At 47.1% G+C, this 70465-nt stretch overlaps 1 protein-coding gene across 1 annotated transcript; it reads left to right on the forward strand.

The window, feature by feature from the left end:
- The first annotated feature begins 6842 nt into the window (after nt 1-6842).
- On the forward strand, nt 6843-48669 carry loxl4 (lysyl oxidase-like 4). The gene is made up of 15 exons (XM_061228014.1): nt 6843-6904; nt 8652-8960; nt 11714-12042; nt 12522-12736; nt 22448-22486; nt 22868-23081; nt 24240-24420; nt 32990-33144; nt 33419-33586; nt 35716-35878; nt 36676-36919; nt 39562-39677; nt 40323-40459; nt 44603-44714; nt 45553-48669. Exons 2-15 carry the CDS (start codon nt 8675-8677, stop codon nt 45621-45623), a joined length of 2430 nt encoding a protein of 809 aa, XP_061083998.1. The 5' UTR covers nt 6843-6904; nt 8652-8674; the 3' UTR covers nt 45624-48669.
- Nucleotides 48670-70465: the final 21796 nt, after the last annotated feature.

Here is a 70465-nt window from a genome sequence, read left to right on the forward strand (position 1 = left end):
AATGCTTGTTCCAAGTAGACCGGGGCTGAATTTGGTCTGGGCTCATGGGCTGGTTCTGGTTCTGGTTCTGGTTCCTGACTTTGGGCTTAGTGCATGGCGCTTGTTCTTGGATGCTTAAGCCTCATTCTCAGTTGGGCTCACATTGTTATGTTCTGGTATGTTTAAGCCCGGCTTGACCCTAAATTCACACACGGGGTCAGGTTCACAAACACAGATTAAACTTAGTCCTGGACTACATTGAGTTATGTACGGACAATTATGTATCTCCATTCAAAATTAAATTTAGTCTCGGACTAAGATTATTCTGTGTCTGTGAACCTGGCACGTACTATACCGGAGTGCTTAAACCTGACTCTGGGATTAGCTCATGGTATATGCCCTGGAATAATGAAGCCTTAAGAATTTATGTGCCTTTCAAGCAGTGTTTAGTACCCATACTAACATGTTCTTTCCAAGAGTTTTGGTACACAAGGAGCTCTGGGTTAGCCTAGCTGAGCCTGGAAGGCCTCACAGACAACGTTGATGACAATCGTGAGTTTTCAGGGCAGGGAAGTACACCTGGTATCCTCTTCAAGAGTGTCAACTCCTGATTTTTACAGTTAGTGACTTTATGTTTCTCACCTTTGAGTTATGAATATAACTTCACCTTCTTTGTAGCGGTTCACCTTTTTTTTAAGTCTAACTTGAGCACTGTATTTCTCTCCAGCTGCACCTAGGTAGTTTTAGTATTACTGTTTGTTTTAAAAAGAATGTTACTGTTTTGCCAAAGAATGTTGTATTAAAAATATTTGTATGTTTTCAATTTATTGTGCGATTTGCCTTCCTTTTGTGTTCTCCTGTCATCAAACCTGCAGATAAAGGCAGCAGAACTTTAGGGGACATTGATCCATTGTGTCTTAGTTCCTTTATTTGATATATCAAATAAGAGATTCAAAGTATATTTGTTTTAAAAGCTACTAAATGTATTTAAATGAATCCCTGGTATGGCGTTGAGGTGGACAGACCCGCAAATGAATATGTCCCTACGCGAGTGGTTTCCAAACGGAAGAATGCCAGGCAAGGCAATTTCCCCTCCTGTAATTGTTTTCAGAAAACCGCTGTTCTGGCGTGTTCAGCGAGGGCAGTTGGTGAGCACAGGTGCATGCCGGGTGCATGCAGTCATAGGTTTGTGTCTATGCCATTAACAGTCTATGCTATTAGACGTCGCGTGTAGTATGGGCTGGGTGGGTGAGTGAGTTTGTCGGACTACTGCTGCATCAGCTATTACCCACAATGCACCAGGTGACCACAGGCCTCCTCATTTTTTCGTCATTTAAATTCCACACCATTCAAAAAAAAAAAAAAAATCCTAAATGAGTTTGTTTTTAATGGTGCGAGTAGAAATGCACGTTCCGCTGAAAGTTAATGACAAACGCCACTCTTGTAACACGCAGACTGAAACTGAAACACTTCCACACGCAACAGAAGATCTTAAATAGAAACGCCGCCTCTTGTAATCTCGCTCTGTATATACAGTTATATGTGGTTTTGTACGATTGGAAGTTTGGAGCCGAAACAAATGGCGGTGCGGCTGCGGGTAAACTTCCGCCACGGGGCACCGAAATTTAAACCGAGGCGAACATGTAATGTCGGAATGTGAAGAGCAAGAAAATGCGCGCACTGACGGCTTGTTATGGCTGCGGCCGGAGTCGACTGTAGCCTTGGTCTGCAGTTCAGAAATGCGCTGCTATCAGTGCCGTGAGAGACGACAGACTCCGTTCTCACCCTCCCCACCCTCCATCCCTACTCCACCCCAACCCCACCAGCGCTTGGCGGATAACCTGTTCAGCGATGACGCAACGACGCTGCCTCTCTGAACATGATGAGTAAGCTTTTGCTTTTGCTTGTCCATCATCCGGAGAGGGGCGGAGCCACAGGGAGAGGTGTTCTAAAGTGCTTGTGGAGGGGGGAGGGGCTGTGGAGGGTGGGCCAGGGGCCCGAGGAGGTGCTATAATTTCAGAAGGCGGTTGTTTATTGTCAGAGAGCGTATATTTATTTCACGCCACTGCAAATTGTGGCGAAAGGGCAGAGCCGAGGCCTGTGGGTAATTACAGAAGAGCAGGGAGGGCTGTGACCCGGGAGCAGCGCTAAAAACACCAACGCGCCCTGAACACACAACACACACTACACACACTACACAACACACACAATACACACTACACACACTACACAACACACACAACACACACTACACACAACACACACTACACACACTACACACACTACACAACACACACAATACACACTACACACACTACACAACACACACAATACACACTACACACACTACACAACACACACAATACACACTACACACACTGCACAACACACACAACGCGCCCTGAACACACATACAACACACTACACAACACACACAACACACACTACACAACACACACAACACACACTACACACACTACACAACACACACAATACACACTACACACACTGCACAACACACACAACGCGCCCTGAACACACATACAACACACTACACAACACACACAACACACACTACACACACTACACACACTACACAACACACACAATACACACTACACACACTACACACACTGCACAACACACACAACGCGCCCTGAACACCCATACAACACATACAACACACTACACAACACACACTTTACAACACACACTACACACACAACACAACACACTGCACAATACAACACATACTGTGCGATACGCACAACACACACAACACAACATACAACACACACTGTGCAATATACACAACACACTACAATACACACAACACACTGCACAACACACTGAACACACAACACACACACAGTGAACTACACGCACAAGACACAACGCGTACTGAACACAACACACTACACAACACACACAATACACACTACACGCACTGTACAATACACACTGAACAACACAACCCAACAAAATACACAACTCCACAACTCACTACCCCCCAAGCAACACACACTGAACAACACACACGACACACACTGTACAATACACAGATTGTGCACTGAACAACACATACTGAACAAAGCACACAACACACACTGCACAACACACACTGAAAAACACAACACACACTGCCCCAGCGACACACACTACCCCCTGCCCAAAACAGGCATCTCTACAGAAACACACAAACACACACTGCCAAAACAGGCATCTCTACAGAAACACACAAACACACACTGCCAAAACACACACACTGCCCAAAACAGGCATCTCTACAGAAACACACAAACACACACTGCCAAAACACACACACTGCCAAAAACAGGCATCTCTGCAGAAACACACAAACACACACTGCCCAAAACACACACACTGCCCAAAACGGGCATCTCTGCAGAAACACACAGACACACACTGCCCAAAACACACACACTGCCCAAAACGGGCATCTCTGCAGAAACACACAAACACACACTGCCCAAAACACACACACTGCCAAAAACGGGCATCTCTGCAGAAACACACAAACACACACTGCCCAAAAACACACACACTGCCCAAAACGGGCATCTCTGCAGAAACACACAAACACACACTGCCCAAAAACACACACACTGCCCAAAACGGGCATCTCTGCAGAAACACACAGACACACACTGCCCAAAACACACACACACTGCCCAAAACGGGCATCTCTGCAGAAACACACAAACACACACTGCCCAAAACACACACACTGCCCAAAACGGGCATCTCTACTGAAACACACAAACACACACTGCCAAAAACACTCACACTGCCCAAAACGGGCATCCCTGCAGAAACACACAAACACACACTGCCAAAAACACACACACTGCCCAAAACGGGCATCCCTGCAGAAACACACAAACACACACTGCCCAAAACACACACACTGCCCAAAACGGGCATCTCTGCAGAAACACACAAACACACACTGCCAAAAACACACACACTGCCCAAAACGGGCATCCCTGCAGAAACACACAAACACACACTGCCCAAAACACACACACTGCCCAAAACGGGCATCCCTGCAGAAACACACAAACACACACTGCCCAAAACACACACACACTGCCCAAAACGGGCATCTCTGCAGAAACACACAAACACACACTGCCCCTCACAGATGGATGTTGACAGATTAAGGCATCCGTAATGCTGGAGCGGTGTTCACCCAATCACAGCGCAGTCCTGTCGCACACGGAGCGCCGCCCGTCCAATCGCAGCGCAGGGACCAGGTGGCCGGATGTCCCGAGCGCTACATTTCCATTTTCCCCTCCGCTCGACCTCTGAGATTAACCTTCTGATTAGGCCACTGTGACTAGGGCGTGGCGTTTCAGCGTTACTCCGCAGGGTGGGACGCCCACTGGAGCGCTCAGTCACACAGGTCCTGCTGCACAAACAAGCCCAAAACCTGCTCAAATGGAGCGCAAATAATGACCAGGTATTTTTACAGAAAAAAAAAAAAAAAAAAAAATTAATAAACATTATTTGGCCCGGCTCTTTGCCGCGTGTGCCACAGTGCTTCAGGCGTGGTTGTTTCTCTTACTGCTGCCACTCGGGACCGTAAACATAAAACTGAATTTGGTCAGTTGACTTTCTGAACCGTTTTGTTTTTGAAGGCTTGAGGAGCGACCGAGTGAGTCGTAAATTCCGAGCGTCTATTTCGGGGCGAAGTTGGTACCTGTTTTTTTTTCTAACCAATAAATAAAAATAAAAAGCCCTCCTCACCGACGCTACGCAAGAAACCTCAAACCCCCCCCTCACGGCCGAATGGGTCCCAGACCCCTCGCGGTGAACCAGCCCTGCTCTGGGTCCAATAAAAGAGTAAAAACATCGCTTCATCGCGTGCCTGCCGGCGGATATAAAGATTACACTGCGTGCCTGGCATACACACCGTGCCATACGTGAAAACAAGATGTACTTTTCCTGCTCTGGGTGAGTAAACAAGCCTGCCCATGCGCTCTCGAGCTTAGCTTCAGCTGCAGGCCGTTAAGACAGAGTTCACAGGTAGATAGGCAGAGGTTTCCACAGCAACAAAGGCCCGAGGAAAACACAAACAGGCCGGTACGCCCATGAAATCAAATGATAACGTAAGGCTAAGGTGCTCTTCCGGGACCTGGAAGGCTGTTGGTTCAGTGCCCAGTTTAGCCACAATAAGGTTTTTTAGTGCCCCGGGGGGGGGGGGGGGGGGATTGGCCCCTCCTGTAAGAGGCTGTAGATGAGAGCCTGGGCTGCAGGGCCGCGCGGTGATGAGGGAGCCGCGCTGGTTGTGGACGTGTGGCTTCGCGGCGCGGCGTGCCCCCGTCAGTGGCTTGGCCCGCGGCCTCTCGCGGAGGCGTGCGGTCTGGGCGGCCGCTGCTATTTCAGACGAGGGTTCTTCCTGTGGGCTACGGTCGCACAGCCCCGCGGTGGGGGGGGGGAAGGAGCCGGGAGCGCCGCGGGGGGGGCGGGGGGGAGTTTAAGGACGTCGCGGGGCACCGGAGCGCCGCTGACGGTCTAACGAGAGGGTGGAGGAGACGTTCCTGTAAACAGGACTCACGGCGGCTGTGGCTGTGATGACGATTAAACGCTAAACCCGGCGTGTAAACAGGCGGAGGACGGGGAGGGCACCTCGGCGGCGGAAACGCTGCGCGGAAAGTGCCGGGTTGGACGTGCCACGCGCTCGCCCTCGTCTGCCTGGGCTCACCTTGAATAACTCCTGAACTCCAGAGAGAGAGGACGCTTCGACAGTATATAGACAAGATATGCCCATTTTGTTATTTAAGTGCATCCGGTTATCGATCCTTATTCTGTCTGTCCTGGGTCATCAGCATGGAGTCATATGATGGGGTCTCCTGGATGCTGATAAGCCTGGATTGGGGGGGGTCCCTGGTCAAAAAAAAAAGCCTCAGATCAAATGACATCACAGGTGCAGGGGTCTCTACCAGAGAATTCCTGCGTTCTCAGAGCGAGAGTGTTTCACGAAAGGCGCGGACGCATCACACCGCACTTATTGTCTTTTCTCTCCCTCGTAAATCTCCGGAGGGCCTGTTAAATTCGCCCTCGCCACCGCCACTCAGAACCTCCGCAGCGAGAGAGCGTTAAGCCTCGCCATCACAGGAAACCATAACACTTCCTGCCACGGGCTCCTCGTCCATTTACAATCACCCGATTTGCTGCAAGTCTCTGCGTCCATTTTCAATATATGTATTTACATTTTATTTCTCCTTAGATTGTTGCGGGAATGAGAAACGGTGATACTTTTTTTTAAAGATGTCTGTAAGGCGTTTATATAAAAGACTCGAGAATGAATTTGAACTTTCAAATTACTCTCCGCTGTTTACGCCGATTGTGTGCACGCCCTCTAGGCCACAGAGCAGGATTTCAATCTGCTTTACCAATTTTATTCCTGTCACAAATGAAAGGATCGCAGGTTTGATAGATCTTTTTCATTAGTTCTATATTTTTCGGAGGCAGATTATATGCATTTGCGCATTAATGATGTTTTGTACTCCCAATAATCAGACTCAGAAAGATGATATTAGCAGAAACTGTAAATATATACAGTGCTACAATACTGCCGTCATTCACTGAACACAAGAAAACAAACGGTGCACAAAAACTCAGTATTGCACCTTGTCATCCGCTGCGGTACAGAAGGCCAAATCTCCTCAATGATGTGAAAACCCTTCACTCAAGAGGACATACTTAACATTTTTCAACAGAAAGAAAAAGGGTGTGATGTGGGAGGGATGGAGAGCGGGATGGAAGGAGGGAGGGAGAAGGAGGGCAGAGGAAAAACGACAGACCAGAGATTTCACTCTCCTTCACTCATTCATCCACTCTCTCTCTCTTTCTTTCCCGGCCAAGGACACAAGTGGCTCTTAGCAGAAGTGGCTGTTAGGTGAGTACACTACTGGATCTCAGTGCACTGCTCTGCTCACACACTTCTGCTCAATCAGTTCTTATCTTGTCTCACTCTCTCTCACTCTCTCTCTTTCACACACACACTCTCTCTCTCTCTATCTCTTAATTTATCCAGTGTGTTAAATGCTTTCCACAACAAAAATAAGTCACACTTTACTTCTTTCACAGGGACTTCCTTGGTTATTCCAAACTGTTTTTTTTTATTTTCTGTTTGTTCTGCTTGTGCTTCTGCTTTATATTATTGGCTGGAGAGTTTGACTGAGTTAATCTACTATTTAGCCTTTGGTTTTCCCTCTCATTGGAAGTTGGGGTATGTTGGCATTGCCTCTGTCACTTTAATACAGTTGAGAGTCATTTGGGGGAGTTTGGAAGGGTATGAGCAGAAGTGGACTGAATTATTTGCTTTACTAATTAGATATCTACCTTTTGAATGCTATGTGCTTATTTTACACTCTGTGGCTTTGCTGCCTTGCATGGCTGTAATACTCTAAGAGTTATGGACCAGGCAAGTACATATTTGTTGCAATGGAATGATTCTTCTGTACGTAATGCTGCAAGGCATTGTGGGAATGCGGAAACGCTGTATGTTTTTTGACAGATGACTGTCAGTTTCTCAAATTCCTATTATTTTTAGTTCAGAAATTAATCTACTGTGTCACAGCATATGAATGTGAGTGTGGGAAGATGTGACTGGCCAACCTTGTCAGATTTCAGTGGCGAGATGTTTGATGCAAACTAGACTATTTTCTTACAGTGTCAGCTATTGAATTTTATTTGTATTATTATTTATTGATTTGCTGAAGTCGTGCTGCATGTCTGCACTTTTTTTTCTTGGCCTTCATGGCGTCTCACTTGTTGGAAGAACTGATTCTGGTTTTGCAATGCTGATTTTCAATGCATTCTTCACATTTCACATCTCGAAATGATTAGGCTACACACACAAAATGACAATTTTGCGACAAAAATGAATATAGTATGCAATTACATGCAACTCAAGATTTATTTGCTACTATTATTTGAATGTGCCACTCAAGAACAAGATCACACCTTCCAGTGATATTAATAAATACATGAATACCAACATTCATCCTAATCCATCATTTCAATGACATATAATGATTACATAAATAATAGTAGCCTAATTATTGCGGGAATGTGAATATACTTGAACGTTTGCCAATACAAAGCTGCACTATGGTGACTTTTAAGGACACCATTGCCGTGACGTGACCTGTAGCATCTGGCAGTAAAACGGGCCGTTATGATTCAGAACGTAGTTGTATGAGTAACGGCTCCGTTAACTACTCAGAGAATATATAGCCTAGGACTCTCCTCAGTCTCCTTGACAACCCCCGTCTCCTGTGGGTGTCAGTGTTGGCCCGTAACGGGTAATGTGTTTGAGCACAGTTACTGGCTTTATATTCTCTAATAGATTAATTGAAATGTTTTTGTTTTTTTTGTAAATACCGGTTACACCGGTAACTAGGTTACACACACAGTATTTATCTCTGATACGTACCGAGTTTGTTTTGTCCCGAGAAAACTACAGCACAGCAAGCACATCAGGCTACGTTAATGTTGAACGTATTTCAAATTGCATTAAAAGAGTTTAAGGCATCAATCACAATAGGCTATAGCCAACCCATATAACACAGTATAATGACTGTAGCCTTAATTTAAGCCCTTAATGATATCGCCTAACATTACACGTTTCTTCCTTTCAGAAGTCCCACAGTGCTAAGGAACGATGCTGGGCTCTTTGCTATGGGTCGGCTCCCTGCTTTTCCTCTCCGCGCACGCAAGCCCCGGGTCGTCGGGCCGCCGGTCTGCCCGTGCGCCAGCGGCCAGGGTGCGGCTGGTGGGTGCCGGGCGAACTCAAAGCGAAGGACGCGTCGAAGTCTTTTACAACAACACGTGGGGAACCGTCTGCGACGACGAAGTTGACATAAAATTGGCCAACGTCGTGTGTCGCGAACTGGGTTTCCGATCGGGGATCACCTGGGCTCATAGCGCCAAATATGGGCAAGGAGACGGTGAGTGTTTGAAATGGTTACAACATTCAATACTTTCTCTCTTTATCTGGCACTTATATCCAAATATACCGACGGGACTATTTACTGTCTGCAACTAAGTCTTCCTCCGACGAAGTGTTTGTTTGCTTTTTCTACCGTCACCAGTTGGTCTTGCTGAAGCGCACGCGGCGTAATTTCCTTCCAGTGGCGCAACTTTATTTGATTCAGTTCGCGATAACGATTCGTTCAGTGATTCGTTCACGGATGTTTAATCTCTAATTTGCTAACGACTCAAAGGACTCACGTTCAGCCTGCATTCTTTCAGCAGTGATTCGTTCAGTGATTCATCACGGCAGCAAACCCTTTCCCGCAAGCTAACGGATGCGGGCCAGTGATAATACAAATATAAAACTGAATTTAACGCAGTTGTCATCCACGATTCAATTACTGCACATTTGCTCCTGTCTGACTTTGACAGCACTTTCTGAGACAGGAACTCCTTGGCAAATAACAATTTGGCCTCGTTTACTCTGAAGTTTTAAAATAATATATTGCGCAATAAAACGGACCACTCCAAAAATTCTGTAGTACCTAGTTACAGTGTACCACGATTGCAATAACTGAATTCTTACATTTTAAATCAAAGGAACGCAATGTTTGACATGACCAGGCATGTTGATACAATATAAATATCAATAAATATACTTATTTGGAATCATAGCTACATACAAAAATCTGCAATTAAAATATGCTAGCAAGCTATTTTGTTTGTTTGGCCTGAGGATGCGGCACAGATGGTGCAATGGGTAGCACTGCCACCTCACAGCAAGGAGGTCCTGAATTCAAATCCTGGTTGGCCGGGGCCTCTCTGTGTGGAGTTTGCATGTTCTCCCCGTGGGTTTCCTCTGGGTACTCCGGTTTCCTCCCACAGTCCAAAGACATGCAGGTTAGGCTGATTGGAGAGTCTAAATTGCCCATAGGTATGAGTGTGTTAGTCAATGGTGTGTGTGCCCTGCGATGGACTGGCGACCTATCCAGGGTGTGTTCCTGCCTTTTGCCCAATGTATGCTGGGATAGGCTCCAGCCCCCCTGCGACCCTGTTCAGGATGAGCGGGTTAAGATAATGGATGGATGGATGGCCTGAGGATAATTTGTACAATATACAAGCATTGTTCTGTTTCAGTGTGTGTGGCTCAGTGGTCTCACAGGTCTGGGTTTGATTCCTGGCCGAATGGATCCTCTCTGTGTTTGCGTGGGTTTCCTCCGGGTACTCTGGTTTCCTCCCACACTCAGACATGCATGTCAGGTTAGGTGTGCTCCTGCTGTTGCCCTTGACCAAGGCTCTGGCCTCTGAACTGGAGCTGGTCCCCGGGCACTGCACTGTGGCTGCCCACTGCTCCTGGGTAACCAGGATGGGTCAAATGCAGAGGACCATGGGGTTCGATAAAGTATTTATTATCTTAAAATAACTAGATTGAAATGATAACAAAAAGGCTACAGACGCTACTGCCTCTTCACAAATGGCTTGTCCAGTTCCTCGAGATTTATTTCACTACCTACTGTATCATTTGTTTGGGGGCATCTGTGTTCGGAGAGTCCTCACCACCGAGATTTTGATGCAGTCCACCCCGCTCTAAGCCATCTTGTACTGGTTCTCATTCATTATGTTCTCCCCTGCTAGTGTCCACCGATGAAGTGCAAACTGAGTGCAGCTTGTTATCAAAGCACCTGTCCGCAGCGGCACACCTCGTCTCCGAGACGCAGATAAAAGCATGCGTCCTTGTCATGGAAATAACTTCAGGGAAAAAAATCATCCATTTAAGCACCGAGCATTGTCTTTTTATAGAAAGAGTGATTTAGGTTTGCTGTAAGCTTGTTTATTGTGAATCGAAATTATTTCACAGGATCCATAGGCTTCTGCTACAAGCCGGTGCTGCCCTTTAATTTGGATTTAGTGGTGCAATAAAGCATCCTGTAAATGAGAGCGAGTTCAGCGCAGAGCTGGCAGCTGCACACTGTCATTAGACTAAAACAAACGCCCCAGTAAAGCGCACATCAGACGCATCACCGGGGCAGGCCGCCCTAATGAAAGCGCTTCAGCGACCTCATTATTGCTCGCTGCGATTTACGATCGTTTCGCGACGTTTCTCCGCGCTGCGACTTGTGTTCATGGCGTTTAGTGACTGTTTCTCGATGCTGCGAGATGCATTCATGGCGCTTAGTGACTGATTATCTATGCTGCGAGTTGTATTCATGGTGTTTAGTGACTGTTTCTCTGTGCTGCGAGTTGTGTTCATCGTGTTTTGTGACTGTTTCTCTGTGCTGCGAGATGTATTCACGGTGTTTAGTGACTGTTTCTCTGTGCTGCGAGCTGTGTTCATGGGGTTTAGCGACTGATTATCTATACTTTGAGTTGTATTCATGGTGTTCAGTGACTGTTTCTCTGTGCTGTGAGATGTATTCACGGTGTTTAGTGAATGATTCTCCGCGCTGCACTGTGATTGGCCCTTCCCTCAGAGTAACCTGACTGTGATTGGTCCTTCCCTCAGAGTAACCTGACTGTGATTGGCCCTTCCCTCAGAGTAACCTGACTGTGATTGGTCCTTCCCTCAGAGTAAACTGACTGTGATTGGTCCTTCCCTCAGAGTAAACTGACTGTGATTGGCCCTTCCCTCAGAGTAACCGGACTGTGATTGGCCCTTCCCTCAGAGTAACCTGACTGTGATTGGCCCTTCCCTCAGAGTAACCCGACTGTGATTGGCTCTTCCCCGCAGGGCCGATCTGGATGGATAACGTGCGCTGCTCCGGCACGGAGAGCTCGGTGACGGACTGCCGGTCGAACGGCTGGGGCGTGCACGACTGCCGGCACACGGAGGACCTGGGCGTGGTCTGCGGGGACGAGCAGCGGCTGGACCTCCACCCCCTCCACCAGGGGGCCAAAGTGCGGCACCACCGGGGCCACCCCATCGCCCTCAGCCGCAACAGCACCGCCACCCGCCAGTGGCTGGAGCGGGGCAACAGCGCCTCCCAGAGGGCGGGGAGCAACCACGCGCTCCTGGGCCCGCCCGTGAGACAGCAGCTGTCCAACAGCCTCCCCGGTCAGGTGAGACGTTCCGGAGCCCCCCCGAATCCGTGCTGTAGGTGGGCCCCAAAAATGCCTCCTCCTCCTCCTCCTCTCCTCCTCTCAGCTGCTCCCCCCATACTCCCCCCCCCATAATTAGGATAGGAGATGAGGTAGTAGTGGAGGAAAGGAGGATACATTTTTGGGGAATTGGGATGCATCCGCTTGCTCTCCTCATCAGCACTGACAGCGCTAGCAGCAATCAGAATACCAGCCTTATGTTACGATTTAAAGCGGTGGTCCTCACTGCTGGTCCTGGAGAGCCGCAGGGTGTGCTGACTTTTGCTCTTACTCTGACTTGATCAATTAAAACAGTTTATAGTTAATTAGTCCTCTGTAAAAAGTGCTATACAGTACAAATAACATTGAATTCAATTGAATGCTGTTGGCGGTGAGTGCTGTGCTCACCTCCTCCACACGCCCCCCGGTGGTGACAGTGAGAATGCGCCCGTCCCCCTCAGGCTCCCGGGAAGGTGCGGATCGAGGAGGTGCGTCTCCGGCCCATCCTGAGCTCCACGAAGAACCGCGCGCTGGTGTCGGAGGGCGTGGTGGAGGTGAGGCACGCGGGCCGGTGGAGGCAGGTGTGCGACCTGGGCTGGAACCTCAACAGCAGCCGCGTGGTCTGCGGCATGCTGGGATTCCCCTCCGCCGCCCCGCACAACGCCAGGATGTACAAGTGCGTACCGCCTAACCGCCTACCTGTCTACACTTTCATAAGCCCCACCGCCTACCCGTCTACACCTTCATATGCCCCCACCACCTACCTGTCTACACCTTCATACGCCCCCACCACCTACCTGTCTACACCTTCATACGCCCCCACCACCTACCTGTCTACACCTTCATACGCCCCCACCACCTACCTGTCTACACCTTCATACGCCCCCACCGCCTACCTGTCCACGCCGTCTTACACCCCCCCAACACCTACCTGTCTACTCCTTCATATGCCCCCACCTCCTCCCACACCTTCATACACCCCCTCACCTTCCGCACCTCCATACGCATCCCTCACGTTCTTCCCATCCATACCTTCATAAAGCAGCCAATCACAACCTTTACTGTCTGGGATGCCTACAACTGAGTTTGTCCTGGTGCTCTGGGACACATTCATATATAAATCTTTGCATGGTATTTATTTGTTGTTGCAGTTTTCTCATTACGTCTCCTTGCTATAGCCGTATCCTTATGGAAACGTCTAATTTGAAAAAATTTCTAAAGATGAATGACTTTATGAAAATTGGGGTAAGCCACGATGGTAATGAGTGCTCTTTTTGGGGGCGGGCTGCTGAATGAAATGTGAGGAACATAACCGATTTAAGGGCAGTAGACATATATAACGCTGAGGTGTGGGGACAGACAGGTCTGTTACAGCTCATTTGAGCGCCCTCTCCGTTAGCCTTATCTGTGGTCCACAGGCAGTGTTTAATAGGCCTCAGCCCGGGACCCTGATAGAGATTTCTCTCTCTCTCCCTCCCTGATACCGTCTCCATTTCCTTAGTTTGTTTTTCCGTTTTAAGACAAATGGTTTTGAAGAGGAATGACTTTGACTTTAAGATGGCTTTGACGTGGCCTAATTTCCCTGTTGATGGTCCGTTCGGCTCGTCCATTAATTACGGAAACGGGGAACAGTGCCGGCACGGAGGGATGGATGGGCAGGGCTGGAAACGGACTCTGACAGAAGCTGTTGGATTTTATACGCGTTGTTTGTATTTGGGCCTCGCTTTAAACTTCCACTGCTGTGTCTTTATCCTCTATCTCTGGGCTCTGTAGGTTTTGCTTCAGCATCATGGTTGGTCGGTCATGTGTATCGTTTCCTCAATTGCATACTGTGGTTAATGTCATTATTTATAATAATAACAATAATAATATAGGGATTCATTCATCTCAAACTTAATTCCTGGAAGGGTCCATTGTGCAGTGCAGGGTTCCTTGCTGTCAGGAGCCAGCGTAGTCCTGGAAAGGTGTGCGGACCTGTGTACAACATACCCCAAAATCAGCAGACCCTCCAGAAACCCCCATACTGTACACTGCGTGTTACACGGACCCCACTGAATCCTGAGAAAAGCCCCAAGGCTCTGTTCAGTCTATCAGCAAAGCGCTCTGCTCAGGCCAAAATGAGAGGCATTACATTTCACTCCTTAATTATGAGGCTGCGGTGGCCCTCAGCACTGCGCACTGGAGTGCAGTGGGGTGCAGTGGGGTGCAGTGGGCCATCCGAAAGGTCAGACTGCTGATTGGCCAAATTACCTGAGCCAGACTCGGCCAATCAAAGCAAGAGCGCAATCCTCGGCTGTGCCCCGTTTTTGCCGCAGACCTGGGTCAAAGTTCACGAACAGATCTGGAATATTTTAACTGTTTAAGATGCTGGTCAGATTTGGAAATGCTCCGATCTCACAGAACTTTCCAGAAAGGATGCTACAAACCAAACCAGTGCAGCTGCAAAACAGTGACAAAAAAACAAAACATTCTGAATATTTATCATGCTCCTTTTAAAACTGTCAGTAGTCTACATGGATTTACTGGTGTCTAAAGCAATAAGGGTTTGAGATACAGTATTTTGCCAATTTTATATTCATGCAAGTTTGCAAAGCAAAGTGTTTGACGGTAAATAAGATGAGAACAAGCAGATGGATCAATAAAATGTGAGAGCAGAAAATGTAATCCAGTTTACAGGCGTCACATTCAAGATGGCGGATAACGCAGCCGAGAGACTACTTACAGAACTTTAGCGTTCATCAGTGTGGATGCTCACATCGTTTTCTTTATAGGTATGGTTTATAGTTATAGTGTGGACAGTCCTCAGCGCGGTGCCCCACACTTCAGGGGGGCAGTCAGTGTGCCCTCAGGCAGGCTGGCAGTGTGTGTGTGTGTGTGCACAGTGTGTGTGTGTGCACAGTGTGTGTGTGTGCACAGTGTGTGTGTGTGTGTGTGTGTGCCAGTGTGTGTGCACAGTGTGTTTGTGTGTGTGTGCCAGTGTGTGTGCACAGTGTGTGTGTGTGTGTGTGTGTGCGTGTGTGTGCACAGTGTGTGTGTGTGTGTGTGCGTGTGTGCACAGTGTGTGTGTGTGTGTGTGTGTGTGTGTGTGTGTGTGTGTGTACGTGTGTGCACAGTGTGTGTGTGTGTGTGTGTGTGTGTGCGTGTGTGTGCACAGTGTGTGTGTGTGTGAGTGTGTGCGTGTGTGTGTGTGTGTGTGTGTGTGCGTGCGTGTGTGTGCCAGTGTGTGTGTGTGTGTGTGTGTGTGTGTGCCAGTGTGGCTGACCGGGTGACTCGTAGCTCTCACGGTGCCACATAGATGGGCTCTCAGTGCTTATTTTTAGAGGGCCCAAACGGGGCCGTTTATGGGGTATAAATAGAGCACCGGCGCTCTCTCCAAAACCCCAAACCCTCCCCCTGCCGTAGGCCCTCTCCCTGCCTCCACCAGCGGTTTCGCAATGGCCCGGTCCCACCAGCCCTCCAGCGGGGAAAACACACAGAGCTGTGCCACAAAGATGCGACATAAAGACAAAATGGTGGGATCAGGGGGAGCTTTGCTGTAGCGCAGAGGAATTTATCTACATAGACGAGCCCGCATTACATATGAAATGCATACAGTACATGAAACTATGTGCGTGTTTCATACGTGTGATGGATGTGGAATAATGACTGTCCCAGCTGACAACGTATGTGGACGAGGGTCAGCTTCGCCTTCAAAGGAAGTGACATAATTAGGACAACCCCACCGCTCTCTATTCCCCTCTCTCTCCTTCACCTCTCTACGTCTCTCTCTTCCCTGTCCCTCTCTTTCTCTCTCACCATCTCCACCTCTCACTCTCTCTCTCCATCTCTACCCCTCTCTCTCTCTCTCTCTCTCTCACTCTCTCTCTCTCCCTCCCTCCCTTCCGCACTCCACAGTAATTACACCCTGTACGGTAGAAAAGAATAGTTTGGGGAAATGCTTCAGCGGTCATATGCTCAGGCAAGTGAAGTGCTTGTGTTGGGGCTTTTCTGAAATTCCCTCACCTGGGTGACTAATTTTGAATTGTCAGCAAGCAGGAGTGCTATTTACCCTCCAAAAACACCTTCATGTTAGCACGAAGAAAATGATACAGTGCGGCTAAACACCCTGTAAGTGTTGCTCGCTAGCACTTGTCACAGCCTTTTTTTAACGGCCTGTTAGCATTCGGAGGCCATGTTATTAATGCAAAGATCCAGGGTTTTTTTTTGGAGCAGTGTATTTTAACGTCAGTCCTCTGATTTCATACAATTAACTTTTAGCGTTTGGCGGTAAGTGCGCAAAACAGCTCCTCTGACTCTCCTTCCCCCCATTGCTGCCTTCCCACAATGCATCCATATCCCTTTGCTTGTCTCTGCTTCACCATGGAAACACACTAAACGTCAAAGGGAATTAGTAATTCCGTCCCGCAAAACTCAACCACAAGGCCACCCATCCTGACCTCCTTCCCGAGCTGTATCTCTGTGCTGACCCTAATTTTACCTTTTGGCCTAACTTCTCCCGTTCGCTCTCAAGTCTGGAAACGTGTCCAAAAACTCAACTCAAGACATATGCCTATGAACCGGTTAGGAGTTTCCACGGTCTCATGTTAGCACGATAGCTTTAGGGCAAGAATGCTCCCCCCCCTGAGCTAAATATGAACATTTGGGGTCGCTCCTGTCTCTGTGCGTGGATCAGCTTCAGTCTGTTATTAACTCACAGTCCATTTGAATCTGTGTTGTGGAGAGAGTGGATGGGCGCACACAAACCCCATTGACAGAAAACCGTTGCCCAACGGCAACTTTTAAACCAGATTTTTTTAAAATGCATGTACCCCAGTTTAGCTGGGAAAGAACCTAAAATGAAACAAACAGCCCACGTAGCAAATTATAGCTGCATTACCGTGTGTATAATTTCCCTAATGTCTCCGAGCTAACCATGAACATCGTTCTCAAGCCGGCTGTAAATAACTCCATTGAGGAAGGGGCCCACTGACGCTGTTGTAGATCGAAAGACACAAAATGGCGGCAGCACTGTACCCAACTGAAAAAAACAGCTCAAGCTAGGTTTTTGAAACAGCTGTTAGCTGGTGGACCAGTTAGACCAGCCCAATACTCAACATGGTTTGACCAGCTCAAGTTATGTTTTGAAGCTTTTGGTGGCTGGTATTTCACGCTGGTCATAGCTGGATTTTACACCAGGGCAGAAAAAGCACAATAACAAAGGGAGAGACTGATAAATGTTCAACGAGCAGCACGCGTTCTCATTTAACTTAGAGCTGTACATTTACTTGGTACGCACTTTTCTTTTCAGATTTACATGCAGATTTGGAAACGGTGTGAATTCAGACACGGACACGGCCACACATCAGGGTTCAGCTACACATCAGGGTTCGGCTACTGCGTCCTGAACAGTGCAGGGGATCCGCAAAACACAAGCACAGGACATTTGCACAATGACGGATATCTCCTCGGGGGGGTTGTGGTGTCGTGGAGAGGGGCTTTGGCCTTGTGTTACATGGTAATGACCTGCCTGGCTTTGCATAGGGCCTTCAGACCAACGCTGTCCTGAAGGAAACTGTACGCGAAGGAATCCATGTACCTGCGTAGTCGTTTAAAACCGAATACTTTAACCTTGAAGCGGGAGTTTGAATCATCAGCAGATTTTTTAGTATTCTAAAAACTCCCTCTTAGTGCTTTCATAGCTGTGTGTGCAGCAGGCACGAAAACGTTAGGTCTTAACGTCGCCACTCACTAGGTGTGAGATACTATTCCCAACCGATCTGATTGGCTCAAAGAAATTGGGCACGATCGGCTTGAATTCCTCAAGGTGAGAGAGGTCTTGCGGTCAGTGTTTCGATTCATTTTGACCGATCAGAAGGTGTGTTCCATTTACGTTTTTTTCTCCGATCTGGTTGCCAACCCGCGTGGTCTCTGCTATCATCTGTCCGGGGTCACGGTCTGACCTCGCGGAGTGTGTGAGGTCAGGCCGACATCACACCCCGTGAGAAAATGGTCTGACCCGCGCCCGCCCTGGAGAAGTGGGGTGCAGCGGAGATCTTTCAGGACAAGCCGCCGCCATGACAACAGGGCGAAAGAAGCATCCACTCCGCCCGAGAGAGGGACCGGATGAAGGGACATTGTTCTGGAGGACGGCAGTTTGCTAGTCATCAGACCGAGCTTCGCTGTAATTACAGACTGCCGAGAGCCTCTTCGGGATAAAACAAACAAAGGAAAGGGAAGGACCGCACTAAAGATCCGTTTATAGCTCCGGACGCTTGTCGTCACGCGGAGTCTGCCTAGCGCACGCGTGTCGGACGCCGTCTTCATCCTGTCTGGCCTGAGAGAGCCCCGCCCCCTCCTGGACTCTGCACATGCTCAGAACTGCGTGTCACGTCCATTGTGTCCTGCATGAGCTCTGTGCTGTAACTGACACTTTCTACAGTTTATTTACTGTGTGTGTGTGTGTGTGTGTGTGTGTGTGAGAGAGAGAGAGAGAGAGAGAGAGATTTTTTGTGTGTCTGTGAGAGAGTGCGTGAGAGAGTGTAGAGTGTGTGTGTGTGTATTTGTAATGTATGTGTTTGAGAGAGTGTATGTGTGTGTGAGAGAGAGAGAGTGTGAGATTTTTTGTGTGTATGTGAGAGAGTGTGTGTGAGAGAGTGTAGAGTGAGTGTGTGTATTTGTAATGTAAATGGTTTTATATAGCGCCTTTATCCAAAGCGCTGTACAATTGTTGCCTCTCATTCACCCATTCACACACACACTCAATGTATGTGTGTGTGAGAGAGTGTGTGTGTGTGAGAGAGTGTGTGTGTGTGAGAGAGTGTGTGTGTGAGAGAGAGTGTGTGTGTGTGTGAGAGAGTGTGTGTGTGAGAGAGTGTGTGTGTGTGAGAGAGTGTGTGTGTGTGAGAGAGTGTGTGTGTGTGTGAGAGAGTGTGTGTGTGTGTGAGAGAGTGTGTGTTTGTGTGTGTGTGTGAGATGCTGAAGTACAGTTGCGTCCTGCTGTGTCAGCATAGACTGCAGTCTGTGCAGACTGTCATTTGGGGATTATGACCCTATTTTGCCTAATTAGCCTGTTGTTGAACTAACCTGTTCTCCATGGGGGGGGCACAATTTCACCGCGTCGGTGACAGTGGTTGTGACTGTTACTTCTTTCCAATCTGGATTATCTGAAGTGTTCTCGTCTTTTCTGTCCAGATTTAGGAATGCGGCCCCTCCTCATAAAGTTTCATTGTTTTTGGTCTATGATTGATGCTCACCGGGTCAGGGTACTGTGCGGTTGTAGCATGTTACTGCCCCTAAAAACCCAGATCTCACCCAGGAGGCTTGTGGGGGCAGTGGTGGGACTTGCTCAGTCTCTATGGCACCCCGCAAGTTTGGGCACAGCATTCCAACCCCACCCCCCCACAAAACACACAAACACACACACACACACACACACACACACACAGCTAGAACCCAGGCAACATTATGTCCGGTAAGTGTCGCCCTCGGCAACTTGAGACCACAATCGACAGATTGTTTTTATGTGAGTAGGCACCCATTCAGCAGTCATGATGCATTGTGGGATTTGTCTCTCCGTGGGCTTGTGGCTCCGAGGCGTGGTCTGGCACCGGGCTAGATGCGGAGGCTGACGGCTGGGGAAAACATTTACATGTTCATGGCTGCCTCGCCTAGCTTGACATGCTTCTACAGTCAAACCTTGTTCATCTCTGTGTTTGTTAAACATGGTGCAGGTTGTTGTAGAGTACATGCGAGGTTTGCAGATTTTCCACACAGATGTTTACCGCTCAGAACTCCACAAAAGTACAACCAAATGGCTTTCAGTCTCAAACAGAGATTCGGACAGATGTAGTTTCTAGATGTAGTTTAACTCTCGGACAAAAAAAAATAATCACTGGAAGTTGTAAATCAAGCTCTTCGGTTACAGAAAGCACAGCTGCTACAGACACACAGAACGACAGTAGAAAGTAAAAACCTCGGCCAAACGCAGGGGCGTAGTTGTTTTCTCCAAACAGGTGGGTGGACAATGTTGATCTTTGTTTAAACAGTAAACAGTGTGGGGCGTGTGAATATAGAACTTGTTTACAGCCCAAACATACAGCATCCAAACACAGTCACCCTCACTGCAGTGACAGACATTATCAACGCAAACACAGACCTCTATGTGTCCAAACAGACACTCTGAGGCACCAAGCCTGTCTGTGGGTTTCCGTTAGACATTATACTTCCCCTTTCTACCAGGAGAACTTGGGTGAAATGAACCGTTGAACTCGAGAACAGACAAATTGAAACCCTTGGGCTTCTTCTCTGATGTTTTAAAACATCAGGCTTAATCCGAGTGGCAGTAGTCTAAGACTGTAGATCTCATACGATTAAACACTCATCCTGTGAGTTATAAATGGCCCTCCTTTATTGAGGGGGTGCTTCGGGTATGGAACCCACCCGTCCTGAGCACAAAATGGCCGCCCAGCCCAGCCCAGCCCAGTCAGCAAGGCCCACAGAAGAGCTCTTTAACAGCGATGTCCTCTCTCCCGTTTTTACGGGGCCGACCGTGCCCCGGAGGGCAGTAACGCGGTCGCCCCCCGGCCAGGGAACAGGGCCAGCACTGTGGCCCTTGTGTTCACACACACAGGCTCGTGTTTGTCTCCGTACGTGCGGAGCGCGACAGGGCCGAGCCCAGAGCTGGCGCGGGGGCCCGAGTCGGTCTGACCCCCGCCACCCTCGCGTAGGCTTGGCCGGGAGCTTTGATGTGCCCCCCCCACCCCCCCGCCCCCGTGGGTTACCGTGCCGACCTGCCAGGAACTCATCCTCTGACCAGGGCAGCGAGATGCCAGGCGGTGCTCCAGGAGGAAACGTCTTTTCCGTGAATCAACATTTTTTAAAAGGTTGTTTGCTGTTTGGCTTCGCCCCTCCCGTGACTGGCATGTGAGGGGAAACGTGGGCCAGACCTGTGTGTGTGTGTGTGTGTGTGTGTGTGTTTGTGCGTGCGTGTGTTTACATTTCATTTACATTTCCCAAAAGCAGGGCTCGTCCCTGTTCCCGCACTTCATTACCGTACGCATATAGATGACTTCTGGAGATGTTGTGCGCAAATAGCACCTGTTTTCCCTGCTCTAAATTTATATCCATCTTTGGTCCCCCTCCCACTTGTTTTCAATGAGCCACTTTGTCACACTTTACCATTAACATGTTCAGTGTTAAACCAACTCTGTCCCTGTTGGACTCCTATGTACTCTGTTAGAGTTTAAGTGATACTGGACATTTTGCTGTGTATATATTTGTATTAATATGTAATGTATGCAATAGTCACACCTTTACTTTGGTACCACCTTTACTTGGTACCAACCATAAATTCAAACTCTAGATACTTTATAGGAGGCAGAAGTGTCCAGTAGGATTGGCTAGACAGTGGTGACGATGGAGAATGAGTGAGATTTACTGATTGGCTAGATGGTAGTGACAATAAAGAATGAGTGAGGTAAGATGATTGGCTAGATGGTGGAAACATATTTTGTATATTGACTTTATCATTTAATCTCCCAAACATGATGTGAAGAAGCTGTGTGTTACTTGCCAATTGCTTAGTCAGATTGTTGGCTTGTTTGTTAATCAAGGAAAACTAATGAAAATAGGTTGGGACTAATGATCAGTTTAAAGGAAAGTTTTGCACCCCACCAATCATCAGCTCACCATCCACCACTGCTCATAAGGGAGATGGTTGTCGGGACTGTTGCTTACAGACAGACTGGTAAAATGGCCGTCAATTATATTGCGCCTTTATCCAAAGCACTGTACAATTGATGCTTCTCATTCACCCATTTACACACACACACTCACACACCAACGGCGATTGGCTGCCATGCAAGGCACCACCCAGCTCGTCGGGAGCATTTGGGGGTTAGGTGTCTTGCTCAGGGACACTTCGACACAGCCAGGGCGTAAATTGAACTTGCAAACGTCCGACTGCCAGACGACTGCTCTTACCACCTGATCTAATGTCGCGACTGGGTTCGCACACAGCATCAATTCAACCAGCGTTCTCAATGTTCTTAACTTTGGCAGTTTAACATTCTGAGCCTGGCTGTTTATTTGTGAAGAAACAAACAAAATGTTTATTTGTAAGTCAAACCTGAGGGCAAATGTTGACTGAATACAGACCTATTTCTGCTGCTAGGAAAGCTGCTTTCTATTTCCTTCAGTGGTTGCCCAAGATCCACAATAAATGCATAGTCACGTCCCAGAAAGCGCAGTCATTAACTACGGAACACATTGCCCTCCAACTATAGTGCCCTTCAACCTAAATGGCGACGTTTAATGGTGATGTGCAATATATCTTGTAATTTGTGGCTGATTGTAGAAATGCAACATGTGCTTAACCTTCACCTGTTAAACCAGAAATTATCTTTTCCAGAAAAATATGGGACTCAAAGATCAAAGACCCATCCACCAGGTAAGTTTGTGTTCTCTTGCTTAATTGATATTACAGTTCCTTAGCAACAGTTGATTAGACTAAGCCAGGGCTAATTTGGAACAATGTGGTTCTAAGGGCCTTGCTCAAGGGCCCAACTGCTGCGTGGATCTTATCGTGGCTACACCAGGGCTTTAACCGCCTACCTTCAAGATCCCAGTCAAGCACCTTAGCCACTTGGCTATACTGCTTCTACATTTGTTTCGAGGATCCACTGACGTGAAAATGTTAAATACAAAACCGTAATTTACATTTATAGAAAAGTTCTTCCTTTAAGAATGACAGTTCGGATTTACTCAGTTACCCAGCCCACAGCTGCTCCCCACCCAGTCACCCAGCTCCTCTCCCCCCCCCCCCCCCCAGGCTGAGCATCATGGCTGGGAAGAAGGGCTTCTGGGTGGAGAAGGTGCACTGCCTGGGCACGGAGGTCAGCCTGGCCCAGTGCCACGCCCAGCTCTCCATCCCCCGGAGCCCCGTCCCGTGCAGGAACGGCCGGCACGCCGTGGCCCGCTGCATCCCCGGGCCCCAGTTCGCCCGGATGTCCTCTGGCCGGCCCCAGGCCCCACACCCCGGAGTGGTGAGAAGCCCAACGTATCTGTTAGCATGCTAGCGCTTCAGTATGTTAGCATGCTAGCACTGCAGTATGTTAACATGTTAGCACAGTGGTATGCCAGTGCTGCAGTATATATTAGCATGCTAGCGCTTCAGTATGTTAGCATGCTAGCGCTTCAGTATGTTAGCATGCTAGCACTGCAGTATGCCAGTGCTGCAGTATATATTAGCAGGTTAGCGCTGCTGGCTGTTAGCATGTCAGCACTGCAGAATGTTACCATGTTAGCGCAGCAGTATGTTTGTGTGGCAGTATATATTAGCAGGTTAGCACTGCTGTATGTTAGCATGTTAGCCCTGCTGTATGTTAGCATGTTAGCACTGCAGTATTTTGGCATGTTAGTCCTGCAGTACTGCATATTAGCACTGCAGTATGTTAGCATGTTAGTGCTGCGGTACTGCATGTTAGCACTGCAGTATGTTAGCAGGTTAGCACTGCAGCATTTTAGCATGCGAGTGCTGCAGTACGTTAGCATGCTAGCTCTGCGGTATTTCATTGAGTAATAACTCTGTAAATACAAAAGCACTGATTCAGCTGAGTGACATTGAGGGCATGGTATCCCTGCCAAGATTTTATACCCTTTCTATCCCCTGTTGCTGCAGTTAATAGCTCCTCTGACGGGGGATGGGAGTTAAATTAGCAGCAATAAATACCGTTTCGCACTCCCTAGACTCCAATGTGACAGAATCTTTCAAAGGTTTGTATTTGTGAGTGTGGAGTGTCTGCAGTGTGAAGAAATGGCCTTACAAAGCCACTGAATTGTATGCTACAGATGCAAGTCCTGATCGTATAGATGGAGACAGAATTAGACCGGACTCCGTAGTCATAGGAATTGTAGCCAAAGTGAATGTGTAGGTATGTGCAAGCATTTACACATTCTGTTTCTGTGGGGATGACCATTGCATCTCTCTCTCTCTCTCTCTCTCTCTCTCTGTCACTCTCCTTCTCCAACTCCCTCTCTCTGTCTCTCCTTCTCTTCTCTGTCTCTCTCTCCTTCTAACTCTTTCTCTCACTCTCTGTCTCTTGGTCTCTCCCTCTCTCTTTCTCCCTCTCTCTATTTCCCTCTCCCTCTCCCTCTCTCTCCCTCTCTCCCTGTCTCTCCCTGTCTCTCCCTCTCTCTCCCAGCGGGTGGTGCGGTTGAAAGCGGGCCCTCGGCTGGGTGAGGGCCGTGTTGAGGTCCTGCGGGAGGGGAAGTGGGGGACCGTGTGTGATCACCTCTGGGACAAAGTCTCTGCCAGCGTGGTGTGCAGGGAGCTGGGATTCGGCACGGCCAAAGAGGCCCTGACCGGGGCCTACATGGGGCAAGGTGAGATCCTCTACTGTCAAACTCACTAAAACATTTAAACATTTACCGTAACATTTACCCCTCTACTGTCACACTCACTAATACATTTACCGTAACATTTACCCCCTACTGTCACACTCACTAAAACATTTAATCTAAACATTTACCATAGGAGGCGGCACGGATGGTGCAGTGGGTAGCACTGCCGCCTCACAGCCAGGAGGTCCTGGGTTCGAATCCCCGTCGGCCGGGGCCTCTCTGTGCGGAGTTTGCATGTTCTCCCCGTGTCTGCGTGGGTTTCCTCCGGGTACTCCGGTTTCCTCCCACAGTCCAAAGACATGCAGATTAGGCTGATTGGAGAGTCTAAATTGCCCGTAGGTGTGAGTGTGTGAGTGAATGGTGCGTGTGCCCTGCGATGGACTGGCGACCTGTCCAGGGTGTATTCCTGCCTTTCGCCCAATGTATGCTGGGATAGGCTCCAGCCCCCGCTGCGACCCTGTTCAGGATAAGCGGGTTCAGATAATGGATGGATGGATGGATTTACCATAGGATTTACCTCCTACTGTCACACTCACTAATACATTGACCATAACATTTGCCCTCTACTGTCACACCCATTAAAACAATTGAAACAAATTTAATAAGGCCTTCTCTCTGCGCAGCACATCTGAAAGAGACATTAAAATATAACATTTGGTCTTGTTGGTTGGCATAGTACACATACCATTCGAGAAATCAGGAACAAATGAGCATTATTTACATTTTTCTTTCCTTCAAGGCTTTTGTTCTTTCTGTCCCTTTATGACACATGCCCTTCCATTTCAGAGTTTCCCACTGTTATTTTAAGCAGATAAGTAACAGCCTTTTGTATGGAAGTGTTAAAGGAACTGAGCAATACTGAGCAGGGCCTCCATCCAGCCTGGCTGGTCCAACCAAAGTTCAATATTATCTGGCCTCTCATGACCTACAAACTAAATATGGTCTATGGCTAAAATTACCATAACAGGATAAACAACAACCTTAAACATGTGATTTTATTTGGCTAAATGGGAAAATCTCCTGTCACACTCCGCAATCGATTGAAGTCCCATGTAAGGCTGTAGTTTGTAAGTTTGCAAGCAAGGAATACATTTAACTCTGGCTGAATTTACGGAAGGCTGACCTCACAGTGGTTAGCTGGCGTTTCATGTGTGTTCTCGCTGTGTTCATTTGTATATTTCCCCAGAACATTTGGTTCTTAGTCATGGACCTCAGACACTCAAAAAAGTCATTCATCAGAAATATTTGGGCAGGTGAACTCGGTGACCTTCCTGTAGCCGCTGAAATGGGCCGGGGGGGGTGGGGGGGGAGTGAGGGTTTGAGACGCAGCCCAGCTCAGAACTGCGGAAGCTGCTGTTTGTTTTTGAGGTATGCGTTTAAGGATTCCTCACACATCTGAGGGAGTCTCTGAGCCCTGGCTTATCTGCGCGACCCTACGCTCTCCTGCCACCGAGTCTGTGGAGAATATTTGCGTCGAGCCGGGGACACGTTGATCCCCCGATGAGCTCCCCGATACACTTCATCGGCTCTTTCCCGCTCTTTGATCCGCCTGCCACTCTGATCCCCCCCCCGTCGCTGTTGCCGTGGCAATGAGGGCAGGACGAGGTGTGAGAATCGCCGGGCGGCTCTGCGCTGAACTGCAGGTGCACTGGTTTGCTTTGGCATTGAGAGGCTGTAGTCACCCCTGATCCTGCACCTGATTGAGCTCTGTGGGAATAGCCGGGATGCCGTTTCACACGACGGTTTTCACAGTTCAAACCTGCGACGGGAGGTTAGATGAAGCTGGAAAATTAAGATGACTTTTTCCAATATAGTGAGTTTTCAGTTTTCAACTCTGGCCCCCAAGGTTTGACATGTTGAATCTGTGACACAATTCTCTTATTCCAGTGTTACTTTTTACATTTTGTTTTTGATTCTTTCTGCTGTCTGATCAGGTCTCTCTCAGCCGTCCAATCAAGTCTCTGCTGTTGAGTCGGGTCTCGCCACCCAAGCAACTGACGACAGAAGGAAATCTTCTCTCATACTCTTTAAGACGGCGTGGAGCGACTCTAAGGCCCTGAAACACAGTGCCGCTTCACGCATGCATGTCATGCATGCAGAAGGCCTCTTAGGGACGGGGGGTGATAAGCTCATTTCAGGCTGTGAGCGCTAAAGACGGCATTTCGGAGATAAGCGCAGGGAGGCGGCGTGTCCTTATTCAGGAGTCAGGTCTTTCTCCGTGTCTCTGGGATTTGTGCATACTCAGGCTCGTTGCTGCTCACTCCTGCTGCGTTCCTGCCCCCGATGAACCCTTGCTGCAGTCAGGTAGAAAAACCTCAGGGAACGCCAATATGCTGATAATTTAGTGAGACTGTACGTACGTATGTATGGTAAATGGTTTATCCAAAGCGCTGTACAATTTATGCTTCTCATTCACCCATTCTTACACACACACACTCACACACTAACGGCGATTGGCTGCCATGTAAGGCACCAACCGGCTGATCAGGAGCATTTGGGGGTTAGGTGTCTTGCTCAGGGACACTTCGACACACCCAGGGCGGGATCGAACCGGCAACCCCCCGACCAGGAAGGTCGGTGGTTCCAGCTCGAGTGTAGCTGCAGGAAGATCAGTGCAGGTGTTAATCCCTTGAGCAAGATCCAGGGGGGGTTGGGCTTAGTCTAATCAACTGTAAGACACTCTGGATAAAGGCGTCTGCTAAATAACTGTAATGTGATGTAAAATGTAATGTATGCAGTATCTGGGGGAAATGCACAAGGTTGTGAGCCCACGTTTGTGTCCCCTAATTTGTTTTAGGCTCTATTTGAGTCTCAACCCAGAGACATGCTGTACCATTATGAAAAATGACATGGCTTTACTTTTCAGTTATTTGGCAGATGCTCTTATCCAGAGTGATGTACAATAAAGTGCAAATCAGAACCAGGGACAAGTGCGTCTTTACAAATGTATGACAAATCAAAGACTGAAATCTTTCATTTACATAGTAGGTCTTCAGACCCTTTGATGTGGCACTCCAAATTGTGGTCAGGTGCATCCTGTTTGCTTTAATAACCCTGAATCCTTTCTGAAGCCAGTCGAGTGGCACTGGCTGTGGATAAGAGCGGTTGGACGTGCGCTCAACGTTGTGTTGTCCCAGCGCCAGCCTTACTGTTAGCTTGGCCACATCGCTGAAGATGAAAGTTGCCTTTATTTCCACTGACATGGCCTTCTGTCAGCCATTTTACACTTGTGTGTAATTTCACAGGCCACAAAAACACATGTCCGGAGCAGAGGGCGCATATTAGCATCTAAATGAGAGAAAGAGGGCAGACGGAGAGAGGGAGGCGGGGGTAAATGAGTGGCGTTTTTTCGGGATGGTGTTCCTACCCTCGCCAACACAGCCACATACCCCCACGCACTGTCATCAGAGTCTCCAGCTCTCACCCCCGGGCCTTTATTTTTACCTGCCTTTGGAACGAAGCTGATTGGAGACTGCTTCATTCAAGAGGGGAGAAGATGGCTTAATTCAAGCCAGGAGGAGACAGCTTCATCTCAGTCAATTGGAGACAGCTTCAGCCGAGCCAATAAAACACAGCTTCATCATTCAAGCCAATAGGACACAGCTTCAGTCAAGCCAATAGGAGACAGCTTCATTCAAGCCAATAGGACACAACTTCATTCAAGCCAATAGGACATGGCTTCATTCAAGCCAATTGGAGACAGCTTCATGCAAGCCAATAGGAGACCACTTCATTCAAGCCAATAGGAAACCGTTTCATTTAAGCCAATAGGAGACCGCTTGATTTAAGCCAATAGGAGACCGCTTAATTTAAGCTAACACAGTAGGACACAGCTTCAGTCCAGAGGTTTGATGAAAGACTTGTTGGTGGTGTTGGTTTGCGCATTGATCTTCAAAAAGATCCCTCTGACCGCAAAACTTGAAATGATTCATTCGTATTTCTACACAAAGCAACATTTATGTTCAAAAAATACATTACCCCTCTGATTACTAATGGTTTTCTAGCAGAAGCTGTGGTGGCCACATTTCCCTGGGAAAGTCTCTCCCCATGTATACGGCGTCCTACGTCTCGCTGTGAACAGTCCTATATTATCTATATGACCTCATTGTCCTTGGTCCTCTGGAGGGGTAACGATCTGTTCCACTGCTTCCCAGACATTCAGCGCTGCAGGCCACCGAAAGAGCCACTGCATTTGTGTGGTCCGCTCCTGTTTAACATGTCTACAATGTGGGCAGACGTTAACGTTCAAATGTGGAATTAAAAAGCTTCTAATATACATAAAAAGTGCATGTAGACTGGTGCAGGTGCAGACTGGTGTGTGGTATGAGTGGAAAGTGTATGATGTACAGCGAGTTATTTTTAAAATGTACTGTATGTCACCTCTCACTCCTTGCCTCCTGTGCCCCACCCATGGGCCCTGCGCCCCGGCGTTCAAAACAAGCTCGTAAGAATATGGCCGAGATTCTATACACTATTCCTTCACAGAAGGAAAGTACCTCGCGCACTGACTTGCGACTCAAAAGTTAAGCACTGAGAATTTGGACTGAATCCAGATTGTGCTGCGTAGAGGTTGACAGGAAGAGTGTACCAGGGCCTAGAGACCACTTCTTTTGCCTGGAGGTGCGATAATCGTAGCCCACTGAACATGCCCAGACTCCAGGCAGATGAAAGGAGGCTCACTGAGCATGCCCAGACTCCAGGCAGATGAAAGGAGGCTCACTGAGCATGCCCAGATTCCCAGCAGATTAAAGTGAGGCTCACTGAACATGCCCAGATCCCAGCAGATGAAAAGAGGCTCACTGAGCATGCCCAGATTCCCAGCAGATTAAAGTGAGGCTCACTGAACATGCCCAGATCCCAGCAGATGAAAAGAGGCTCACTGAGCATGCCCAGATTCCCAGCAGATGAAAGGAGGCTCACTGAGCATGCCCAGATTCCCAGCAGATTAAAGTGAGGCTCACTGAGCATGCCCAGACCGCAGCAGATGAAAGGAGGCTCACTGAGCATGCTCAGATTCCCAGCAGATGAAAGTAAGGCCTATCTCCCTGCTTGTCCTCGCTTGGCTGCCTCTCATGCTCTGTGGTGAAGGGAACCGTGGAAACCAGGCTGCCACTCAAGGCCCCCGGGAACAAAAACTAACAAAAAGTTGCCTGGAGACCATCGCACCGACCGACACAACACGCGTGCTCTGTGCACAATGCCACTCTTACCTGGAATCTGATCGATCAAGGCGTCCAATCAGGTCAACCAGGGTGGCGTTCTTTCCAAGGAGATTAAGGGTTCGGGATGCCGATCTCAGCCGGCTATGGGAGAGAAGGACTTTAACCTGTACCTCAGACATAGCATTATTACAGGCGACGCCCGTTTCACAAGCGCCCGATTAAAACGGGAGCAGATTCACTTAATCTAAAAAGCAAGTTCCTAAGAACATGGCCTGGATGAAATTAAATGTCATAATTTATTTCTCAGATAATCTAGAAGCCCTGCAGTATATTTCCATCAGTAACACTTGCTTTTTGACGGGGCTCTCTTTGTAATAGTGGAAAAGTTCTGTTAATTCTGCTGACATTTCGTTCTTTTTGCGTGGTAAAGCACCTCTCCCTTCATTTCTTGGGCGGACACGTTGGCCCGGTCCTCTGCCTGTACGGCTATTTCCGAACATGTTTGCTTTAAGTACACACTGGCTGTCTGTTTATGCTTATTTATAGTGTCACTGCTTTGTTTTGTAGCTGGAAAAATGGTGGCATCCGGTCAAAATCGCTGAAAAACAGCGCTGAACCCAAAGTGTACTCCGCTGCTGTTCTTTTGGAAACCCTTTCCTGTGCTCGTTTGGATTTAGGATAAGACGATGTTGTCGAGTTCAGCTACATCAACCTATCTGTTTCCCAGTCTATCTGCCTCAGTGCTTATTTAAGCAATTATTTTGAAGAAATGATTTGACTCAATTTACCTTCAAGTGAACAACCAATCGATCACTGAACTTGGGAGTGCATATACTGTCCTCCCTATATATTGTCCATCAGGTCTGCACTGAATATATAAATTATGCCAATTGTGTCACTTTCAGATAAAATTTCATTTTATGCTTATACTGTGCAGTACTTTTTAAAATGCCTAATACATTGTAGAATACAAACTCAACATACAATCTCACGTCTCATATTTTCACATTTATTTTATTTTAGAGTTCCTTATTTCCATTCGCGTTTCCGCCGCCATGTTCTCCCGGTGTGAGGAAGACAGTGGCGCTTGTGAGATGAAGGGCTAAAGAAAGCAGAGGCACAATTACACACATCTGCTGAGAGTCCCGTTCACGTCGCGAGCTCCCCTAAATTACAGGGGCAGGCCTCCTCTGTTCATTTCCCTTTTTAACTGCTGGTGTGCGTTCAAATATACGGCGGTTTGCGTCCGTGTGTCATTTTCCCTCCGCTTCCGAGCAGGAGCTCCCTCCGATCTGAGGCGGCTTCCTGCGATCGGTTTCCTGTCTGCGGCAGTTCTGAGAACTGTGCCGAAAAGCGGAGCTGGACGGGGGTTTACCTGGGGGGGGGAGGTTACCAGGGTATTCCTCATGGGGTGGGGGTGGGGGGGGGGGGTCGCAGGTCTCATTCCAATCACTTATTCTTATAATTTATAATTTATAATAATCCATAATGTGTTATTTAGCTGACTGTGAAAAACAGATTTCACAATTGCGATTGTGATTGTGATCACCATCCTGCTGGTCTGAACCCCAGGGGTGTGGCCTGGGTTGTACTTGGCCACCTCTGGAAGCTGATTCGCCACCCCGACCTGTCTGTCTATTTTTCCACCTAAAATAGCCCATTGTCATTGGCTAATATAACTGTTGGCAATAGTGTGTGCGTGCGTGAGTGTGTGTATGTATATGTGAGTGTGTGTATGTATGTATGTGTGTGTGTGTATGTGTATGTGTATGTGTATGTGTATGTGTATGTGTGTGTGTGAGTGTGTGAGTGTGTGAGTGTGTGAGTGTGTGTGTGTGTGTGTGTGTGTCCTGACTGGAGTCTGGGCTCATTCCACATTCCAATCGCTTCTTTTTTCACCTTTCACCTCTCCTTCTTTAACTGTCAATCAAACTGAAAATCGATCAAGGTCCACCATCTTTAAGGAAATTCCGGTCTGATAATGTTACTTCTGGGAGTTAGCTGTGTCCTGTTAACATTTTTGCAGTGTACACATAATGCCTGTGCTATGTACACCTAACATTTGCACAACATACACCTAACGTTTGTGCAGCAGGGCTGTAGCATTGTAACAATGTGAAAGCGTATGTAACGTTAGCTGCAATGTTACGGGATCGGTTTCTGAGCGTTTTTTCTCAGTGCCCTTCCTGGTCTCTGGTCTGGTCCTGGCTGTTTGGTGTTTCAGTGTTTACCCGGTTTTGGCCTTGTTGGATGCGGTTTTGGCCTGGTTGGATGTGGTCTCTTGAGAGAATCTAACCACCGTCTATAGACGCGACAGAATGGTGGTAAAAAAAACAAAAAAACAATGGCGTTAACGATGTGTAGCAGAAGTGTGAGTATAACCAAGCTCTTATCACAACAGTGTGGCCAGACAGCGAAACCAAACAGATACACGAGAGGTTGTGGCACAAACATCTCGGGTTTTAAACACAGACCGTGTTTATCCAGCTCAACTCCTATTCCACCGCCATCTTAGCCTCGTTTGTCTGGATTACACTTTAGTCTTACTCCTCTCTGTGCAACAGGCCTGGTGACAGAAGAGCAGGACCTTAAACTTTCCCACTGGACATGATTTAATGGCTATTTTCCAAACGATCATCAAATCAATGAAGCCAAGACTAAGGCTGAGACAGTCCAACTGCCTTCAGGGATTTGGACCTGTTCCCATCAACATGTTTGTGGCGAAAATGTCTGTCTTGGCATTCAGGTGAAACGCTGGCTAATTTGACTGAAAAGGTTTTATGGCTGACTAGGACATAGCCAGACTATATCCGGGTAAAACCTGAGCTAAAAGACCTGAGTTAACCAAGACCATTTCTTTCAAAATTCCTCTTAACCTGGATTTCCACCCCTCTAGAGTCTAGATTCTGGCTTTTGCTCTCTGGGGTGTCCCAGGTGGACACTTTCGGCATGCCCATTTCATTGCAGCTCCCGGCTGTAAAATCCAGCTATGACCAGCTTGAAATTACTCTACCCACTGTTTCCAAATACAGCTTGAGCTGGTCAAACCATGTTGAGTATGGAGCTGGTCTGAACCGGTTAACCAGCTACCAGCTGTTTCAAAAACCTAGCTTGAGCAGTTTTTATCAGCAGGTCTGTTATTCCTACAGGTGAGAATATCTCGCGATCTCTCCGGTTCTGCCTGTCTGGACTCTGAGATTCCCGCCAGCCCTACCCATGTGCACCTCAAACACACCACTTCAAGGGCCATTTCCCCTCTAAGCACAGGAATGTTGGCAGGAGCCTTCCAGTCGTAACCCAGATGGCAGCAGTGGGGGAATGTGGCTGCCCAGTGGGACTCCTACTAACGTGCTAACGAGCTAACGAGCTACTGGAACTGGTCCCTGCAGGTACGGGCCCGATCCACATGAACTCGGTGCAGTGCCTGGGCACGGAGAGCTCCGTCACGGACTGCTACTACCGCGAGGTGACCCCCAGGACCTGCAGGCACGGCCAGGACGCCTCCGTCCGCTGCAACGTGCCCAAAACAGGGCTGGAGAGCACGGTGAGAGCCCCCTTACAAGACAGCCAGGGCTCACATATCAGAGCATGTATTACACGTGCATTAGAGCACGTTTTAACACACGCGTCAGGGTACAGTGTGTAAACTCCAGCAGCCTGGAACATACAGTATGGGATCGATCAAAAACAATAGTACCTCAGGGGCCATTGTGGCTCTAAAAGCTGTGCTATCTGGAGAAGGAGCCCTGTAGTTCTACAGCTTCATGGTGTGATGTGTTTGCTCTGACCTCTCTCTCTGGCCCCCGGCCCTATTTCAGGTGCGTCTGGCGGGGGGCAGGCAGCCAAGCGAGGGGCGCGTGGAGGTGCTGATGGAGGCGGGGGGCCGGAGACGCTGGGGGGCCGTGTGCAGCGAAAACTGGGGCATCAACGAGGCCATGGTCGTCTGCCGCCAGCTGGGCTTCGGCTTTGCAGCCCGAGCGCACCAGGTGAGACCGTGTGCGCTGTTAGCGGCTAGGCTACAGCCTTGTAGCTTACAGACCAGGTGAGACCGTGTACGCTGTTAGCGGCTAGGCTACAGCCTTGTAGCTTACAGACCAGGTGAGACCGTGTACGCTGTTAGCGGCTAGGCTACAGCCTTGTAGCTTACAGACCAGGTGAGACCGTGTACGCTGTTAGCGGCTAGGCTACAGCCTTGTAGCTTACAGACCAGGTGAGACCGTGTGCGCTGTTAGCGGCTAGGCTACAGCCTTGTAGCTTACAGACCAGGTGAGACCGTGTACGCTGTTAGCGGCTAGGCTACAGCCTTGTAGCTTACAGACCAGGTGAGACCATGTACGCTGTTAGCGGCTAGGCTACAGCCTTGTAGCTTACAGACCAGATGAGACCGTGTACGCTGTTAGCGGCTAGGCTACAGCCTTGTAGCTTACAGACCAGGTGAGACCGTGTAAGCTGTTAGCGGCTAGGCTACAGCCTTGTAGCTTCCAGACCAGGTGAGATCGTTTGCACTGTTAGCGGCTAGGCTACAGCCTTGTAGCTTACAGACCAGGTGAGATTGTTTGCACTGCTCGCGGCTATGCTACAGCCTTGTAGCTTACACACCGGGTGAGACCATTTATACTGTTAGCGACTAGGCTACGGCTTTGTAGCTCACACACACAGCAGGTGAGACCAAAAAAGAAGGGCAAAAACTAGACCAAAAACCCCAAATAGCGAGAGGTACAATAAAAGACCCTCCAGTGGAGATAAACATTTACTGACTGTGTTTATGGGATTTTTCTTGTTCGTAGCTGTTGCTTTGACCAGAGCCGTGTGTAGTGTGCATGTGAGCGTGTGTGTGTAGTGCATGTGTGTGTGTGTGTGTGTGTGTGTGTGTGTGTGTGCATGTGTGTAGGGACAGAATCAGAATGGAAAAAAGGTCAGAAAGGAGACAGGGTAAATACAGGGTGGCAGCAGGGGCCCTAAATGCCCTGACAGGAACATTTCTATCTCCCTGCAAAAGGTCAAAAATCAGGAGGGAACCGTTTAGGCTGGCACGCCTCAACGCAAAGGCCTGTGGGATTGCTCTGGCACTCGGTGTCCGTCAGAGAGGGCCAGTCTGTCCCTTTCCAAAAATACACGAGCATGCAGCATTTCACAATGATTTTAATGGCTCCCTTTGATTTCTCTTGAACGTATTTTACGGAGCTTTGTGTTGCCGGGCCGCGAGTCTCCCGGTCAGGGCTCCCTTTAACGCGCTCGGGGCGTTGCTGTTTGATTTAATCTTCTGGACGCTGCGTGGCTTTCATGGTTTTCTGTGTTGCTCCCCGGAGGAAGATAATTGCAGGTTTTTAAAGCCCTTTTTTTTTCTTTTTTTTTTTTTTTTTTTTGCTTGTGTAGAAGAATGCCAGGAAAAGAAAACCTTAAAAATAACACTTTTTTTTTTTTTGCTTGGACAAGGCAAAAACACTAAAGACACTCATTTGCATCGGCCCACAGACCTGCTTGCGATGACTGAAGGATGTGAACTCGTGTGTGTCTGTCTGTCGGTGGGTGTTCCTGTACAATCTTTGTACGGGACAGACTGAGGAGTCATCAGTGAGTTATTGGCATGCTTAGCTTGGTGAGCTTGCTTTGGTCAGGGATACGATTCTTCACATCATGGGCGTTTCACACAGCAGATAACAGGAGGGTATGTGCTAGTGACCCGCAGAGACATTTAGTCCCGGGTTCACAGATGCAGATTACACGTAGTCCTGGACTAAACTTGAGTTTTCTATGGGAGAATCCCCATTGAAAATGTAATTTAGTCTAGGATCAGGCTTAACCTGTGTCTGTGACTGACCTGGGTCAAATACAGAATGTATGGATTCATATACTTTTCTGTGCTCGATTGATATTGTCTGATGCAATTGAGCCAGCCAGAAGGCGGGGTCTGAACTTGTTAAGAGTATTTCACAGGTTCCAATGCACCAGACAAGCTCAGTAATGAGTAGAAAAGGTATTTGAATCCAAAACACGGTATGGGGTGTGAAACTGGCCCTCAGTCTGAAACAAAGTATGTTGAGAGATGAGGAAAGAGTCACATCCCTTGTTACTGAAATGTGTGTATACGTATGCGTGTGTGTGTGTGTCACAGGAGACCTGGTACTGGACTGGAACCCCAGACTCCAGTGAGGTGGTGCTCAGCGGGACCCACTGCATCGGCACGGAGCTCTCCATCCAGCAGTGCCGCAGGAACGGGAACGTCTACTGCCCCCGGGGGGGGGACGTGCGGTCTGCGGGGGTCTCCTGCGAAGAGAGTAAGTGCCCCCCCCCCCCCCCAACTGCCCCCCAGCCCCCCTACACACACACACACTGCCCAGCCCTGTGTTACAGGACGCAGGGGTGTGAACGATCCTGATCAATGGTGACTAATTATCTTTATTTACATAGCACCTTTCAAAACAGAGTTAAGACGGAATAAAAATGGCATGCACTGCACGAAAGAAAGTGGAAACATGGATTAGTAAATAATGGTGAGAGACAATGAGTTAATGGCTCACTTAGCTGGTTGTTGGCTGATCATTGGCTGGTTGTAGGCTGATTGTTGGCTGATTGTTGGCTGATCACAGGCTGGTTATTAGCTTACTGTTGACTGATCATTGGCTGGTTATTTGCTCATTATTGGCTGATGGTTGGCTGGTTGTTATCCGTTGGCTGATAGTTGGCTGGTCATTATCTGTTGTCAGGTGGTTATCTTGCTGGTGGTTGATAATTGGCTGGTTGTTTTATGTTGATTGATGATTAGCTGGTTGTTATCTTGTGGTTGGCTGATGATTGGCTGGCCATCATCAGTTCGCTGATGATTGGCTAGTTGTTATTAGTTGGCTGATGATTGGCAGGTGGTTGTCTGTTGGCTGATGATTGGCTGGTTGTTAGCTGATGATTGGCTGGTTGTTATCTGGTGGCTGATGATTGGTTGGTGGTTATCTGGTGGCTGATGATTGGCTGGTTGTTATCTGGCTGGTGGCTGATGATTGGCTGGTGGTTATCTGTTAGCTGATGATTGGCTGGTGGTTATCTCGCCGGTGGCTGATTGGCTCCCTGCCCCTCGCAGCGGCTCCAGACCTGGTGATGGACGCCCAGCTGGTCCAGGAGACGGCGTACGTGGAGGACCGCCCCCTGCACCTGCTGACCTGCGCTAACGAGGAGAACTGCCTGTCCTCCTCGGCCGCGCGCATGCACTGGCCCTACGGACACCGCCGGCTGCTCCGCTTCTCCTCCCGCATCCACAACAACGGCAAGGCCGACTTCAGGCCCAAAGCCGGGCGCGAGTCCTGGACCTGGCACCAGTGCCACAGGTGGGTCCGGTACCGCTCACTAAACACACCGTCAACCTGTACCGCTCACTAAACATCCCCTCACCTGTACCGCTCACTAAACATCCCCTCACCTGTACCACTCACTAAACATCCCCTCACCTGTACCACTCACTAAACATCCCCTCACCTGTACCGCTCACTAAACATCCCCTCACCTGTACCGCTCACTAAACATCCCCTCACCTGTGTACCGCTCACTAAACACGCCGTCATCCTGTACCTCTCACTAAACACGCCGTCATGCTGTACCTCTCACTAACCCCTACATCCCCTCACCTGTACTACTCACTAACCCCCTACTCACTCTATTCACCTTTATGGTATAAGATCACAAATATCCAATTAGAATGTTCTCAACTGAACATTCTAATGCTGATGTACCAATCACTACTGGTAATTGAAAGCAGCCAAGTTCTAGAAGTTCTACATCTGGGTCTTCTAGTCCTATTGTGCAGTTTTCTTTCAGTTTGCAGTGAGTTTATGACGATTGGTGAAACATTTTTTTCTTATAACGCTGTCAAGAATCTCTAGCAATCCTAATGGTGTTTTTCAGGTTAAAGTTTTTCAAATACTTATCTGACCTGTGTCTAACTGGTACACCCTGTCTGGTTTATACAGTCTGAGCACAGATGTTATTTTTAATGTACATATGAAGTCTGCCTTATGGCCTAATGAGTCTGAAATACCTTCATGTGTTTTTCCACACGTGCCACCTCCTCCACGCTCCCCTGATCTCACTCCAAATGCTCTCTTTGTTCTGTTCGTGTATACGACGTGACGTGCGATTTATTTTCTGCCACCCTTGTAAAAAACCTGTGAGTAGCCAGTGCGTTCTGCACATAGCCTTCCCTGGTCCGTGTCACTGGTGGCCTGTGTTTCTCTACCTGCTGACTGGCGGAGACGTTAATTAGCTGCCATGACGTGACCCAGCCTCCATAGGTAGTTTCCCAAAATAATGGAGGCCCCCGTTTCGGGAAAACAAGCTGGGCTGCTGTGGGTAATCTGTAGCCACCACCCCGTCCCTAATCTCTTCCATCAACACCTGCCTGTGAAAGGGCCACATTCAGGGCTCTGAGTGCAGGGCATTGTGGGCCGCTCCGCCCTCCAGGGCAACCCCCCCCCCCCCCCACCCCACCCCCGCCGTGCCACACACCTTGTGCAGGGTGAGGTCATCACCTAGCGCCTCCTAACGAGCCTCGTTAAACCCTCTGCTCTGAAAGTGAACCCCACATTCCCAACCGCACCCCCACTTCCAGATCTCCTCGAAGGGGAACCACAGATCTTATGCCTGCCTATAATAAAACACCATGGGCGATGTAGTAATAATAATAATAATAATAATAATAGACAGTCTTCTTCTTGTTTTATTTCTTCTTCTTCTTCTTCTTCTTCTTCTTCTTCTTGTTTTAATGATTCCTTTCTTCTTATTGTTTTAATTCTTCTTCTCTTTTGTCTTCTTCTTCCTGTTTTAATCCTTCATCTTCTCTCTCTTCTTCCTCAAGCACAGCAGTGCCGTGTAGTGTAGTGTAATGCTGGTTTGCAGCTTTTAGACGGCAGGCCTCCCTGGAGAGAGGCACTTCAGTGGAGCTGCTTCAGTACATATCCAGCTCTATAAACGGATGGTGTAAAATGTAATCTGTGCGAGTCGTCTGGGATAACAGCAGCTATTAAATGTCTGGATGACTGAATGGTATCAATACATAGATAAATCATATAGTGTATAAATATACCAGACACTCTGTCTGTGTCATAAGGACAGTGAAAAGAGATTTTATAGTTATAACGATATGACCATCGTTATTTCTGGTGAAGTGGTCTTTGTACAGAGGGCATGTAAATATAAAAAACTAATCCTGTTGAATTTTGAACAAAAAAGTAAAGCAAAGACAAAAACTCTGCCATGAACTCTGCTACACTGCAGTACGTGTCATTCAACACAATCACTGACCAATCAATCTGCCCCGGCTCTGCTAACCAGTCACTGACCAATCAAAACAGGCTGCTCCTGCTGTCACTGACCAATCAAAACAGGCTGCTCCTGCTGTCACTGACCAATCAAAACGGGCTGCTCCTGCAGTGCACTGCCATTGGCCAGCCTGCACTGTGTGCAGGAAGTGGGAGACGCGCGTCAGAGTGAATGATTGCCTCGTAAACGCAGTGTAATTGTTGTAGTATTACCTCCGCTGTTATTTCATAGACATGCATTATGGGTTGGAGTGTTGTGAGCAGTGTATTATACTCACTCTATTACAGTCAGCAGATTTAAACACTGTGTGAGCTCTGTGCTGCTTGCGATTTGCTGTACGTCGCTCTGGATAAGAGCGTCTGCCAAATACCATTAATGTAATGTAATGTAAAACTGCACACTGAATATGTGAGATTCTGGAAAAAATTATTATGTATGGTCTGAAGTCTGCAAAAAACTGTCTCCCCCTTTGACCTCTGTGTCTCTCCTGTGTCTCACCTGTCTGTGTCTCACCTGTGTCACACCTGTCTTTGTCTCACCTGTGTCACACCTGTGTCACACCTGTCTCCCTGTGTCTCACCTGTGTCATACCTGTCTGTGTCTCTCCTGTGTCTCCTTGTGTCTCTGTGTCTCACCTGTCTCTCTGTGTTTGCAGGCACTACCACAGCATCGAGGTGTTCACGCACTACGACCTGCTGACTCTGAACGGGACCAAGGTGGCTGAAGGCCACAAGGCCAGCTTCTGTCTGGAGGACACCTACTGCCCCGATGGTACACCCCACTCCCACCACACCGTACCCTATCACACCTACTGCCCTGACAGTAATCCCCCCTCCCAAATCACCTCACCAACTGCCCCGATGGTACACCCCACTCCCACCACACCGTACCCTATCACACCTACTGCCCTGACAGTAAACCCCCCTCCCAAATCACCTCACCAACTGCCCCGATGGTACACCCCACTCCCACCACACCGTACCCTATCACACCTACTGCCCTGACAGTAAACACCCCTCCCAAATCACCTCACCCCCCAACACTGTACCCTACCTCCTGGGAACCTCTTGATTTTCCCTTCCCTGAGTTCCTATATGGCTCGTTACGTAATTAGCCCCACAATGCCAAATACTTTAGAAATGAGCTGCAATGACCTGACAGTAGAAAACTTTTTTAAATACACAGAGCTCAATTAACCATAAATATCAGAGGTAATTCAATTCCTTTCATTACTTAAATTGTATGCTTCTGATTTTGTCTCCGAAGTAATGTACATGATAACCCTTTCAATCGGAAGCTAATCCCCTTTCACACGTTTGAATCTACTGTTTACGGTATTACATTAGATATTAGTATCTAATGTAAATCTGTAATAATTACTACAGTGAGTAAAAATGTTTTGTTCTCTGGCGTTAGGATTGCAGAAACGCTACGCTTGCTACAACATGGGGGAGCAGGGCATTTCTGTGGGATGCTGGGATACCTACCGCCACGACATTGACTGCCAGTGGGTCGACATTACGGATGTGAGACCAGGAGACTACATCTTCCAGGTCAGAGGTCACCCTCTACACTGAGCATGCTCAGTACTGTTCCTGTCATCTGAACACTCACAGCTGATACCTCTGGCTGTAACACAGGGCTCAGTCCTATCGCTTATTTTATCCTTCCTGGTCTCCTCGTTCCTTGACTGACATAGAAATTGTTCATCCGCCATATTTAAGGACCTTCCAACTCCTTAAATATTTCACGAAGGAGCTAGGAGGCTCCCAAAGAATTCTTGAGCAAGAAAATATGAGCGCAAGCTTTGCAGAAGTATTTTTATGAAGAACTGTAACTGTAGTGTGTGGGGTGGGATTGGGGGGTTGTGGGTTTGGGCGGTGAGGGGGTAAAGGTTGAGGGGGGAGACATTTGGGGGAGTCAACAGCAGTTGCACTGCATTCAAACCTGGCGTCACAAGAACAGCACCCTGCTTGCACACTGAGAGCTCAATGCAGACCAGCGCAGTCGCCAAAGCAACGCCAACCACTCTTCTTCTCACGCACCGATAAAGCATGGGTACATGGGAAATGTAGTGTAATTACAGCGTACCTTGCCCTGGGGCCTTTCTGCATTTATCTATGCTGCGTGAAGCTGTGATAAGTACACGCATATTCCCGCCTGGTTCGGCAGATTTAATTACAAAGCGGTGGTGAGCCTCGGCTATATGCAGTGCGGTGGGAGACCGTGGCGAATCGGAAAAAACCCCAGGCTGCCTGTCGGGTCCTGTCGCCGAACAGAAGTGGAAAAAACGGAAAACAAACTCAAAGCAGACACGAACAGAGATGTTTGCTGTGAGTTAAACTTACACAGACGGACTGTAGAACACAGTTATTTTTTCTCTTTAAGCCAAGACTCATTTAACCACAATGCACCCTGGCATGACAATCAAGCGACATTTTTTTCAGGGAGGGCTATGTTTATCTGGGCTTCTCTATGTACGCATTTTATTTTATTTTTTTGCAGCGTCTGCCCGAACATTTGCTTAAATTTGTCGAAGTAATGGGCGAGCCACGCTGCATTGAGAGTAAATCTCTGGGCCCATGATCTTGGAAATGAAGAGGTGTGTCACTGTGACATTTTCAGGGAACGGACTCAATTACCCAGGGTTCCCTCTTGGGAGCGTAGCGTTCACAGGGCTCCTCTCGGAATGTGGGGTTCACAGGGCTCCTCTCGGAATGTGGGGTTCACAGGGCTCCTCTCGGAGCAGTAGGAGTTTGATGGATAATTAATTTATCACCGAAGAATTCCTCTGCCGTGCGTTAGCAAGCCTTTCCTCCGTTCGGACAGCATTCGAAACGCTTCCTTCGGCCCACAGGATCATACGGATAAAAATTAAAAGCCGCAGGCTACAATTTTCCCCAAAAGCACTGACTAAGATTGTGCATATTTGCAAAAAAAAAAAAAAAAAAGAAAGAAAAAAAAAACATTCTGGCAGTTTTGAGTCATTTCATTTCAAATGGCGTTCAACCTGTATTTAAAGTGGGTGCGCCGTTCCAGGCAGCCATTAGGAAAACGGTTCCGCAATACGATCAACAAACAGCTGGGGCGGAACCGAAGCCTTGTATCAGCACTTGTGAGATTGTAATGAGGCCAGCCCTCCGGTGCGGCTGTGCAGTGTGCCTGTTCGGTTTCCGCAACGCCGCCTCGTAACTTTGTGGAATAAAAGCGATGGATCACTTTATGCAAATAAATCTATACCTCGTCCCAAAAACATGTCACTTTATCCAAAAAGTTAACATCATCTTATCCGAAAAAAAATCTACTTATCTAAAACAAAACAAAAAAAACACCCTATCCAAAAACATCTTTCTGTGTAAACATCACATTTTCATCTAAGAAAGTACCAATGTTACACTTTTGCCGAATGATTGCTGAACTCACGATACGTAATTCTTGCTTTTAATGTGCAGTCAAAGATATGGACACTTCGATCGTTTAAATCCTGAAGGAGGCACGGACTTGACTGAAACCACTGGAGACGGCGAGAGGAATGATTTAGCGTTCACTCTTCCCAGATTTATCCATCAAACCCCTTCTGCTCCAAATTCAGCGGCCATTTTGTCTGTGTCATGAGGGACAGCTCCCGTGCACTGTGGGAGATGACAGAGCTGGCCCAGGCAAATCATAAGAATCCGCATTAAACCAGTTTAATACAGTGCTGCTCAAACTATGCTTTGCTGTGTGGTATATAGCCCTCATATAAACAGCTTCACTTGCTGTGCTCAAGGATGACAATACAATAAAACACTTTTAATTTAAATGGGTGTTATCTATTTCTCCCTCACTACGCCAACAAAATGGCCTCTAAATTTGGAGCAGCGTGTGTTTGATAAGATAAAACTGTCCTGTTCCATCTGTGGAATTTAACTTCCAGGCACATTGTGAAATACTGTTTACAAAACAGCCACAAATGTGCAATATTAAATTACATTATTTTGGAAGTTTGGCATAATTCAGTGGCTACAGGGTATTGCTTTCTGTTGCATCACGATGTAACATCATCTAAAGGGCTACAGTAAAATACATTTACAACGCAGAGGATTAAAATTAAAATCATCTAACATGTCTCACCAACAGCACTGTTAACAAGAGTGAGTGCAGGGTGTAACATCTTCCAGATAATCATTTGAGGTATTAATGTTAACAGTAGCTGTTTTTATGAACTTTCATTTTTGCCTTATGTAAAATATACGGGTAGACTTATCCCATTTAATTATACTTTTTTATTTTACTTTTGCAACACAGCAAAACAAGAAATAAACAGTAGGTGTGAGAGCTGTGTGTATATGTTTATGTATGAAAACATAGAGACCGGCTGAAACTACAACTGTCGTATAGCCATTGTCATAACACACAGTCCACTGTGTGTATACAGTAAAGTGTGTAACTATGCAGTGTGTTTGAGCCTAAGTATAATATAGAAACCATCTGTGAGTTGTATGCTACAGCTCTTTGTCTCTCTCGCATACACACACACACACACACTCACACATCCACATTTTGTAAATCGAGGGAACTGGGGAAAAAAAAAAAGCCTACAGAATATGGAAAAGTAATCCAATCTTTTTATAGACATGAATACAGACAGGCTATAAAAACAACACACGCCATGGCTGCAGTTTAATGAGTATCTGAGAGTATCTGTCAGTTTAACATGAATCTGATCTCTTCTCTCCCAAACTGGCTTTCCACTGTCTGTACATTGTGCAGTAGAGCCCGGTGCTAACAACAGCAAAAGACAGGCCGCTGAACATTCCTGTCAGTCCTACAGTAACTGGGCTCACAGGTATCCGGGCCTGTGTCTGTTTGCTGGGAGGTTTTTGCTGGTTAACTAGGGGGTTCCCCGGTGTCCTGGCTAAATTCCCAACCTGGCTCTTTCCACCTGCCACCCAATCATCCCCTGATTCAAGTGGATAAAGAATGGTTCTCTCACTCTCATTCAAGTGGATAAAGAATAGTTCTCTCACTCTTATTTAAGTGGATAAAGAATAGTTCTCTCAATAGTTCGCTCTGATTAATTGACTGTTTTGAGGAAAGTTTGGCATTTTTGAGGCCTTCAGTTGAGTCCACGCCAGCAGGTGTTTGCCTTGTTCTTATAAGCAGGTGTATGTTGGAATGAAATCCTGTATGTATGCTGTGTGCTGTGTAATCCTGTGTGCTGCACTGTTTCCTGGCTGAGAGTGAGGTTCTGCTCTAATCCGGCGCAGAACAGATGCAGCTCAGAGTGGTTATATCTTCAGGACTTTGACAATATATTTCATAACCAGTCACACCAGTGTCTTAGGCAAGTAGAGGCTCTCCGGTATGAGTTCAGGCTGGGCTCTACGGAGTGGCATAGTCACTGGAGGCTCTCAGTGCAGGTGCGACCCCAGCCAATGACGTACATGGTAACTTAGCGGTGATTTACAGAATGAGTCTAAAGACAGGCAGCGGTTCAGCAGACTGTGTTTGTATTTCAGAGCGCGGGGCAGAAATGAGCGAGTCCCACCACAGTGTACCTAACCCGCCGTACATGGTACACGTCTGACGAGTCAGCATACGTCTGTGACGCGGCGCTGTCAGTGTGGGCGGAGGAGATGCAGATTACTGTTTACAGCGCGCTGTCTGCAGGTTAAAGACCCGTTGGTCTGCTCTGTGTTTGCCTGTCCTCTCAGATCGAGGTCAACCCCTCCTTAGACATGGCCGAGTCGGACTTCATGAACAACGTGATGCGCTGCCGCTGCAGATACGACGGGAGCCGGGTGTTCATGTACGGCTGTCACGCAGGTATGCTAACCACACACACACACACACACCTGTATACACACACACACCTATACGCACGTACACACACACACACACACACCTGTATACACACACACACCTATACGCACATACACACAGGGAGCCGGGTGTTCATGTACGGCTGTCACGCAGGTATGCTAACGACACACACACACCTGTATACACACACACACACACACACACCTATACGCACATACACACACACACACCTATACGCATGTACACACACACACACACACACTTATATACACACACACACCTATACGCACGTACACACACACCTGTATACACACACACCTATACGCACGTACACACACACCTGTATACACACACACACACCTATACACACGTACACACACACACACACACCTATACGCACGAACACACACACCTGTATACACACACACACCTATACGCACGTACACACACACCTGTATACACACACACACCTATACGCACGTACACACACACACACACACACCTATACGCATGTACACACACACACACACACATACAGGTACACACACAAGTGCACATATACATGCTCAATACAGTCACACATACACACAATCACACACACACACACAAAACAGACACAAACACAATACACACATGGCCATGCATACACACTCATACACAAGCATATGCACACACATGCATACACACAATACACATACATAAACACACCACACACACACACACACCACACACCCCACACAAACACAAACACACACACAAACACAAACACACACACACACACACACACACTGTGAAATATGGCTCATTCTCTGCTCATCTCCTCTCTGCTTCCGGTCCATAGGAGATGCCTACAGTGCAGAGATCGAGGATCTGTTTGAGCACCAGGGCCAGATTACCAACAACTTCATCTAACGGGCCAGCGGGGGGCAGCACTGGGGCACTCCGGGACGGACACATTAAACACCCGGCTCCCAGCATGCATTGCGCCACACCCCCAGTGGCTACACTCCCTATGGGAACAGAATCACATCCACCCTCCAGAGAACTTTCGGGGTGGGTCCCCCTGGCAACCAGAGGGACAGGCATCGCTGTGGCAACAGGATTACTTCAGTTTCCACGGCAACAGGTTTCATTGTTCCAGAACACAATCAAGCCTGGGCTTCTGACCGGTTCATTAAATGGTGTTTCCAAATTAATATTTAGTTACCTACAGATATTTAAAGAGTATGTGCTATAGCCAGATAACACCACGGGACAAAAGCATTGATTATTATTGACCTAGCAAAAGCAATATTTTATTCATGAGGGAAAACATTTAAAAATATAATTGAAATAATTTTTGAAGCAAGCAAGTCCATGTGTAGATTATTTATAGAAATCTCAAAAGTGCCGATATCATTAAAGTATTACAAGCTGTTGCAGGCAGGGGGCGCCATCATTGAAAATGACTCTTCCCAGCTGCTGGTTCTCAGAGCTGAGTGGTTCGTAAATTTTATGGGAAGTGCCCCTTGGAGGGTGGTAAGTAAGGGCAAATGGCTGTGGTAGAGGGAGCTTTAAAGATTTTCTAGATTTTATCTTGGTCTGAATTTCTGATATCAGGGAAATCTAGATATTGGTGCATCTTTTTTTGTTGAGGCGCTGTTATCACAAATTCACGTTCCCTTTAAGACTGCGTGCTGTTTTGTGTATGAAAGTCTTAATAGCGTGAAATTGGAAATAGCTGTTTAGTGATATTTCACATGTATTATCACGTGCAGTTATTCACAAAATTCATCACCAGTTGTGCTGTAGTTCATTTAATCTCAGCCGAAAAGATTTGGAATTAGTGTCGCAGCAAGTCAAATCCTTGCGATCAATCGATGCACTTTATTCGTTAAACATCAGTATTCTAACGGTTTGTTATCATAAAAAAATTTCGCCCCAAATTGTATCCAAGAGTTACAGGTGAAATCAACCCATCAGGTGTTCAAAAGTTGTTTGATTATTTCTTAATCATATTTAAAGATTTAAAGCATACTGGACATAGTAGCTTTTGTTTGCTCAGTTATTGTGTGTAGAAATGTCATTTGACATCTTGTGTTTTAAAATACACAGCCTCGTTATTGAAAATACAAATGGAATATGATGCATCTCTAGTTATGATAAGCTATGTACGTGCTACGGGTTAATTTATTTTAGGCCTGAGTGAACATTTGCCTATTTTAAACACAGTGAATGCGATTTCTGTTCAAATGGATTTCTAAGTGAAATTAATATATTGTATATGAAACAAGTCGTTTAACACCCACTCCTCGAGCTGATGGAAAATGTGACATCAGCATCATTGCTCTTTAGTGTGATTAATTTAAGAGTCCAAATTAAAGCAGCTGTCGATTACACAGCTAACTCGCCTCACCTGGTTTCTTGGGTCCAAAAAGGCGGATTTTAAAGGGAAGGCAAGCAGCCAATCACGAGGCTCATTTAGGAGCAGGGTTGCAGACCCTAAAATAATCCTTAAGTAATTTAAACATTAGGCCTTGTCGGATTGAGTCGAAATGTGAAAACAGGCAGGCCATGACATTTTCCAGTGTGGAAAATGTGTAAACACGTTGTGATTGGGCTTGTTATAGTTTAGTAGTTTTTATACCATTCTAGAGTAGCTTTCATACCCTGTCCCTGCTCTTGGAATATCACATGTCTGCAATTCCATCTAAAAGGGAGCAAAATGTCTGGCATAAAATACACAAAATTGTTAGTTAAGTGTACTTAGTACAATAGACAGTTGCTGTTATTGTATGACATGAACCTCAATAACCAGTGCATCATATATCATCGGCCTTTAATTACATTGATGTTTGTATTTGCCGTATGATACTGTAATCACAGTGTTAGGGGTACGCTCAGTATATAGCGTGTACTCCTTCTGTGAGTACCGTTTCCTCTGCCTGGGGGTTTTGCATCGCTATGTTTTATTTATTACCCGTTGCCTTCTGTCTTTTTGAGTTCTGAACAAAGGGATTTTCTTTACTGTCCCTGGCAGTCCCCCTGGAAAGAGAGCGTAGCTTTCGTGTGGCTCCTTCAGTAATAAACAGTACGCGCACGCAGCCTAATTAATGCCTTCAGCAGTCGCGTCAGCCTCCCCTGCCCACGCTCTCTGGCGGGCCCTCCGTGGAGTCTGAACCACAGACCCGATCATCCCCTACAGGGAGCTCTGGAGTGCAGCGGCATCAGAGAACAACACCAAACAATGTAAACGAGGACGTCTACTGCAAAACAGGAGCCCCGGTAGAATACAAGATGCTTGCACGATCACGGATTAAACTTGACTATGAATCGGCAGCAAATTTCCTCCAGAGAACTATCGCAATATTCATGATAATAATGTATTTCTAAGTTTTATAATACGGTGCTCATATACAGCTGCTTGTAATGTATAGACGGAAGCTTTGGCTGTATTTAAGTTTTGTATTGCCTTCTATTTGCAAGCCTCATCAACACTATATTTAGTTTTTGCCCTCTTAACTACTTCATGACATCACGTTACTGTATGCTCGTGCCAACGCTGTTGCCTTCACTCTGAAAGTCTGTCCCACTTTCTGAAGTTGTAAACGCCGTTTAGCTGCGTCTGAAAGACAGATATCTGGGCAGCACAGAGCAGAGGTTGCAGTTTTTGTTTTTTTTACCCGTGGGTGAAATTATACACACTCAGGGATTCAGTAGAAAAGCTAATGTTCCTCATCTTGTCATTACACCCTATTCGGTCTTCGGTGGTCAGCATAATGACCAAGTCGTCACAGGAAGTGGTTTCATCGTAGTCGTTCCATTCAACAGAACCTGCCCATCCGCCCACGCACTGCCACATCCCTGACCTGAGCGAAGAGCGACTCTGTTCCACATCAAAGTTGCGTTATCGCCGTTTGTGTGGGGAAGCGTGTCGGACAGTTTCATCTTCTGAAAGCGCGACGCTCGAGTTGTTCTGTTCTTGTCAGTTTTTTCGTGAGGTGACCGTGTCTGTTGGTGGACGGAGGGGCGGCATTGACGCGGTGTCCATCGCTGACTCTTTTCTTTACTGTGAATCAATAAAATCACCCCAAACAAACCCAAAAACGTTTCTCTCCTTCATGCATTTGAATATGTATTTGTTCCTGTATATGGTAAATGGACTGCATTCATATAGTGCTATTATCCAACCCGTTCATACACACCAGGGGTGCACAACAAGGGCCGATCTGTGTCAGGATCTTGTGCCATCTTCTGGTCTTAATTATTTAATTGACTCAATCATATCTCATCTGAGATGTGTATGAGTACCGGCTACAGCTGCAGACTGCAAGTGTGTCCTAATGATTTTACTGTGCTCAAGTACAGGCTTGAACCAGGGTTATTTATAGAGCTGTCAGCAAATTAAAAACTAGGCAAACAGAAAAGTTGGAACAAAAACCAGTACCCAGACCAGCCCCCGAAGACCAGAGTCCTGCACCCCTGATATACACACTCACACCAACGGCAATAGGCTGTCATGCATGGCACCATAGGGCGGCCTGTAGCGTAGTGGTTAAGGCACATGACTGGGACACGCAAGGTCGGTGGTTCTAATCCCAGTGTCGCCACAATAAAATCCGCTCAGCCGTTGGGCCCTTGAGCAAGGCCCTTAACCCTGCATTGCTCCAGGGGAGTATTGTCTCCTGCTGAGTCTAATCAACTACGTCGCTCTGGATAAGAGCGTCTGCCAAATGCCAATAATGTAATGTGTAATGCACCAACCAGCTCGTCAGGAGCAATTGGAGAGGATCGAACCAGCAACCCCCCGACTGCCAGACAACCGTGCTTACCTCCTGAGCTAATGTGGCCCCCCCCAACTATGTGCATCCTCTTCCCAGGAGCTGGTAGTCGGAGCTGAGTGGTTCTTCAGAGTAAATTGGCCGCACCTGTGTATTTAAGAGGGCTGCTGTTTTTGGCACAGTCGGGCATAGTGGAAAATTACTTTCTTTGAATATGTCCCTTCATGAGCTTAGATACTGTATTTTTCAAGACAACACTAACTGTTGCCAGTTTAACAAAGACTATTTAAATGCACACAGATGTGATCGAAATGATTAGAGGCCTCTCTAAGTGGCCGTGCTGTTTGGCTGGCTGGTGAGGGAACAAACTGCTGCTCACACAAGCAAATATATGTTACCCCCAGGACTGATCTGAGGTCAGTTGCTCTTGAATTCAAAATGGTGGCAGAGCTGGAGAACAACTACAGCTTGAATAGGATTACTGGATTCTGGATTACTGTATTATTTTTACGGACAAACGAAAAAACCATAAAGATGCAAGCATTTGACTGGAGGTCAATGCAATGCAAGTACATTACATATGAACAATGAAAATATTTTTTCTGATTTGATATATTTGCCGATCTCAGACGCTGTCCTGAGAGTTGAAAGGGTATGATTTTTGATGTGCTCGACAAAAGATAAATGTAGAAAGTAGAAGTTTGAGCCACTAACTGAGCTGTATTGGGCATACCACTATGGGGGGTGAGCGAGGTACAGTTCTGTGCAGAAGTCTTAGGCACCCTAGACTTTATTATATATATGTTTATTTTTTGTGTGTGTTAGTATAAAAGAACACATTTGAGATTTCCAAATATTCACTTTCCAAGAGATTTATTTCTTACAGACATTTTTGTATTTAATTTAAAAAAGTAACATTACTGTGAGCAATTGAGTACTTTTTACATAAAAACTTGATCAAGGCTGTCTGAGAGAAGAAGCAAGGAGCCAACCAAAGTCTGCAGAAGAACTGTGGCAAGTTCTCCAACATGCTTAGAACAACCTCGCTACTGATTGTCTTAGCCAACGCTGTCCTGCAGTTCTATATCTCAGAGAAGCGATGCAGTTTTAACACAGAATGTTGATTTGATTCTGTTTTTAACTATTCTGCCAAGTTACTAAAATGTAATGTAAAATGTATAGTACGTTTATTTAGGACCGTTCACTGAATTATTTTTTAAAGAAACTTAACTGTACAGAATGTTATACAGGTGCCAAAGACTTTGGCACAGTACTGTATATATTAAGGTCCTGACACAAAACCTCGATGGGGTTGAGGTCTGACTTCACCCTGATTCATTTTCAGGCCCGGCATTCAGCCATGTATTCACTGGTGTGCTCAAGATCCTTGTCCTGTCACACGATTCATGTCACATGTTGGTCAATTTTCAAAATACTCAAAATGAAGGCCATGGGTAATATATACTGAGTAACACTTGGAATTTCTCCCAGAACTTCTTGACTTCCCTGCTGGGGAAAATAACAGCTCAAGCTAGGCTTTGAAACAGCTGGTTGACCAGTTCAGACCAGTTCCCAGCTTGACATGGTTTTGCTGGTTGACCGGTTCAGACCAGCTCCCAGCTTGACATGGTTTAGCTGGTTGACCAGTTCAGACCAGCTCCCAGCTCAACATGGTTTGACAAGCTCAAGTTATGTTTTTTTTAAAACAGACAAGCTACCACCAGTAGCTGGTTGACCAGCTCATACCCAGCTAGATCAGCTTTATGACCAGCTTGACCAGCTCAATTTTGAAGCTGGTCAAGCTGGCATAGCTTTTACAGCAGGGGTGACTCAGGCCACAAGGATTAAACTTCAAACGATAATTTTAAAAAAAGCATTCCGTCAATGTGGTCATTCTGAAAGTATGAAAAACAGCGGCTAAGAAAATAAGACCGGCAGAACATCATGCACCTGATCCACTGAACACACCACTGCACATTTTACACAAATTTAACCGCCTATCAACAGAGATCAAAAGCTATGAAGTGGCCATTTTGTAAACAGGCAGCCACCCTGTTCTCGACCTGCATCCTGTTTCCAGTGCATGTTTTCATTAGGTGGGCCTGTGGTCTCCACCCTGAGCACTCCTGGGAATTCAGAGCCACAATGGCAGCTGTGTCGGCCATGGCAGCTCTGTGTAGATATATATTTTAATATTTACATAACATAGGTTATGGTTAACTGAGACATTACTGAGAGCTCTTTCCCTGCTCTCCCTCACACTCTCACTCACACTAAAGGATGACATCACAGTCAGGGTCAGGTGCTCGCACTCACACTAAAGGATGACATCACAGTCAGGGTCAGGTGCTCACAGTCACTCACACTAAAGGATGACATCACAGTCGGGGTCAGGTGCTCACACTTTCACTCACACTTGACCTCTGACAGTAGGCCCCGGCGTTCAGTCTACAGTGACAGCTAGCTGCACACAGATCACTTAATTGCAACCGAGATGTCTGTATCCAGGTTGATTTACAAGTGGACAACTACTCTGTGACCCATCTCATTCATTTGATATTGACCAGTGATCAATCGCTAGCTAAATGGCCGGGACAGGATTTATTGGTCAGCGGTGATCAATCGCTACCTGAATAGCTAAGTCAGGCCTTGGCCATAGTGAGTTCCGCTCGATAGCCTGGCTAGATGCATGATTCTGATTAAAATCTTGTCTGTAATTCCCATCTTCCTTATGCTGGAATGAAATTGCCTTGTTGACTAATCTGCACGCCGAATAGTTCGTCAGATCAATCTCATCAGCATCCCTATTATATTGTCTGGAGATGTCCAACAGGAAGCACTCTTTCTGTGCGTAGTATACTTACTACCTGGCTTACTGTGCTGAATAAAACCTGCCGTTTTTGACTGGCCTTTACAAGTTGGGACATCCATGTATGGATTTTAGTGTAATGTTCAGGATTCATTTGAAAATACACACGTTATTTACAAGTTTTAAAAGGAATTGGTCAAAAAAACATTTTTTCAACCAAAATGTTTTTATTAAGATTATATGATAACTGCTTAAAAATGTTGAATTATAATACAATAGTTTTGGTGTGGAAACGACTCAATAGGGTATGCACATGTTGCTTATGAGCGTGTGTGCATGCCTTTGTGTGTAGATGTGATGTGCACGTATGTGTGTTCGTGAATGCCTTTGTGTAGATTTAATGTGCATGTATGTGTGTTCGTGCATGCCTTTGTGTGTAGATTTAATGTGCACGTATGTGTGTTCGTGCATGCCTTTGTGTGTAGATTTAATGTGCACGTATGTGTGTTCGTGAATGCCTTTTGTGTGTCGGTTTTATGTGCACGTGTGTGTGTGTGAATGCCTTTGTGTGTAGGTTTTATGTGCACGTGTGTGTGTTCGTGAATACCTTTTGTGTATAGGTTTTATGTGCACGTATGTGTGTTTGTGAATGCCTTTGTGTGTAGATTTAATGTGCACGTGTGTGTGTGTGTGTGTGTGTGTGTGTGTGTGTGTGTGTGTGTGTGTGAATGAATGCCTTTGTGTGCAGGTTTTATGTGCACATGTGTGTATTTGTGCTGAAATCATTCTCTGTCAGGTTTCATTGATCAGTCATGGGATTTACTGCAAACAGCCCCTGGAATGAGTGTGCCTTACCCTGTCTGAGCCCACTGACAATTATGCCTATATATACTGGGCAAAATGAAAGCCGTTAACCCCGCTGATTACAGGGTGGAACTGGGGAGAGCCGGCCTCCCACCCATAATACAGGGCCTGATGCAGCGCAGCACGGAATGTTCCACTGGGCCGGAAGGCGGGGGTGGCCGCCTCCCCAGGGACACGCCACTGGGGCGTTTAGGGGCGGATTCAAGGGGGGGGGAGGGGGCGAAAAGGTACGGCCCCCGTTCGCACGCTGAATTCCGTCCAGTCAGGGTTTCGCGGTAATTACGAGCTGTTGATTAGAGTAGCGCGCCGTCCGCTACCGGCACGTGAGACAGGGTGACCCCCCACGGGCTTGTTAGTGGCGCGTTCCGCCAGAGCTGGTTATAAAATGTGGAGGATTTAGGGGCTGTGAGGAGAGAGGTGCTGACAGGGCCGAAACGGAGCGGCTTCATTACCCAGCAGCCCCTGCCACACTCGCTCGCTGCCTGAGCTCTTTATCAGCCGTTTGCTGTTCTCCTCCAGCGCTGTGCAGCTCTGTCCTGAGGCTCGGGTCCTGGCTGTGCAGCTCCGTCCTGAGGCTCGGTCCTGGCTGTGCCGCTCCGTCCTGAGGCTCGGTCTCGGCTGTGCAGCTCTGTCCTGAGGCTCGGGTCCTGGCTGTGCAGCTCCGTCCTGAGGCTCGGTCCTGGCTGTGCAGCTCCGTCCTGAGGCTCGGTCTTGGCTGTGCAGCTCCGTCCTGAGGCTCGGTCCTAGCTGTGCAGCTCCGTCCTGAGGCTCGGGTCCTGGCTGTGCAGCTCCGTCCTGAGGCTCGGGTCCTGGCTGTGCAGCTCCGTCCTGAGGCTGAGTCCTGGCTATGTAGCTCCGTCCTGAGGCTGAGTCCTGGCTATGTAGCTCTGTCCTGAGGCTTGGGTCCTGGCTGTGCAGCTCCGTCCTGAGGCTCGGGTCCTGGCTGTGCAGCTCCGTCCTGAGGCTGAGTCCTGGCTATGTAGCTCTGTCCTGAGGCTTGGGTCCTGGCTGTGCAGCTCCGTCCTGAGGCTTGGGTCCTGGCTGTGCAGCTCCGTCCTGAGGCTTGGGTCCTGGCTGTGCAGCTCCGTCCTGAGGCTGAGTCCTGGCTGTGCAGCTCTGTCCTGAGGCTTGGGTCCTGGCTGTGCAGCTCTGTCCTTGGGCTCGGTCCTGGCTGTGCAGCTCCGTCCTGAGGCTTGCGTCCTGAGGCTTAGGTCCTGAAGCTCGGTCAGCTGTTCGCTGTGTATTTGCTTGACTGTGTGGTGGAGGCTTTCACAGATATGGATGTTCCCAACAAGTTTCCATAAACACAGCTATTCCAGGGTTGGCATCAAATTACTCAGATCCAATCTGCGACATAACAATTTATATAAACTATCCAATGAAAACCATGCTGTTTGTTTATTCGGGGAAAAGACAAGTAATAGCTTGGAAGGAATTTTGCACACAGAGAGAGAGAGAGAGAGAGAGAGAGAGAGAGAGAGAGAGTGGGAGAGACAAAGCTAGAGAACAAGCGAGCAAGAGAATCAAACTGATCCTCACTGCAAATTATGACAAGCCTTGAATACCTTGAAATGTGTCTCCCTCTAGTGGAAGGAGTATCGCACAGGGTGGAACTCATTGGACAGAGGGGTATTTTACCATGAGAATGAAATGGGTTGGCGAGAGAGAAGGGGGGGGGAGGGGACCTCAAACTCCCCTCCAGACTGAACCCCCCCACCCCCCCACCCCCCACAGCGCAGTTGGCCGACCATACCAAGCCTTAGCCTCTACATGTGTACTGCTCCAAAGTAAAAGATGTTCATATGTCCCAAAAAAAAGACCGGTCCAGAAAGCATTGCACATTGCAGTCATTTTCTATTAATGTCAGACTGCATCCGGGCCATTACAGTAAATATCGGCCATGGAACCACTGAGGTGAGATGCGATATTAAATCCACTAGATCTCAAGAAGCACCCAATCTACCCCCACCCCCACCCCCTTCTCCCTTCCCCCTAGTATGGGACCATTAGTGGGACCCGGAGCAGCAGAACGGTCTTCCGTTAAGATGTCCTCATTAGTGAAAATATTCCCTGGGGGGGAAAAGTTCACCTGAATGCGTAGCGTTAAGTTTCGGGGGTGGGGGGGGAAGCTCGTCTCTGTCCAGCGACTCACGTAATTGGACGCATCGCGGCTTGGCGATAATCGTCAAGGTGACGCACGTACGGCGCATTGTTTCAAGGGCAGACTCGGGATCCTCCTCCAGGAGGTGTCCACAGCTAAGCCATTAGCGCGCTATGGGACTGTCCCGTCCACTGCAAGCGCCGCAATGAGCTGAATCACGGTTTTTTTCAAATGGTCAAATAGACCAAGGCTAGTATTGGCCCAATGTAAAAATGCCTTTTTTATCCCCGTGATTTTATTTCATTTCGGTTTGTGCAGTCAATCGCATGCTGCGGTATTCTCCACCCGTCGGGAGAGGACGGCCAGTCGTGCATGTCTGAACGGCGCATTCTGCCGGAGGTTTCCTGCGCGTCTGAGCTCATCAGCTGAGCTGTGCAGCCGTTACACTGTAGCGTACACTACACTTCATGAGCAGCCAGGTCCTCTGGTGTCATATATTATCAATAAATGAAAAAAAAAAAAAAAAAATATATATATATATATATATATATATATATATATACTGGATTATGGCACATATAGGTACATTTAGTTTATTACAACTACTTAACCCCTTTGATATCATATATTCTTATTACCTCAAATTCCTGTTACATTTAATAACTAAAAAGCCTATTTAGTAGATTAAGGCACATTCAGCTATTGTACTGTAACTAGTTAACCTGTTTGGTGTCATAGATTATTTGCAAATGAGACAGGATCTAAGGTAAAAGAATAAATTTCATGGATTATGGCATGCTTATGTATTGTATTGTAGGTAGTTTCTCTGCACATCAGAGCCGCATAAGGAGACTGTAGTAATTATACGCTGATCGGCCCAAGCCTCAGCCTTAAACACGCAGACTTATATGGTCCTTATAATGGGAAGAAGCACTAAAGGGCGTCCCGGCTGGGCCCTCAAACCGCAGAGCTCAACACAAATTTATTTTTAAATGCTGCGTAATTTCAGCCGCTTTCATCAGGGCCTGCACTCCACACAGATCCATCACTACGGAGCTTCTACGGAGTTGACAGTCGGCCACATCGCTCCAAACCGGGTTAAAACTTTAACGACCGAGGAGTGGGACGGTTTAATCGCTGACTCACCGTTTGTCCAAAACAAAAAGATGGCGCTCACCTGCTCTCCATCCATTGGACATCAGAGCCCCTCAGACAGCCAATGGTAAAAATAGATGCATACTGTAATTCCTCGTGAGGCCTATTGTTAAAAATGACTATCCCTTGTGTTACGGTCACTCGAAACTGCCGTGAGCCAACTTATTCATCCGATATACTGTTATTGTGTCTCTTTTGGCAGTGGTTTTATTGCTATTTACTGCAAGCATGACCTCCTGTTCGAGGCCACAGCTCTCCCTCTCCTCTCCCCGCCGGCTGCCGGGGGTGATAAATTGTTGCTGTTGGACTCCCGTTATTCTGAGAGTCCGTAGCGACAGTGTGGAGAAGCCCGACGGGACTCTGATAAAAAAAGAAAAGAAAAAAAAAAAAAAAAGGTGAGACCTCAGGTTTCCCATGCCCTCGATGTCCCCGGCGTCTGCTCCGCGGCCGCTGCGCCGCTCCGCTCGACGCTGAAACTGATTTTATTCCAGATACGGCCGATACTCAGCTCAGCGCTCCTAACTTTACCTGACAGCCGCTTCTGAAAACTAATTTAGCGGCATGACCAAGTACGAGATGGCTACAAAGGTCATTGAGAAGAGGCAGAAAAAAAAAACCTCCCCATTACCACGCAGAACCTTCTGTAGTTATGAACAAGGAGGGACAGATCTGGCTAGTCTATAAAATGTGAGGATGACAGAATCTGAGAAGAAGATAAGAATACATAATGATGGGAACAGGCCGTTCTGGCCGTGTAGGATGCTAATTTGCACTGCAGTCGACAGAGAAAGCATCTCCCGTAGAGATAGAAATTCTCAACAAAGTCTGCCGCCTTAACGACCTCGTGGCTCGGCGTATTTGATTAGCTGCTCGTTAATCCGGATGTTGCATCTGACACTTCAGAAAATCCCACACTTCTGTTAGCTCTCGCTCACAGGGTAATAGAGGAAGTAATGAGTAGCCTAAACATCAGTATATATGCTCACTTGAATAGAAAATCAATTAGGAGTCACTGTAGATATTTCGGCGACAACTGGACAGGAGAAAAGAGGCAGACCGTTCCCTGATGTGAATTTCTTTCCCGTTGATTTTCAGAACAAAGCACAGTTGTCTGTCTGTTTTTTTTTCTGGTGGGCAAAGTGACGTTATTTCTTAAAAAAGTTTTTGTCAAGGAGAAGAACGCTCCGCCAGGCCTGATAAACAGCTATTCCCCAGCCCCTCCATTCATTTTCAGCGCTGATAAGCACTCCAGTGTGTGTTTAGGAAAGCTGAACAAAGTGACAGATTGCTTGATGTCGCCGTTCCCACTGCATGCAAAACCGGGCCGCTCTCCGTGCGCGTGCTTGCGCGCTGAGTAATGTCGCCCTAGAAGTGTTGATGTAACATTCCTCCTGCCGCGGTTCACATTTGAAGGCTTGTGCAAAGGTGAGCACATTTCTCTGTTATAATAAAATCCCAGGAAAGTAGCTGGTTGGAGGTGAAACGCTTGCATAACTCGTTGGTTGAGCTGTTTTTAGGGACCGCTTTCAAAGCCTTCAACAATTTAAATTTAAAATACAATTTTTACTCCATTTTTACACACATACTGAATGACATTTGATTGATTATACACTATTGATTGTCTATAGCCAGTTTATAGTCCAGCGACAGCGCATCGCTGCGACCGAAGTTTGGTTTATGCTCTTGGCGACTGAAGTGCGTTTATATATTTTTGCTAAGAGCAATGACAACAGTCTACGTGGGCGACAATAAGAACTTTCACAAACGTTGTGCAATTTCAGTTGAGCGACACTGGCCTATAAACTGGCCTTTAAAAGAGTCCTAGTTTACCATTAAAGCAGATATTCTTCTTTTGGCTTTTGCAGTGTTAGCCATGTGCAAGAATCTTGAGTTCTGGCTATGCCCTATTCCTGTTCCTGGTACTCTTTTATGGCCCTGTGTCTCTGGTCTGACTGGACTGGACTCTGCAGAGCTGTTCTCCCCCCAGTCTGCTGGCTTACTGCAGTTGCCCAAGCTCTGTACTGTCATGTGGTCTCTTCAAGGGACGAACTGACATTGAAATATGCTTTATGAGTATAATTATTCAGGGTATTACAGTGTTGCCAAGCACTGAAAAATGTAAAAGAAATATAGTCCATAAATCCTGTATAACACCTGCCATAACTACGGTCAGCATTTTTCCCAAAGCGGTTTTCTGACCTGCAGTGCAGTTATCCGTGAGCATGGGGGCAGTATTCTTTGGAAGCGCGTGTTAGATGAATTACCAATGGCCGTGTTCAAAACCACATACTATGTTAGCATACTACATGTACTACATTCCTGGAATTTAGTATGAGTAGTATGCTAGTATGCGGTTTCAAACACGGCCAAAGGGTTGGTTGGAATGGATAAGTATCCTTTTTCCCTCCATGTAATATCTGGAAAGATTTTTCTCCTAGCACCTGCCATCACAGTGCTGTTTTTTTATGTAAGTGCTGATGAGTTTGAAGTTGAGTCCAGAGGGAGGTTTTTCAAGTGTGTAGACTCGCTTGGTGTCAAGAAGCCCAACAGCCTAAAGGTATGTGTTTTCTTTGGTAATACATCAGGGTATTAATATGTTGTCAGTTTCTCCACAACAAGTTTTTTCTAGTGAAATATTTTCACTCGAAAATGCGCTGGCCAACCAACATTTATTCACCGCTCAAAGCTCTCAGACAGATAATTCCTCCTTTTTTGGTCTCGTAGGATCGTAGTCGATGTTTTTAATTTAAATGCCAATCTGTTGTTGTTTTGTGTATGCATAATGTATTATCAATACACTTTATGGTAGCCTGTGTGATCTGCTAATGCTAGGTAACTTAGTGAGACTTGGCAGTCATCGCTAGCTAACCTTTACAGCACTAGCCATTACACTGTACAAAAGGGTCAAAATTACTATGTTCACATGTCATTTCACATTGGCCAATCAGAGAAAATAAACCATGGGCCATGGAAAATATGCCAGGTTGAGAAAGCAATTTCCTTTGTGGTTCTTATACAGTTCTATGGTTGCAGTATAACTGTCAATCAGGAAGAGATCCCTGCTGAAAAAAACAGCTCAAGCTAGGTTTTGAAATAGCTGGTAGCTGGTCGACCAGTTCAGACCAGCTCCATACTCAACATGGTTTGACCAGCTCAAGCTAGGTTTTGAACCAGCTGGTAGCTGGCAATTTAACACTGGTCATAGCTGGATTTTACACCAGGGATGGGCCCCATATTTACGCCCTGACATAGACCAGTGTTGGATGGATTACTTCATGGCTTTCTGGGTTAGCCTTCTCTGCTCCACATGATCAGATTTTGGTGGATCCGCCCAGCCTACTGACTATTCCCTACTGCTAATTCCAAGGAGAATCATCCATGGGACCATATACAGCATGTGAGTGTCCATCAGTGTGTCTCTCTGTGTATGCTACGTGATGTTTGCGAAAGTTGGCCTTGCTGAATTCAGCTCTGTGCTGATGTCACTGCAGTATCAAAGTCCGTTTCCATACCGATCAGAAAAGGATGCAAATAAATAATTTCTAATGGCCATAATGCACTGAATCATCATTCAGGTAAAACGACATTGTCTGCATTCATTCCTCTTATAAAACTCTTGAATTATGTCTGCCTCTCCCTCCCTACCACTGTTTTGAAGCCTAAGCAATTTTGGCACACTTTAATTACCCATAATTAAAGACACAACGGTCAATTTGTTATGGTATTCGATAGCGCGGGATCATTTTTTGAAAAGGCGCAGGGACAAGCGGCTTGTCGTCGGCGTTTTTGGAAGGGGAATTTATGGCAGTTTTTTTCCAGCGAGATCAATCAGGTCAGGAAGGAACATTAATTAACGGCGAGGTTCGCGAGATGGAGACCGGCCCTGGCTCCCCTCCCTCTCCCCCTCACTCCCCCGGTCTCGCACGCCCATCGTTCCTCATCCCCCCGCAGACAGGCCCGGTGCCTCCGATTATGGATGTCGCACAGCAATAAAACCGCGCGGCGGATCAATATGCCTGGAATTAAACAAAAAAATGAATTTCCGTGTAAAAGACACAGTCTTTAGTCAGCTCGGGCCTATTTTCAGCATGGCTGAGTACCCCCCCTCCCCCCCCTTAGGGGAAATGCGGAAATTCTGGAGGCTAATGGCGAAGACGCCGTGGTTTTGTGCGGCAAACAGAGCTGTAGAACTGCATTGGTCTGCAAGCCCCCCACCCCCCCGAGGTATGAGGACCATGAGAGGACCTGTGCTGGTGATGGAGACCTGCCCACATGGATCCTCTCTGTTCCATAACATATATATATATATATATATTTTTTTAAATATAAATTTATTTCAAATTTTATTTTTCCTAATTTGGTAGCCAATTGTACCCCATCTAATCCAATTACAGCTAGTGTAAGATACACCGCTCACACCCCGTCCCTCGGCGGCCCGAAGGAGAGCGACACGCCTTCTTCAAGCCATCTCGTCTCATGCTCGTGACTGTGATTCTGAGGTGCCCGAGGTGCTTTACTGTGCGGCGATCAGCTGACTCTGCCAAGTCCTCTGGAGCAGCGAGCCAATTATGCCGCTCCACGATAGCCGGCCAAACTTGGCTTTTGGCAGGACCGGGAATCGAATCCAACGAACTGCAACCGCAAGTCCGCTGCATCTTAGCCTGCTGGGCCACCACCGCTAATTATTTCTATTTTTGTTCATTTTCAGGTCAGTAAAATATGAAATCATTGGCTGTAAAAGAAAGAATTGGTGAATTGGTAACCTGATTTATTATTTTTATTTTTTCCCAGGTGTGTGTCTCCTCCAGACCCAGTGTGTGTGTGTATGGGGGACCATACCTGCTTAAACTGAAGCAGAATGAGTTTCTCAGCTAATAAAGCAACAGAAGGGGAGAGCTGTAGACTGTGACTTTGGTATGAGGTTATCACTGAGCGGAATATAAAAAACTGCAGTTAAGGGATAATGATCCAGAGACCTCTATAGAAGGTGGGACCAGAAGGCTGATATTTTACAACCAAAATGTGTAGGATCGGCAGGCTTTAACACGAGACACTAGTGATGGGAAACGTGTTTGGAAAAGGCTGTCCTTGGACACATTAAGTCTATGAACCACTTTAAAGGTACAATGGGTAATTTCGGACTTCTAACGGTCATGAGAAGAATTGCAGCAACAAACACCTTCAAACCACAACACTGTTTATCAACACTCCCCCTTCTCTGTAAAGGCGCTGGTGTTGAAACGCCATTGGCTGTGGCAATTAGAACCAATTTTCAACCAATGGGCTTGAATTATTGTACAGTTATACAAATGTTTTGGTACAGAGTGTCGGGCCATCAAATGTATATTTTGAAACCCGAATTTAAGGACTATAAGCACAGGCGGAGGGTGAGTGAACATGTCAGTGAGCCTGGGAAAGGGATTTACAATGGTCTTGTAACAATTTCTTAACAAAACAAATCTTACCTGTTGTACCTTTAAATCAAGGAGGCACAAATCCGGTCCGTGAAGGAAGGTCCGTGTGCTGGTATTTGTTTCAACCGATTACTTTTTAGTTTTCTGATTGGTTCACTCCTGCAATTGAGCACAGTAAAATCTCTAGGATACACTTGTCTAGTCTAGTCTAGTCTGGTGCCTATATAAAGTCGGAACGAGATATGACTGAGCAAATTAAATGATTAACAGCAGATGTTTGTACACAATCCTGAAACGGAGCAGCCCTTGTGCACCCTTGCTGTATAAATATCAGGCTTCACATTCGATCGGTGGAGAATCAGATTCCTCTCAGCCATGTCTACCGGTGGGGGGAGCTCAGAATCTTGGGTTGTGTTAACTGATCTCCCCAGGTGCTGAAAGGTGTGCTTGTCTCCACAGAACAGGGCCGGGACCTGGAGCACACACGGAGAGAGAGAGCGAGGTTGAGTTGGAGAGACCGTGGGTTGTTCGTGGCCTTGTAGCGTAGTGGTTAAGGTGCATGACTGGGACCCGCAAGTTCAGTGGTTCAATCCCCGGTGTTGCCACATTAAGATCCACACAGCCATTGGGCCCTTGAGCAAGGCCCTTAAGCCTGCATTGCTCCAGGGGAGGATTGTCTCCTGCTTAGTCTAATCAACTGTAAGAGCGTCTGCCAAATGGCAATAATGTAATGTAATGTAATATGAGGGCAAAGTAAAAGTAAATGCATCGGCGTTTCTTGCCTCTTTTTTATTATTGATTTTAACAAGCAAGGCAGCACAGGGATTGGATCTATACACTACACAACATAATTCATGCGTCACAAGCACACTAAACATAAAAACGTAGGCTAACTGGCAAGCTGGCTATCTGAAAAACGGTGCACTGAAAAGCTGTCAATGTCTTGCTTTCTTTTGTCTTTGTTTTAGTTTGTTATTTTTGGCCGGAACCCATGAGGGGGAAAGGAGAAAGATTTTTGGCTTTGTTTTGGTGTTTGCTTGGGTGTAGGAACCACTCTCCATGTGGAAAATTATAGTGAAAACCCGGAACCTCCCTGGGGTGGCCATGGTGCGTGGCATAAGGAATCAGTCTTCGCAGTGAATAGTTTCATTTTACACCACACATAGAAATGACCTCTAGATAACTGAAACATTTGACCAGTGACCTTGGTATTTTAAACTTTGTGCATGTTTCATGGCATGTAAGCCCGGTGGATTCAACGTTGGTTGCAATATAGCAGAATATGCACACAGACTTTCATCCTCCACGGCATGCATTGCCATTTCTGACAATGTGCTTTAAGAGGGTAACTAATCCCTCTAAACGGGAAGAGCACCTAATTAAGAAATTAACAGCTTGTTAAAATTCTGGAATTGCAATTGTGGTAGCAGTGAAAACCAACTCCCCTAGGACCAGCGGTGAATAACGCTGATGTAAGCCAGTCATCCAAGATGGGCTAATTAAGGAGGCATCTGTGAAGGATGGCTGAAATGGATGACTCTGTAATTGGAGCGAGAATTGAGCTGCCTCGTCATCCATAAAGGCAACAATCTTTACACGTATGGTTCATCATTCCAATCGCATATTTCTCTCTCTTTTCTTTTCCTTGCTTCTGACCCAGAAATCGATCGAGGTTCCAACCTGCTAAATGTACCTTCTAGGAGCTAGAAGTCGAAGTGAGGAACCTTCCATTGAGCAGGGAAACATGAGCCCATCTTTTTAGGGAAGTTTTTTTTTTTTTTTTTTGGATTGACCTGTGGATCCACCTCTCCCATCTACCACGCATTTGTAGCTGACGTGGCTTCGAACTCACGTGTGAAGGAGACGTTCCATTTATCTAATTCACGTTTTCTTGATTTCTTGACGTCTTCACTACTTGTCCTCTCCCCATTTGTTAGCCTTTTCCCGATGGGCGGAGCCACAGTAGAAGGAGCAACTAAAAGGGGGGAAAAAAAGAGGAGAGAAAAATAAGTGATTGGAATGAGAGCCCACAGATGCACTGAGAATGTCTTCTCATAGGCGTAGTGGAGGTACACAAACCAGCGGCACCACAAACCAGCGGGCGGCCATCTTTCTTCTGTCCACAAGCCTGTTCTTCAGGCCAATATAAGAGGAGCCACACGTCTCTCATTCTCTCTTTAAAAAAATAAAAAATAAAAAATATCTCTTCGCTCGCTGGAGACAAATGTCTCCGACGCCCAGGAAGCTCAATCGATCAGCGGCTAATTGCATTCCCCTCGCGGGGAAAATGACACGGAAGTCAGCCGGCTCCTCCTCGCCGTGACAGCGCTCTCCATCTTTGCATAATAAGTTTTGTTTGTTCTACTTTTGAGGCGTAACCCGTTTCCCCGGCGAGACGCGGGGACCGGTCTCCTGATTTACGAGCCTCTCCCGGCCCCCGCCGGGAGGCCGTGGGCCTCGGCCGAACGGGGAGTCAGAGGTACGCGTCGCGGATCTGGGGCCGTTTCGAGGCCGGTTTACGGTTCGCCGACGTGTGATCGGACCACGGATATCCGCTACGTTGTCGCCGACATCGCCTTTTTCGCTCGACTTTTGATTTCGAACGCTGTCGCTGTCAGAGAAAAGTGTAAACTAAGAACGCGTCGCCGAAGTGGAGTCATTGCAAGCTCAAGGCATGGAGGTTGGTTGGTTGACGCCTCCCTAAATATAATGAATGAATGAAAAAGTTGAAAAAGTCGGAGGTTGTGACAATTGAGCCAGCTATGGGGTCAAAGTTCAATGCAATTTATGTCTCAGCCATGGGCACAATGGTGAGAGCAATGACATCAAATTGTCCGTCACTCTCGTGGAAACTGAAAGTCGTCGCGTCCAGCCTTCAAATGTGATAATCACTGGCCTTAAGCCAAAACGAGTCCAAGTACATCTCAACTGGAACAAGGGGAGGTTCTCATTCCATGTTTTTGACATTTAAAAGGCATTTCTAGCTAAACTAGACTCCTCTCTCACCATTTTTATTTTTTACAGTTCAGTAGAGTGACAAGCAAATTGTAGGCAGCGTTTTGAGTCGTCCACGTTTTCGAGAACACTGTGCCGGTTTGAAAGCTTTGCGGCAGGCGTGTCAAACTCGGTCCCGGAGGGCCGCAGTGTCTGGCTGGTTTTTGTGGTTTCCTTTCAATCAGCAGCCAGTTAAGACCTCGAGAACAAAATGTGTGGACATATTAGCCTGTCAGAGACTTAATTACTCCTGCTGCAATGCTCTGAAAACCAGCAGGCACTGTGGCCCTCCAGGAAAAGTTTGGGCAGGAACAGTGCTTGGCAGGCACATATTTACCTCTTTACCTCCCCCCTCTGATTTCTCCTAAATTTGGAATAGAACCTCAAATTGGGAGAGCACTATGTTATAACACTGACAGAACATTTTGTGAACACATGGCACTGGGAACATTTTGTGTTTGCCGGGTACTGCACTGATGCAAACACTGCACTCTACATTAAAAAGTTTGACCAACACCATTACCACAGTAGTTAAGCGCAAAAAATTATCATCCCTGATGATTATATTCAAGTCAAGGGCTCCGCAATAACCAACACTCACCTTGGATTCGCTGGCCGTACGGTTTTTTAAATACGAAGGATGTTTTCACCCGGGAAACATTTTCTCTTGCTTCTGCGATATGAGGGAGATCATTCACAACTATCCACTTTACTTCCTGAGACCATCTCTAAAGAATAAACACTATTAAGCCAGCCAATCAATATGTGAACATCAGCGCTGTTTTTTCCTCTCATCCACACAATGGATTTATGCTCACAGTCTGAAGGGCATAAATCACATATTCATACGCTAAATTAAAAATATATGATTGATCGTAGAGGGGGGGGGGGGGGGAAGCAAACTTGGGAAAACTCACAGATATGAGAAATGCAGGAACATTAGTGAATGTTGAAAAACTCATTTATTTTACTTTTTTTTGCGTGATCGCTGATTCCTCAATGTTTTCAGAGCAGGAACTGATTTGACGTGATGGAACAATAGGGGCCATATATAAATGCTACAATACTGCACATTTGGCAATATAATGCATATTATTGGAATGGGAATACATTGTAGGTAGCATGAAAACTATTGTACTGAGTACTGTAAATTAGTTGCACTTATTAGGAGAATTAGGACAACTTTTTACAAGATCAAAATCATTACCTGCAATACTAGTATTGGTTTTTAAATTGGGGCACGCAAGGTCGGTGGTTCTAATCCAGGAGTAGCCACAATATCTGCACAGCCCTTGAGCAAGGCCCTTAACCCTGCATTGCTCCAGGGGAGGATTGTCTCCTGCTTAGTCTAATCAACTGTATGTCGCTCTGGATAAGAGCGTTTGCCAAATGCCAATAATGTAATGTAATGTAAATTTCTCAGAATTTTCATGGTGGCCAACCCTATATAGAAGCTTGTAAATGTATTTCTTGAAGCTCTATTTCAGTACCCCAAAGGACAGCTTCCAAACACGAACCTTTTTTTCTTCTGAGGTTCTGTAAGCACGTATGAACCAAAGAATAAAAAACAAGCTTGTGAATGAAGACGCGGTATTTTACAGTCGGACCGCTGTGATATACACGGACCGTGTCATGCAGTACGAAGGCCTCTGTGTTCGCTGCAGTTCAGAGGGAGAGATATGGGACACATTCATTAGACCGCTGGCATTGGGGAGGCCTGTGGGAATCTGCCAAGGACATTTTAGATGGACGTCAGAGAGTGGGTGATGTACAGCCCTCCCACAGCTCCACCTCCTGAGGCTCAGGCTCCTCTCGAACCCTGGATCACACAGCCGTACCCCCTGAGGCACTCCTCACAAACCCTGGGTAACACAGCTGTACCCCCTGATGCACAGGCTCCTCACAAACCCTGGGTAACACAGCTGTACCCCCTGATGCACAGGCTCCTCACAAACCCTGGGTAACACAGCTGTACCCCCTGACGCACTCCTCACGAACCCTGGGTAACACAGCTGTACCCCCTGACGCACTCCTCACGAACCCTGGGTAACCCAGCTGTACCCCCTGATGCACTCCTCACGAACCCTGGGTAACACAGCTGTACCCCCTGACGCACTCCTCACGAACCCTGGGTAACCCAGCTGTACCCCCTGATGCACTCCTCACGAACCCTGGGTAACACCGCTGTACCCCCTGACGCACAGCCTGCTCTTGAACCCTGGGTAACACAGCTGTACCCCCTGATGCACTCCTCACAAACCCTGGGTAACACAGCTGTACCCCCTGACGCACTCCTCACGAACCCTGGGTAACACAGCTGTACCCCCTGACGCACTCCTCACAAACCCTGGGTAACACAGCTGTACCCCCTGATGCACAGGCTCCTCACGAACCCTGGGTAACACCGCTGTACCCCCTGAGGCACTCCTCACAAACCCTGGGTAACACCGCTGTACCCCCTGAGGCACTCCTCACAAACCCTGGGTAACACAGCTGTACCCCCTGACGCACTCCTCACAAACCCTGGGTAACACAGCTGTACCCCCTGACGCACTCCTCACGAACCCTGGGTAACCCAGCTGTACCCCCTGACGCACTCCTCACAAACCCTGGGTAACCCAGCTGTACCACCTGACGCACTCCTCACGAACCCTGGGTAACACAGCTGTACCCCCTGACGCACTCCTCACGAACCCTGGGTAACCCAGCTGTACCCCCTGATGCACAGGCTCCTCACAAACCCTGGGTAACCCAGCTGTACCCCCTGATGCACAGGCTCCTCACAAACCCTGGGTAACACAGCTGTACCCCCTGACGCACTCCTCACGAACCCTGGGTAACACAGCTGTACCCCCTGACGCACAGCCTGCTCTCGAACCGTGGGTCACACAGCCCCACCATCCATTTGAAAGTGTCGCTTTTTTGACATGAATAAACCAATCAGCACATTTAAGCTGTCAGTACCAGTCATAGTCCTGGTTGGGGGGTGTTGGGGACATCTGTCACTGAACAACTGCCGCACCTGTACTGCACACCTGTCACACCTGTACTGAACACCTGTAGTGAACAGCCCAGAGCAGGGGTGGGCAACTCCAGTTCTGGAGCGCTAGAGTGTATGCAGTTACCCTGGCTCAATCAGGTAATTAGCCTTATGCTAATGCTATGCTATAAATTGGGGCTAATTAAATACTTAAGAGCAGAAGTTGGTCTGAAATCTACAAACTGATACGGCCCATCCCTAACCCTTCTTAACTATAACATATTATTATATATTATTCAAACATCTGAGTAGTTGGTTCTGATTTTGTGTGTTTATCTTCATTCCTTTTCAACATTATGTGGAAAAAGTGAAAAGTGTCAGAACACAAGGCTTTGAAAACTAACCACCACAATGTAATTTACTACTCCAAGATCAGTGAGCAGTGCCGTGTCCATGTATTGAGATGAATCTAAAATATATAGCAGTGAGGAAGAATATTTGCGATTGATTTTTTTATTTTTTTTTAAAGCAGAGTAGCAGACGCAATAATTCATCCCTCGTTCTTATATTCCTCCGCGGAATGATGTTAAGAAGGATGTCCTGGCTACCTTGTGCCGTGTCACCAGTCAAGGAGCCATATCTCTGCTTTAATAGTGCCGTCTCTCGACACTGAACAACTGCACTGTTAACAAGAAGAGTGACACTCGCAGATGCCTGCGGGGTTTTAAAGCCATTGTTGAGGCTTAATGATTTGCAAAGTGCGTACCCATGACTACGGCGATTCATCTGGCCATGCGGCATAATACGTCTTTCGCTCAGCATTCACAGACGAGCCGTTTTTAATACCATTAGTAAACTGTATTTATGTCCGGCCATGCACATTTACTTTCTATCATTGTAATTATTATTATTTCACTTTACATTGGTTTTATCCAGCGCTGTTCATAACCGTGGGCGCCCATCCACCTTGTGGCATTTTTTTGGGAGGTCGGCTGAAATCTATGGGGATTTATTGGACAGAGGCATGCTAATCGGGTTTTAAAACGCAGCTGATGGAGGACAGGCTGAATTTACGATCTGTCGAGAAGGCTCTGTTCGAGTGTTCCCCGCGACCTCGCCGACGTGGTGCCAGTATTTCACGTTGGATGATGAACTTCTCTCGGGCCAGTCTTAAAAACGAGCTCTCGTCAGAGCAGCTCTACCGTCTACGACATGACGTACACATGCGCGAAACGGATCTTTCAGGGGAATTTTTGAAGGGCGGGCGGTCGCTTTGACTGACGTGAAATGAGGAGGGGGGAGGAGGGGGAGGGCGTCAAATGAGGATGCACACCGCCATGTGAAAAGGATATTGATTGGAGGGGGAAGGAAAATGTACAGATAATTTCATTGGCATACACGCCCACTAGTACACGATGACGTCGCGAGCATCACACCTTCCGCGATGTGTCGGGGAGAGACTCACGCGCTGTCACCCCTTTTAGCCCCAGTGAAAAACAGAATGTTTTTTGCCTGCCTTTTGATTTGATTAAAAATACAAGTCCAAGGGTTAACACAGTATCAATAATAATAATAATAATAATAATAATAATAATAATAATAATTAATAACATTATTTCACAAAGCCTATACTTAAGTTTTGCTCTATATTTTTGTACACACAAGGTGATTTGAACAGTTATTCAGTTGTTGACAGTGTAAAATACATAAGTACACAAATAAAAAGTTAATAAGTAAATTCAGAAATTGAGGAATGAGTTAAGTAGTTTTTCTTTAATTTGTTTATTTATTCATTATTAATGTCCGAGGACCCTGCTCCCACATAGACAAAGCCAGAAATGGTTCTTTATAGCCTCCAGATTTTATGAGCTCAACATTTCATATTGCGTATGTTCTCCAGGAATTTCCAGTGGCGACAGCGCACGAAAGACAAGCACACCAAGGAACAGTAAAGCGAGTATCAGACCGGGAGCGCGCACGTTATCGTAGGAATCGCCTCCATCCGAATCCCCTTGGCACCGCGGCATAACATCACTGACGAGACTTCAGCGCGTCTGTCACCAATTTCGCCGTTGTCCTGCAACTGTACAGTATTAACTGCGTTCGAGCAAGAACTTCCAAGCTCAGTGTTTCACCGCTCCTTTAAATAGCCCCTGTCATGTGTAATGGTTGTGTTATTGCACTTTGCTGTGAAATTACTTGGTTCGATGGAGGTAGATAGCTCCAACAAATGCCTTACCATTTTTACAACGCTACATTTCCATGCAAATTGCGACCACAAATATCTAACCAACCTTTAAATAGCTTTTACTTCTACCCCTCTCCAACACATGGAAGCACCTGGATAGGGTTTTAATGTATTAAAGCAAAAGTGTATGAATTTAAGGAACTTGATTTCATAGGATTTTTTTTTTATCCTGTGTTTCCTCGATCACCCCCCGTTGTTGACGCACTTCGCCACCTGTTTTAAAACGTACCCCCCGCCCCCCGAAAAGAAATGCAGCGCATACAGAAACGCAATTCAGTGGATGTGAAGATTCGCGCACTTCCCACTTCTGTTGCGAGAGTGCGCTATGTTGCAAACCATGTTACGTTAGATCACTCTTACTGAGCTAACGTCTGTAATAACATATTAGACCCCGGTGGCAGCGTTATTGATCAGCAATATCCGTACCGT

Source organism: Conger conger, chromosome 18, assembly GCF_963514075.1.
Source record: "Conger conger chromosome 18, fConCon1.1, whole genome shotgun sequence".
In the NCBI taxonomy this organism is placed as follows: Eukaryota; Metazoa; Chordata; class Actinopteri; order Anguilliformes; family Congridae; genus Conger; species Conger conger.

Excerpts from the sequence above, each read along its gene's own strand:
- loxl4 (XM_061228014.1), top strand. The coding sequence starts at position 8,675 with ATGCTGGGCTCTTTGCTATGGGTCGGCTCCCTGCTTTTCCTCTCCGCG. Across the intron at positions 23,082-24,239 it reads AGGCCCCACACCCCGGAGTG|CGGGTGGTGCGGTTGAAAGC; the intron begins GTGAGAAGCCCA and ends TCTCTCTCCCAG. Across the intron at positions 36,920-39,561 it reads ACCTGGCACCAGTGCCACAG|GCACTACCACAGCATCGAGG; the intron begins GTGGGTCCGGTA and ends CTGTGTTTGCAG.